General features: G+C 34.3%; 3 protein-coding genes, 1 long non-coding RNA gene and 1 pseudogene across 6 annotated transcripts; 2 read left to right on the plus strand and 3 right to left on the minus strand.

Moving 5' to 3' along the window:
- Nucleotides 1–18,738: 18,738 nt before the first annotated feature.
- LOC145106900 (uncharacterized) lies at nt 18,739–19,449 on the minus strand. The gene has a single exon (XM_079043821.1). The coding sequence runs from the start codon at nt 19,447–19,449 to the stop codon at nt 18,739–18,741; it is 711 nt and encodes a 236-aa protein (XP_078899947.1).
- A 12,244-nt stretch (nt 19,450–31,693) lies between these two features.
- LOC145109244 (putative disease resistance protein At5g66900) lies at nt 31,694–36,431 on the minus strand (annotated as a pseudogene). The gene is made up of 6 exons (XR_013708834.1): nt 36,393–36,431; nt 34,468–35,102; nt 33,994–34,394; nt 33,547–33,908; nt 33,243–33,454; nt 31,694–32,824 (listed from the first exon to the last, which is right to left on the minus strand). The product of XR_013708834.1 is annotated as a putative disease resistance protein At5g66900 (transcript).
- An 11,284-nt stretch (nt 36,432–47,715) lies between these two features.
- On the minus strand, nt 47,716–51,546 carry LOC145109245 (putative disease resistance protein At5g66900). Of its 2 annotated transcripts, XM_079046389.1 has the most exons (6): nt 51,350–51,546; nt 50,505–51,138; nt 50,031–50,431; nt 49,584–49,945; nt 49,280–49,491; nt 47,716–48,861 (listed from the first exon to the last, which is right to left on the minus strand). In XM_079046389.1, exons 2-6 carry the CDS (start codon nt 51,136–51,138, stop codon nt 48,029–48,031), a joined length of 2,442 nt encoding a protein of 813 aa, XP_078902515.1. In that variant the 5' UTR covers nt 51,350–51,546; the 3' UTR covers nt 47,716–48,028. The 2 variants fall into 2 exon arrangements, with proteins under 2 accessions (XP_078902515.1, XP_078902516.1); XM_079046390.1 differs by lacking the exon at nt 51,350–51,546 and having other exon boundaries at nt 50,505–51,318.
- A 2,681-nt stretch (nt 51,547–54,227) lies between these two features.
- LOC145106901 (uncharacterized) lies at nt 54,228–54,914 on the plus strand. The gene has a single exon (XM_079043822.1). The coding sequence runs from the start codon at nt 54,228–54,230 to the stop codon at nt 54,912–54,914; it is 687 nt and encodes a 228-aa protein (XP_078899948.1).
- Nucleotides 54,915–63,183: 8,269 nt separating this feature from the next.
- Nucleotides 63,184–67,780, plus strand: LOC145109246 (uncharacterized). The gene is made up of 2 exons (XR_013708836.1): nt 63,184–63,377; nt 67,498–67,780. It is a non-coding gene; the product is annotated as an uncharacterized LOC145109246 (long non-coding RNA).
- Nucleotides 67,781–72,089: the final 4,309 nt, after the last annotated feature.

Genomic DNA, 72,089 nt, shown 5'->3' on the forward strand with positions numbered 1-72,089 from the left:
TTGCACTAGGAGTCCCTACTTCCCTTCCCTAACTAGCTTGCGAGTACTGTTAAATAACCGCTCACTAGTTAGTTAAAGTTAGCCATGACCCCTTAAGCACAAAGCAAGCAGCATTCGTGCATTGAGTAACCGCATCAGGCATAACCTAATCAGGCTATCCTACTACTGACTAAACAGTCCTAGCATACAGCTCGTACAACAGGCATACAAGGCATCCTCCTAGATCCTTAGCGCTAATCTAGCATGTAGTTCTCAGAATCATACACATCAGGCATACAAGGCATCCTCCTAGATCCTTAGCCCTAATCTAGCATGCAGTTCTCAGAGTCATATATCATATAACTTATTATAACAAGTATGGGTATCTTGGGGAAAACTTACTTGAGCTCGGCTGGTCGCACACACCATACACCTTGTTCTTTCTCAAAACCCTTTGACTCAGATTTTAGAAAACCATTTTCTTTGTAAAAATCTTTTGAATCCCTCGGTTTGAGTCCAGACACTCCCGAGGGTGTGTCCGAATCCCTCAAACCAGGGCTCTGATACCAACTTGTAACATCCCAAAATTCAAGCCCGAAAATTTCATTTTTAAATTAATAATTTTTAAAACATTTTACCATAACACTGTCAATAAAGCAACACATTTCAAATTCATAATGTTGTGTCCCAAACCATGACATCAAAAATAAGGAAAATCAGAGTACAGTCCCAGAAAGTCCGATGCGGAATCATATGTGTGTGTGTGATGCGATGCTATGCTGCCGGCTCCTTCCCCTTAGACGAAGAGGTACCTGAAAACAAAACCGAAACCGTAAGCACAAAGCTTAGTGAGTTCCCCCATCATACCACATACCATTCAATATCATCGGTATCTTTCAACCGGTAATCATCGTCGGTATCTTTCAACCGGTAATCATCATCGGTATCTTTCAACCGGTAATCATCATTGGTATCTTTCAACCGGTAACTGTCATCGGTATCTTTCAACCGGTAACTGGGGACTATTCCACCCCCTACCACTAGCATACAATCAACAAGATATAAACATACAGTCAGGCATATCCGGGTACTGACCTACCCTTCGGTCCTAAGGACCGCATTCAGGGAAACTAATCCCTCTTATACACGTAACATATCATACAGATAAAACTCATTACCAAAGCACGTAACCAGACCAAGATAATTATCACAAAGACAATCATCTTCTAAATACTCCTCTTTGGTGGGCCGGCATTGTGGCCTTAGACCCACCCCTACTGGAAGGTAACTCACCTCGTACGAGTAGCTGCTGATAATCTGTGCGGGAACCTCTATCCGCTGCTGCTCCGGAAATCCTCCGACTACAATTCCCACAAAACACTCAGTCAGAATCTGATATCTACTCTTAGGGTAAAATGACCATTTTACCCCTGACCAAGTCCAAGTCAAAGTCAAAGTCAACCTCCAGTTGACCTGACTCGTCGAGTTGGGCCGCCAACTCGTCGAGTCCCTATCTCTCCAACTGTCCTCATCCACGACCCTACTCGTCGAGTTTAGCGATGACTCGCCGATTTGTATGAACAACTCGTCGAGTTCACTTTCATCTGATGAACAAGTTCTGACCTTGACTCGCCGAGTTGTATGAACAACTCGTCGAGTTCATCTTCAATCATAAGAAGATTGCCTTGGACTCGCCGAGTCTGTTCTAGCACTCGTCGAGTCCCATGAACTCCAGATCTAAAACTAAGTCCAATGCGTTGGGTCATTCTTTCTGTCCTGCTACAACCCTTCTAACACCCAACTGAGTTCTTTGATCCTCAACAGATATGGAACTCAAAGCCTTGGACTCGTCGAGTCCCAAGAACAGACTCGCCGAGTCGATAACGTCCACACCCTAAATCCTCGATTTCTGATGTACAACACTTGTCCAAATGATAGATCCAAGCCCCTAAGCTCGATCTAGCACGTAAAGTTACGAACTTTACGTGCATGCATGGGACTTTTGAGCCAAAAAGGCTCTAAAATGGCTCTTTTGTTGCATGAGGCCTTCCTTGGGTGCAAAAGCAACCCAAATCTGCCTTGTGACTCTTCCCAAGACTTAGATCCGAAGTCTTGACCCTCAACCATGTTTGCAATCATGGTTGGCTACCTCATATGGCTTAAAAAGCCCTAAATCTTCCCCAAAAAGGGATCTAACAAACAAGCAAGCAAGGTACAGACTTTATACCTTTCAAAGACTGCAAATGATGAACCAAACTCGAATCCTTCAGTCTCCTCTTGATCCTTCTATGTCCTTCCTCCTTCCTTGAGGTCAAAACCCACAAAAATCACTCAAAAGCCTTAGATCTTGCACCAAAACACTTAGGGTTTGCTATGGAGGGTTTCTGGGAGCATAAAGGGGCGATGGAGGCTGTATAAGGTTGTTTAAATAGGGTGCAAACCCTCAGATTAGGGTTTTGTCCAGTCAGAGCCTACTCGTCGAGTCCGGGACCCGACTCGACGAGTCCATCACTTAAATCCCGCGTCTCATCCCGCTTCTACTCGGCGAGTTGGGCCTTCAACTCGCCGAGTCCCAGGCCAAAAATGCAAAATTACTTAATTAAAATACATACCAGGAACCAGGTGCTACACTTCTTTGTAATTTTAGAAAACGGAAAATTTTTATTTTCCGTGAAAAATTTAGAATGAGTACGCACCCTTAGTTTTTCCGGAAAATTAACATTTTTCTTGGAAAAATTTTCCGGAAAACAGTCCATTTTTTCGTAACTAAACGCACACTTAGTTTTTTGGATAAAAATAAACTTAAATATTGAAAAAAACAACAAAACGAAGTGGGTTTTTTTTCGAAAAAAAAAAAGAAGTTTGGTATTTATATATCAACATGAATCCCTATGGAATGAGTACGAAAAATCGCGAACAATGATATATTCAAAAAAAATTCAATAAAAAACGTGGTTTAAAAAAAATAAATGAAAAAAAGATGGTTTTTATGGTATAATTATATGCGTCCAATGTATATCAATTTCCTTGGCTGTTGATCGTTTTAAATTTTGATGCTGAGGATTGTGTTAATAAAAATTTCTTATATTTTAACATCAAGAAAATAAGGGGTAAAGATGATAAGGAAAAGAACATTTTTAAGAATTATTCTCAGATTGGAAGGGAAGTAAAGGGTGTGTTATTGTCAAATGACCTTTTTAACCTTGGTAAGAGCATTTCTCATGTTCACACATCTGTGATGTTCATACACCATCTCTGATAGTCTGACATTGAACAGCCACCTTTTTTCACATATAGGATATAGCCATTATTGGTTGAGAAGTGTGACCAAAAATGCATAGAACTTTGATGCGTTGAACCAGACCCCATGAATCCTCCATTTCATCTTTACCCTTTTCTCGTTATTTGAATTTTTTTCATGGCGATCGATTTGTAAACATTCAACTGATACGGGCCTAACTGCAGCAAACCCACTTCCACCTGAAGAGTCCAACACAAGGCCCAAGTGAAATAAAAAGATCAGCTAACCCTAGTGCTTGACTGATTCTTTATGCATTTGCACTTTCTGTTTTCCTAGGCTTATGGCACTTTCCCTGTTTGTTAGCATTAGTTCTTATTTAATCTGCATTGTAATGTCATTAGAGATATGATTAAGAAAATTGTTGCATTCTTCTGTGTTCTTCTGAATTCTGGGAGATTAGCCATCTCAAAAAGGCTTCTATCAGAAACAACAGTTTACTTTCTTCACAATCGTTTCAGACCAAACAAAAACACAATCAAGATTAAAAGGGTGAAAAGTAACTTCGGATATCACCAAGTCTCTGATACTAAAATGAAAACAAGGGATTTTCTTTTTGGTCCGAGAAGATGAGACAGTGAAGGATCGATGCTGAAGAAGAAACAGCCAAGGGTAAAATCGGAAATATTTTTCTTTCAACTTGGCGGATGATTTTTAGTAAGAATTTCACTCCTTAAGAACTCGAAAATTGTGTTAACAATTGGAATTTGAATGTAAACTTTTATTTTGCAGGGTCGGAGTCTACACTAGGGATGAGATTTAGAACCGGAAAACCGGACCGGAACCGGAACCGTTAGAACCGGAATATGTAAAACCGATCTAGGTCCCGGGTTTAAAGAATGTGTCTATCCGGGTTCCGTATAATCCGGGTTTCGGGTCCTTCGGGTCCGGGTAAACCGGGTTTAAGAACCGGAACCGTGTTAGGAACCGGAACAGGAACCGTGTTAGGAACCGGAACCGGTTTTAGGGGCCGGAACCGGTTTTTATGGAAAGTTTAAAACATTCATATCTCATTCGTTTGAAGTCGGATTGGCATGACGTTTTTTCCATAGTATAGTTTATAGTTTTTAGATGATTTTAGACTATAATTTTGTCATTTTTGGGTTTATATTCATTGACTTATAGTCTCTCAAAGTTGGGATATCAAAGCTGGAAATTTTATGTTTTTCAGCTTTTTTTTGTATTCTGTGATAGTTTTAAAACATACATATCTCATTCGTTTAAAGTCGGATTGGCATGAGGTTTTTTCCATAGTATAGTTTATAGTTTGTACATGATTTTAGACTATAATTTTGTCATTTTTGGATTTATATTCATTAACTTATAGTCTCTCAAACTTGGGATATCAAAGCTGGAAATTTTATGTTTTTCAGCTTTTTTTATATTCTGTGATAGTTTTAAAACATGCATATCTCATTCGTTTGAAGTCGGATTGACATTAGGTTTTTTCCAGAGTGTAGTTTATAGTTTGTACATGATTTTAGACTATAATTTTGTTATTTTTGGGTCTTTATTCATTGACTTATAGTCTCTCAAAGTCGGGATATCAAAGCTGAAAATTTTATGTTTTTCAACTTTCTTTGTATTTCGTGATAGATTTAAAACATGCATATTTAATTCGTTTGAAGTCGGAATAGCATGTGGTTTTTTCCAAAGTGTAGTATAGAGTTTGTACATGATTTTAGACTATAATTTTGATATTTTTCGTTTCATATTCATTGATTTATAGTCTCCCAAAGTTGGGATATCAAAGCTGCGATTTTTTTTTTCTCAGCTTTATTTTTGTATTTTGTGAAATTTTAAAACATGCATTCGACCCACTTTACCCGGTTCCCCGGGTTTTTCGGTTTTAGACCCACTTTACCCGGTTCCATTCGACCCACTTTGATATTTCCGGGTTTTCCGGTTCTAGACCCACTTTACCCGGTACCTTACCCGGAACCGAACCGGAACCGGTTCCTATATACCGGTCCTAAAAAATCTCGTTAACCGGTTCCCGGGTTTTCCGGGTCCGGGTCTACCGGTCCAGGTTTGGACCCACTCTCATCCCTAGTCTACACGACCCTGAGATCCAGAATTCCAACAATGGAGTAAAGGGCAGAATCCGGGAACAAGGCGGCTACTTAGTCCGGAATTTACTTTTTCCGGTGTACCTCTTTTATGTCTCCGGGAAGCAGTTGTGAGTTCCATGGATTTTAAAGGTGAATCGCTAGCAGCACCAGAAGAACTTTGGAGATCTAGAAGATGGCTTTTGACCCGATCTTTTTGCGTGAATGGGTGTTATGAGTGATGAAGATGACACACGACGTTAGTGTTGCTATTAAATTGAGCTTGAGCTCGTAACTGGGCTTGAAATCGGCCATGGGTAGCTCGAGCTTAAGCGTGAACGTATCAGATTCAAATCGCTATCTGAATCCACCAAACCGGTAATCAATATCATCTTTACTTCCCACAATAAGCCCTGAAAAACTGAATTAAGTCAAAATCCCCAACCTTTTGCATTCAAATCGCTAATTACGTAAGTGGGTTTTCATAGATTGAAACAACAAGTATAAAACATGGATCAGTGCAATTGCAACTCGTGGGAGTTCAAGACAACGGTGTAAATGACTTTGAAACCCTAGATTTTGACACAGGTGTGTGAATTTGAAACCCTAGATTTTGTTAAATTTAGTTTGAATGCAAAATTTGGGACTCACACTAGAGATGGCAACGGGGGTGGGGAATACAGGGGACCCCAATCCCCATCCCCATCCCCGAGTTCTCATTCCAATCCCCATCCACATCCTCATACCCATCGGGGAATATAAATAAACCCCCATCCCCACCCCCAACGGGGACTGGGGATCCCCAGCGGGGAATCGGGGGTTTTTTTTCTTATTTAATATGAAAACTTCTACGTAAAGAAAAACTTTAAATTTCAATTTTACCAGCACAAGTTTAAAGATTTTACAAAATATTAAAATATACATAGATTGCATAAAAAATATAAACAAATTTTCTACAAAATTTAAATAAATACATGAAAAATCAAATAGAAAAAAGTTATGAGAGTGATATTTGAGGTAAAATAGATAAACCAAATAGAGAAAAAATTATACACGAGTTTAAATTAGATAAAAGAAAAAAAAGTATAATTTCAACCAAGTAATTACTAATGAGTTAGGTTACTTTGGATCAAGTTTTATATATTGTAAATTGTACTATAAATATATGTTTTTATTGTTTTTTATATTAATAGATATCGGGGGCGGGTCTAGGGTCGGGGATTAGGGTTATCCCCATCCCCATTTTTTTTATTCGAGGATTCCCCATCCCCGCCCCCATCCCCGTTCAACTTGGGGATTCCCCAGTCAAAACGGGTGCAGGTTTCAGGTTCCCCATCGGGTATGGGGTTTTTTGCCATCCCTAGATATCGGGGGCGGGTCTAGGGTCGGGGATTAGGGTTATCCCCATCCCCATCCCCATCCCCACTTTTTTATTCGAGGATTCCCCATCCCCGGTCAACTTGGGGATTCCCCAGTCAAAACGGGTGCGGGTTTCGGGTTCCCCATCGGGTATGGGGTTTTTTGCCATCCCTAACTCACACCAAATGTTGATAAAGATTTGGGGTTTTCTTTTGGAAGATTCGGTTTCCAAGCTGGGGGTTGGTGTTGAGGTCTAGGAGAAATAATTGAGAAGATAGTTTGGAAGGAGAGTGTTGGGTCAAAATTATGGTTTATACTTTGCTTTTCTGGGCAATTGTATTTTTATGTAATATTTTATGAGTTTACGGTCAGGTTTACGGCCAGGTGGGTGTTTACGGCCTTAACCCTGTTTCCGACCCAAGTCTCCTATAAATTGAGGTTGTGTAGGTCATTATCGGTTGTTGATCCTAGAGAGTTCACGGTCACTATAAGATCTGTTTTCAGGACCTTACAATTCTTGTTTCTATTCTACTTCTACTCCAATTCTTGTTCTCTTTGATTGTTTGATTGTTTGATCACTGGTAAGATCCGTTTTCAGGACCTTACAATTGGTATCATAGCGAAACCGGTGTCAAAGCATCATTCAATCGAGTTTTCGGACCGTTTAAGCTAATATTCATTTATTGTTCGAGATTGGGTTTGGTACTTTCACTGCTAAAAGGGATCGAATCTGATAAAAATTCGTGTTTACGTAAATTTCTGGGAGTTTACTGCCAAGAGATTATGGCCGTAAACTCAGTTTACAGCCGCAAACTCAAGAATCTTCAAAGACCGTGAACTTTGTTCTTGGACCGTAAACAGAGCATCTTCAATAACCGAAAACTCATCTTCAAAGACCATAATCAGTGCATCTTTATTGACCGTAAACTACTGGACCGTAAACTCTTGGACCGGAAATCCGACCGTAAACTCAGTTTACAGCCGTAAACTATCTGACCGGAAACTCATTTTTGACATTCTTCTTATTTTAATTTTTGATTTAAAATTTAATAATCAATGGATTCTCAAAGTCAAACACATCATCATGAACTGGATTCTGTCATGGGCACAACCACACGTATTCCAAGACTACTGTATGCAGATGGTTTTCCTGAATGGAAATACCGGATTGAGAAGTATATTAAAATGAAAGACTTCAAAGTTTGGAGAAGCATCATCAAGGGTCCTGTCCGAATTACCACCACTGTTGCAGGACAACTGGTTCACAAAGCAGTTGAGAACTATACAGATGAAGATTTTGAGAAAGTTGAAGAACAGGAAAGGGCTTTGGCCACTCTGACCATGGCTTTATCTCCTGATATAGCTCAAGGTTTCAGAGAGTATACTTCAGCTAAAGCTTTGTAGGAAGCCTTGATTGAGGTGTATGAAGGAAATGAAGACATGAAGGAAAGCTGCCAGGATATGTTGCGACAGAAATTCAACATGCTTAACTACATTCCCGGAGAAACCGTGGAGGCACAACTGCAGCGATTCACAACTCTCACTACTGAGATGAACATATCTGGGATCTTCTTGACCAAGTCCGAGATAAATAAAAAGCTACTGAATTCTCTTCCAAAGTCATGGGACATGAATGTAGCTGTTATTAAGAAGACCAAGGATCTGAATCGTATCACTCTTGCTGAAACAATGGCGATCATCAAAGCTTGTGATATTGATGATAAACAGCGAGAGATTAACCATGTGAACTCGTATTCGACTGCAAATCTCGGAATTTCTTCTAACAATGCCCTTTCATCAATCATTTCTTCCTCAGGTCAAACATTTGTTGTTCAACAACCTCAGATTCAAACCTTTACTACTGCGTCATCCATGCCTCATTCTCAAAGCCAGTCGTTTGTCACTCCACAAGCTGTTCCCTCCTCCAATGTGCCAGTTGTAGCCTCTTCCTCAAACACAAAGGAAAGTGATGACAATATTGCTCTCGCCACAGGACTTGTTAACTGCTATAATGCTTTTGTAGCTGGAGAGCTTCCACCTCAGTTTTCATTTGCTGATCTGGATTAGATTCATCCAGAAGATGTGAAAGAGATGGATATTACGTGGCAAATTGCTATGGCAGTATTCAGGGCGAAGCAGTTTGCTAAAAAGACAGGGAAGAATAACTGGGGGATGAATGCTGATAAAAAGGTAGTGTTCAACAAGGGGAAGCTGCGATGTTTCAACTGTCACGAGCCAAGTCATTTTGCTCGTGAGTGCCCGAAACCGGATCGAAGGTTGAACAATGACAGGACGATGGTTGTGGTGGGAAACAATCGTGGAGGTGTTGCGGTCAACGGTGAGACTGCTATGGTTGCTCAGTCATTTAACTGGGAGGACCAGATTCAGGCTCTGAATATTTCAAGACCTGAAAATGCTCACCTAGTCCAAATCAATGATGATGCTCCCGTGAAGAATGTTGCAGTTGATCCTGAAGAAAAGATGATGGAGCTGCAGTTTGCACTGATGGTATCTTCTACTTCCGAACCCAAGAAAAGTGAGGTAAGTTTACCTTCTTGTTCTCAGGCATGTATTGATTATGTTAAAATTCTTCGTGACGAAATAGAATCATTACGTAGAGAAGTAGAGGATCTTAGATATGAGGGCTATCAACTTAGAAAAGGACAAAACCCCTAAAGGCCCAGTTAGAAACAAAAATAAAGGACTTTAGGAGACTTCAGGAAGACTACAGTAACAAATGTGAAAATTATGATTATATCAAGAGACAGAATGCTGAGTTAATTACTGAGCTTGATACATTAAAAGGGCAATTTGAAACTGCAAATTTTGATTTTAAAAAGTTTGATGTATCAAGTGAGGTAGTTGCCAACATGATTGACCATTGCCTGCAGTTCAAATGAAACCAGCAAAAGGGTTTAGGATACGGTAATGCACCTCCTCCTTTTAATAATACATATCAGTATCACCCTTTGACTAAATAGGAGATTGCCAACGAACCATTCATGGTTTATGGCAAGCCATCTGGTTTTGTTTCAGGAGGATTTATTAATGTTGAAAGTACTAACATTTCTACTTCCCCTGCAGATCAATCCTTAGATCAGTCAAAGCACAAAGTTGAAGGATCTGTTTCTGATAACAAAACTGAGTCTGAACCTGATGTTTTTGTTTCCAATGAAAAAACTTTTGTTTCTGATGTTAAGAATGACAATGCTTTTTGTGATACTTCCGCATCTGTTCCTGCTAAATTAAACTTTTTTGAAGTGTTTGATGAATTATTTTATAATCCTGATGTTTGTGATGCTTCTAATGAAAACACACCAATTCCACAAGTCACACCATCTGATGCACCCTCATTTATCTCACAAGCTGTTTCTTATACATGTTCTTGTGGGAAAAGTAAGGGTATCAGTAAAGAAAATAAATCTGAGAAATGCAGTACCAGTTTTAATAATAATAAACAGATTTGTTTTAATTGTGGTATTGGTGGTCATATAGCTAGGAATTGTCAAAATAGGATTTTTGTACATTATATGTCACCAAGAGGAGAGAACGAATCTAGAGGAAGGTATTTAACTAGAAAGTCCTCAAGAACTCGTTCTCGGGATGATGATTAGAAGGATGATCGAAGTAGAAAAAGGGCGGTTTTTCAAAAGAATAAAAGGGTTTTTCATAACAAAGTCCCAAACAGTTTGCCAAAACCGAACAAGGCTCCGCCAAGTTGGTTTCGTCAAAGAACAATTCTGGATCTTCAACCACTTCTGGTAGAACATCCAGATGCTCAATGCAAACTGATAAGAAACATATTTCAAAACCACCTGTGACTGTTAGGAAACCGAAATATCATTGGATGCCCAAATTAACTTCCAATCAATCATCAGCATCCTCCGAAAAGATTAGAAATGATGATTCAGAATTGAAGATTTTGAAAGATCAATCAGAGAAAGTGAAGAGCCAACCCAGGACAGTGATGACTTGGGTTCCCAAATCTAAATGATCCCGCTCTGTGTCAGAGCAGCTATGGAGGCATATCATCAGACTTCGGTTTGTTGATAGTAGCTGTTCCAGGCACATGATAGGGGACATCTCTCAACTGTACAACATTCAGACCTTTGTTTGATAGTATGTGTCCTTTTGCGGGAAAGGAGGAAAGGAAGTGATCACAAATGGGGTTAGTGCTTAATGACATGAAGAATTTTCGGATCTATTCTGAGATTGTGTGTGCTGTTCTCAGACCTTCTGGATGCAAATTCAATCGGTGAATTACGGTTTGCGTTTTCTTCTCTCTAATCCTGAGTTTATCTTAATCTGATTCGTTTTAAAGACAATCTTTTATAGTTTTTCTTTAGTAGGTGTCTGTTGGGAAGTGATATCAAGAATGTGATAACGAGCAGTCTAAAACATGTGTAAAGGACTGAATCTGAATTGTCTAGACTCTGTGTTCAATGTGATGGTAGGCACGAAGGATTTGACAGTGTGGATTTAGTTAGGATTGTTTGGACTGACCATACGACGCTCGGGTAGATTGAGCAGTGAGATAAACACGGGAACCCACGGGATACACTAAATTAATACGCATCTAGAATTGTGGCTTAACTTTTCCTTGATGTACGGACTTATGTCCTTAATTCTGGTTCTGATAGGGCGACTGGGGGTTCTGATAAAGTAGGTCTGTAGGAAATTATTTTCTTGCTTTCTATCTGTCAGTCATATGTTGCTTCCTCTGCGTGATCGGAAGATCCGACCTAGAATACAACATATGTGAATCTATTTCTACACACCTTCTTATCTATGAAACTATTTCTATCTGTTAGCCATATGCTGTCCCCTCTGCGTGATCGGAAGATCCGACTTGGGACACAACATATGCAACATTCTACCTCTCAATCCCTCTATCCTAGTTAGCCATATGATGTCCCCTCTGCGTGATTGAAATATATCCGACCTGGGACACAACATATGCATCTATTTCTAAATATTTCTTCCTCCTTAATAATTGTTTACTCACCTAAAGTAAGGAGTCCTTAGGAAGTTCTTGATAACCAGGGTATATCGGGAAGTGAGGAACACGTTCTAGTGCAACTAAAATTGAACCATTTAAGAGGTTGCCTGTAGATCTCGTTGCTTAATTTAAGTGGACAACAATACACGTGGTCATTGTCAGCTAAATGGTATATTTTGAAAATTTTGTCAATATCCTTCGTGTTTAAGTGGACCACAATACCGGCAATTGACCGGATCTATTCATGAAGGTGAAGGTACTGATAAACAAAGTTAAGACTGTCTCACAACTTTGATCCCAAATATTTTTTGTTTTTGTTAAATTTGTTCACAGTTTTCCTCTATGCACAAATTTAGGGGGAGAATTAAAAAAAATCAAAAATCAAACAAAAATCAGAAAAATTCAAAAAACAAACAAAAATCAGAAAATTCAAAATTAAAAAAAATAGTGTTATATTCTGTTTTATTTCTTCTTCAAGAAAATCAAAAATCCAAAAATATTTTTGTTTCTGTTTTATTTTTTTCAGAAAATATGAAAAACCCAAAAAATATTGTGTGCTCAGTTTTCTTTTAGTTTTGTTTTGTCTTGAAAAGTGAATTCAGGTGAAGATGAAACTCATGGAGTTTGTGTCGAAGATTTCTGAGTCAAGGCTTCATCCATGATCATCGAAGAATTCTCATTCGAAGGAGCAATAAATGAAGATTATTCTTTCGACATTCAATCTTTCAACCCCAGAAGCAAGGTGAAGCTGAAACTAAAGATTATGTGACGGATTGCATTGAAGCCTCCTCAATCAGTCTGCTGCTATCTTGAACCTGCTGAAGTGATCCAGAAGATTTGTTCTCTCTGATGTTCTCTCTGAAGATTCTCAAGCTGAAAGCGCTATCTTTCAAGAATCAGTACAAGAAGCCTCCTCACCCAATGTGCGTTCAATGTCAAATTCTGAAGAAAAGCCCAACTGCTCAAGATGAAGTCATTCATTGAAGATTCATCAAGTTCATCTTGAAGTTGTGAAGAATTTGAAGATTAATGCTGAAGCCAAGCTCTCGATGAAGATTGACAAGAAAAGCCAGCTACTTTTTAGGGGGAGCTTGTTGGGTCAATTAAGAAAAGAAAGCTATAAACCAAGGGGGAGATTGTTGGGTCAAAATTATGGTTTATACTTTGCTTTTCTGGGCAATTGTATTTTTATGTAATATTTTATGAGTTTACGGCAAGGTGGGTGTTTACGGCCGTAAACCCTGTTTCCGGCCCAAGTCTCCTATAAATAGAGGTTGTGTAGGTCATTATCGGTTGTTGATCCTCGAGAGTTCACGGTCACTGTAAACAAGTTGTACCCGACGTTTTTCAGTTATAAAGCATGTGCAAGCTTGTTTCTATTCTACTTCTACTCCAATTCTTGTTCTTTTTGATTGTTTGATTGTTTGATCACTAGTAAGATCCGTTTTTCAGGACCTTACAGAGAGAGAAGATTCGGTTACACCCAAATGCTCATAGCACACACATAGTTTTTGGAAACTTATCAAAATATGCGGATCTTTTATCCAATCTGTATTCCGACATGAACGCATATCAATGCATATAAATGTTCATAGCTTATATACACACTTCACTCACATAGTTCTCTCGATTTCTCTCATTTCTCCGTCTAGATTTTAGGTTCAAAGAAATCTAATATTTTTCGATCAGCATAGGCATGGAATTACCTCCGACTCTTCTTTCATAAGATGATTATATGTTGTCGACAGTGACGCCAGAATGCAATGACATATGGTTTCGGTTGTAATCGTGGATCTGGATGAAGACCTAAGATTTAATTAAGTTCCTATAATCACGACAACCCAATTACGGAAGATTTCTTAAAGATTTGTCATCAATCATCAAAGTTGTTCCAATCAATCAATCAGTGAAGATGGTTCCTTGGAATTTAAATACTCTTCGACGGTATTGGTTAAACTTAGAGGGCTTCATCATACCACTGTTATGTTAAACTCTAACACAAAAGTAGACATTGAGATTTGACAGCTCCAAAAGAAAGCAAAAATGGGAAACATTATGACGAATCAGTCATGGTATTCAATGATGTTTGGAGTTGTCCCCTTAGGATAGGTTTATAAAATGAGACAGTGTATGTACAACTCCAAACATCATTTAATATCATTACCGATTTGTTATAGTCTTTCCCATGTTTGATTTCTTTTGGAGTTGTCTAATCTCAACAAGGTCCAATCTGTGTGCTAAAGTTTAACCTGAAAGTGTTTCTATGAAGACCCAACGTATTTGAATTTCAAGGAAACGTCTTTACCGATTGATTGGAACAGCTTCGATGATTGATTACAAGTCTGGAAGAATTCTTACAAAATTGGATTGTTGTGATTCCCAAGAACTTCCTTAAACCTTAGGTCTTCATCAAGATCCACAACAACCGAAACCATATGTCCTTCCATTTTGGTGTCATTGCCAATGACAAAGTATATAATTTCTTTTGAAATAAGAACTGGGGGGTAATTCCATACCTACACTGATCGAAAATGTCAGATTTCTTTGAACCCTAAAACCTAGACAGAGAAATAAGAGGAAAATCAAGAGAAATGTATGAGGGAAGTGTGTGTATGTTATGAGCATTTTTGTGCATCGAAAACAAGATATTGCCTGTGTTGGAATACGAGTTGCATAAAAGATCCACATGTTTTGAGAAGATTCCAGGAACTGTATGTGTGCTATTATAAGCATTTTCAATGTGGCCCCTCCCTTGTTAGAATGCAACAGTTAGCTGCCTCACTTGTCTCTCACATGAGGGCATTTCAAGATTTCTATTTTCGGGATTTGCTTTCACATATGAACTAACCTTGTTAAACGATCAAGATGCAACGACCCTTTTTTGCTATTCTGCATTACATAACATGAATTCTGTTAAAATGTATTCTGCATCATATAACATGAATTCTGTTAAAGTGTCGGATGATCTTGTAAACATGGTAGAATTTTTCAAAAACATTTCCGTAATCTTTTAGAATAAGTTGATATATATGATTACAATGGTATTGAACTTTTTGTTTTGGTTTTTAGTTAGATGGTTAAATTTAAATACTGCAAGAGGTTACCATTGTCGTTTACTGTGATTGGTGCATCATTATGTGGTCAAATAGAGATCAACTTTGAAGAAATGGTCAGAAAGTCAATCTATTTTTCATTCAAGCAACCGATTGTTGCTTAGTCTTCAGTAAATTGTTGATGCACTTGAAGATTTGCCAATATTAAGAGACTGTTTTCTAGATTTGGGTTTGTTTCCTGAAGATGAAAAAAAATCGAAGCCTGCTTTAATGGTATGTGGGTAGAATTATACAATTTAGACGATGAAGGAATGTATACCATTGAATACCTTCTTGAACTCTCTTCAAGAAACCTTTCTAATCTTGTTCTCACAAGGTAAATTTAGTTACATCAAATAGTCATAATAATATATATAAAGATTAATTTTGCTATTTCTTGAGTTATTAACCGATTTTTGTTTGATTTTTTTAGGAAAGATGCTAGTGTACTCGAAGGGTATTGTAACGATCATTAGGTCACAAAACATGATTTGTTAAAATCCTTTTCGAAAAAAAAAACTTGATTTGTTAAGTGAATTAGCCATCCATCTAAGCAGCCAAGAACTGATAGCAGAAAGATAAACAATTGTAGATTGACATTTACAAGCATCAAATACCCGTTCTCTTTTTCTTTACGTGCAAGGAATAACAACATACTTTCCTTTATTTGTGTATCACAACATCCTACATACATTTCTTTCTATTATGACAGTTTATTTCCATCTATTTTCTTTATTCCCAAAACCCACCCAATTGTAGCATTATACTTTTGGTTTTTTTTTTCTTACTAGGATATCATACTTTGAAAAATGTAGTCAAAATTGCAAAGTATTTTGATGACATTGCTATAACACTACTAGAAAAGAGGCTTTTCTTGACAGACAATGTCCGTCGTAAATGCCTATACATGACAGACAAATGTCTGTCATTGAAAGCCATGTCATAAAAGAAAATGACAAACATTTGGTCTGTCATAAATTTTACGACAGACCTTTATGACCAACAATTATGATATACATACATGACATTCATTTTTGACATACATTTACGACTGGCTTTGAATTTCATAATTCGTAACATTTTTGTAATTATGACAGACATTTAGGACTTCAAATTACGACATGTTCTGTACAGCATGATTTTTGACATAGTTTTACGACATACTTTGTATGACATGGTTTTACATTATATATATATATATATATATATATATATATATATATATATATATATATATATATATATATATATATATATATATATATATATATATATTCTACCAAATATTAATCAAACTAAATTACAAATTTATTGTCTAAATTACACGAACTATAGTGTCATTCAAAATTACATTCCAAATTCATCAAAAAGTAATTGTCAAATACATATCACTTGTAAATAAAGTTTATAACATAAGTATCCCATTTTTCAAGCACCCTATCATGCAAGCTCGACATATGTATATTCATTCTTCCCTGCAAAACTGAGACAAATTAATATATTAGCAATAAACTATTAAACAATTATATAGGTAAATATTGTAAAACACTTCAAGTCCATCAATTAACTAATGGATTTACTTACATTAAGTCATTAAGTCAAAATAAAATCTGATATGACAATATCTAGTTTTGGGAAATCATTCCCAAAACTTTCACTGACCTTAGTAAGATGTTGCAGATCACTATTGGGCTCGATTTTTGGAGTTTCTCACAAAGTTACACATTTAATATCATTAGAAAAATACATCTAATGAATTTAAAACGTCTGCAAACATATCATGATTGTTAATGACTTACATCAACTGCCCAATCAGGTAGCTCAATTCCTGCAGGTATTACATGTTTTTTTGATATGGGATAAGGCCTTAATGGTCTGCAAAAATATAAGGACATATGAAAAAGATAATTCAGATAAAACTGAGGAATGTTTTAAATTAAATAGGAAGCTTTGTCAAACAATATACCCTGTCCAATCAAAATGAGGAATTTGTGTTGTTCCAGAATGTCCTTCCCTGATACAGTAAAGCCGACCATCACTTGGTGAGGCTATATTAAGTTCCCATGGATTGCTTGATCCAACTGATGATAACTTTGTTGTCAAATGAACTTACTTATGAGAGCTCCATCATGCCTTGAAACATTCTTGAGTGCTGTTAAGAGTAACAGTTATGTTAATATGTAACATGGGCATATCTTCAACTACATAGCATAAAAATATGTTTCATGTGAATTCTATATAAACATGCAGTTATAATAAAGTTTGATGTTGACTAAAGTGTATTTTAGGTACTTAAATGGTAAGGTAAAGGTTCGAGAAGTATTTGACTGTGAAAGATGCGTAAACAACGTTTTATATGATAAAGTTTTAGTAAAAATAAGAGATTATAGTTTCATTATTATTATTAATCAAGAAAACTGAAATACCTGAGTTTGGTGTATGATTCTGAGACTCCATAATAATCAGCAAACTCTATGAGTAACCATTTCCAAGGTTCAACCACCCACAAGTTACGTGTATGGAAGCATTGTGCTCACATGGCAGCTTCCAACAGTATATCATATGCGAGTGTTTCCACCACAGGTCCACATTGTCATTTTAATATAAATTATAAAACAAAAAATCAACATTCGTGAACAACTAATTTTATTAAATTATTTCAAACCTTGAGGTGTGTAGTTTCATCAGATGCAATTGTACTGCTGATAGAAAGTTGGACTTTCCCAATCCATTCATTCTCTTCATAATAAATTGGCCACCATTTGATTCTATCATTCTGTTTACAATGAAAAGTGTTTATAGTTTTATACTTATAAAAAGCAAAATACTCAACACTTACAGGATTGTCAAGTAGGGATGAAATTGGAATATCCGAATGCCTTCATTGAAGTTAACTTTATGGTTTCCTCCCTAAGAATGCAAGATCTAGCAGCTCCTAGAACAAATTAATGATTTTTATCAACCTGAGTATGAAACCTTCGACATGTAGTGCATAGCTTCACGCAAAACTTTTTTTTTTGAAAGAGCCAAAGCTCAGCAAACTTTATTAAAAAGAATAAAAGAATACAAATCCAACAAAAGAACAAATCAACCTACAAATCCCAAATATAACCAACCTATCCATAACCAACTTCCTAACCATTTTTTAATTTCCAAACCTATCCACCCATTACCCCAACCACCCTTATTATCCTGAAAGCTAGCCCAAAGACTTATTGAAAGTGGGAAAAAAGGTAACTTCACCCCCTTGCACCACCAAACCCACAAAATATCCTTAAGACCAAAGCAAGGGGAAAGGCCCTTAAAAAAACCCACAGTCCAAAGGACTAGCCTTAAGATATAACCCAACAATCCCACAACACTATATAAACAAATAACAAAAGGGAAATAAAAGAAATAACAACTAAAACACACATTATCCCTACTATATAAAAACCCGATCAAACTCTCAATCCAGAGCCTTCTGCCACTTCTCCTCCCATCGATCCTCCTTTTTCTTTTACTTCTCTTATCCTCTTCAAACAGGAAGAGCTTCCTCATGGCCTTCAACAAAAGAGAGTCCATTTGAATGCTAATATACACCAACTCCATCCTTTGCAAAAACTTCCTGCACACCAGAAACAAGCCAATCCACAAAAAACCACCACCAACCCTCCATAAATTCAGAACAAGTTTCATACTAGACATGGCATCAATCACATGTCTAGGATTCTCCATTTGAATAATCTCAATTAAGATCATATCCAAACAGAAAATCCCACAGGTACACGTCACATGATTTGAAAGCAAGCTCTCAAACCAGTAACACAATTCGTCAATTCCTTTGTATATAAACTTATTCCAAAAATACCCCCACCAATTCACAGAATGAAAATCAACAAAATTAAGCATCATCCTCATCCAATCCCAAACTCGAGAACCGCCAACCATCAATCTAAGAAACCAAAATATGACTTCCATATCTTATATTCTATCCATTCCAGAAATACCCCAAGTCTTAAAGACTCTATCATTGACCATAATAGCCTTTTTCCTCAACCCCAACAGCTTCAATTGTATTTCACTTTCAATACAAGAAATCACCACCTTATGCGAATTCCTCCTACTACTAAAGAGTCTAGAATTTCTCTCCTTCCAAATATGAGAAACACAACTGGCAAACACACATTTATTAACCAAATTCTCAACCGACTTCCCTTTGAAAGAAATGCTCAATTTCAAAATTAAATCATTCCAATCATCAAAAAAGATATTAAGACCGATCTTATTACAAAAATAACTCCAAATAAGATGAGAAAATTCACATTTGAAGAAGAGGTGATCATGGGAATCAGAAGAAATAGCACAGAATGGACAAAGTAAATTACCAGAAATCACCCAACCTTTGACTCGATCCTGGGTCTTCAATCTATTCAAAATAGCTAACCATAATATAAACGAATTTCGAGGAATGCAGTTACCATACCACACAATATCATACCAAGGAACTTTGTCACCAAAATTATTTATATCTCTCCACACCTGTTTGCATGAAAATTGTTTACACACCCCATTCTTATCTCTCCAACCAGTAACATCCCTCTGATTAGCATCAATACAAAACATGGGACCATCCTTCAATCCAGGGAATTCAATCACCCACTCAACCGGCCATAAATAGAAATCATTAACCATAACATCACTGACCTTGGATATATCACTAAACCCATTTCTAATCCAATCCCTTCTAGATATAATAGTGCTTAAAATACCAATTGGGTGCCACCAGTCATGTCAAAGAGAAGTATTCATCCCATTTCCCACACACGAAACTACATGAGGCCTAACAATTTTCCTCACCTCAAGGAACCTCTTCCAAGTCCAGCTCATACTCTTCTTCTGTAAAATATCCCAAAAGTTCCTATCACCAATGTAATTGTTTTTCACCCATTGGACCTAAAGAGAGTTTTTATTATTAATCACATTCCACACATGTTTAGCTAACAAGGCATCATTCCATTTCCTTAAATTCTTCACCCCTAACCCACCATAATCTTTAGGCCTACAAATATCAATCCACTTGACTTTAGCTTTCCCTTTGACTATCTCACCATTCGCCCACAGGTAACTTCTACAAATCTTCTCAATCTCTCTAATTGTGGCAATAGGAATTTTAAAGATCGAGGCCCAATACACATGAATAGTAGTCAAAACAGAATTAATGAGTTGCAACCTCCCAGCAAACGATAAGGCCTTACTTTTCCAATTAAGAATTCTCATCTTAATCTTCTCAACAAGCTGTTTACAATCTCTGCAAAATAACTTAGTAACACACATAGGAATTCCAAGATACTTAAAAGGAAATTTCCCAATATCAAAAGGAAGAATGCCCAATATAATCCTTCTCATATTGGGTTTAACACAGCTAAAGAAAATCTGACTTTTTTCCATGCTCGCCTTTTTTGAAATCATCAGGAGCATCCCTTATGACTCTAGCTGAATTCCCATTCCCATAAGAGAAGACTAACAAATCATCAGCAAAGCATAAGTGTGTGATTTTTTGGGACAAAAACTTACTATGAAACTTAAAATTCTGGCAATCTTCAATTTTCTTCAAAAGAATGAGATTAAAAACCTCCATAACTATAGTAAACAGGTAAGGAGATAGAGGATCACCCTGCCTAAGACCCCTTTTACCTTCAAAAAACCCGTGATCTTCACCATTAAAATTCAACATGAACCACGGAGATGACACACAAGCCATAATCCACTGAGTCATTATCGGATGAAACCCAAAACCCAAGAGGATCCTTTTAAGAAATTTCCAATCCACCGTGTCATAAGCCTTTTGAATGTCAATCTTTAAAGTACATTTAGGAATTCCTCTTTTATTTTTATAACCTACCATCAAATCCTGAGCAAGAAGAATATTATCTAAAATAGATCTCCCTGGAATGAAAGCTGATTGATTTTTGCTCACAATATCTCCCAGATTATTTCTAATTCTATTCACTATAATCTTACTAATACACTTGTACAAAGTGTTACAGCAAGCTATAGGACGGAAATCAGAAACTTTCCTCGGGAACTCCACTTTAGGGACCAGCACAATTCTCGTAGCATTAAGCCCTTTCAACAATTTACTAGTCCAAAAAAATTCCCTCACAGCTTTACACACCTCCGGCCCAACAATATTCCAAACACTTTTAAAAAATTTGGAGGAAAACCCATCCGGACCAGGGGCACGATTGTCATCAATATCAAACATCGCAACTTTAATTTCTTCATCAGTAACCACTCTAATCATATTCAAAGCCACCCTACTGTCCAATTTATTATGAAAGAACCCATCATTTAAACACGAGAACTCAGTTATATCTTCACATCCCTAAAACTTCTTGAAATGATTCACAAATTTCTCCTTCATAGTCTTCCCACTAACCCATCTTCCATCTTCATCAAGCACCATCAATATACGATTTTTATTACCCCTGCTCTTCACAACTCTATGAAAAAACTTAGTATTATTGTCCCCTTCCAATAACCAATTCATCTTAGATCTCTGGGAGAGAAGCATTTCTTCATCATTACACGCAACATTGAACTCAAAAAGAGTATTAACATGCTCCTCCCTAATCTTACTATCAAAAGGATTAAGATCAATGTCAGCTTGTTTACTTTCCAATTCCTTTCTCAACTCTTGAATTCTCTTCCCAGAACCCCTGTATTTACTACATAGCTCCCGACAATACTTTTTAAGAATCTTCAACTTCTGAAAAACTTTGAACATAAAAAAACCTTCAATATTAGTGCCCCAAATCTCTTTAACCAAAGGTAAAAACTCCTTCTTCTCTGTAATAAAATTGCCAAACCTAAAAGAAGGTTTCCATCTCAATTTGCCAGCAGGAACATTTAAAACAGCATGACAATGGTCCGACACCCTATAAGGTTTAAAAACAGCATGAGCTAAAGGATTATCAGAAACAAATTTCAAATTAACCATCACCCTATCTAACTTCTTCAAAAGACCCTTATTCCCAGCAGGAGATTTGTTCCAAGTAAACTGAAAACCAGTGCAATTCAGATCCTCAACTTCAATAGAATTTATACAGTCAATAAATTCATCAACTCCTTTCGGCATTTTAGAACAATCTTCAGAATATTCCGAAGGCTTTAAAGCAACATTAAAGTCACCTAAAATTCCCCAAGCTTCCTTCTTAACAACCAAACTATGTTTCTTCAGATTATCCCACAATAACCTTCTCTCTACATAAGTCGAAGCAGCATATATAAAAGACAAATACATGCTATAGTTAGAATCACAGAACCTAACATAACAATGTATTACTTGTCTAGACTGAGAAATCACCATCACATCGAATAATCTAGGATTCCATCCAACAATTATTCTAGTTCCAGCCTCACAGCTGCTATTATTAGAAACCCAATCCCATTGACCAAAGGTCTTAACACACACATTCTTAAGATTTAAGACCTTAACATGAGATTCCACCACAGCACATATACCAAGGTTATTACTCCTAATAACATCAATAACCTCCTTTTGCTTAATGGCTTTATTCAAGCCCCTGACATTCCAAACCCCTATAGACATCATTGGGAATTAATAGAGTTTTTGGCATTTACCACCTCAAATGCCTGAGAAGCCCCACCTTTGCTATTACTGTTCCCCTGATCACTCTTACTATTCTTCATTTTATTGCTTTCATTCACTATTTCACCCTTCCCAAAAATCTTAGAAGGATCCATCTTATTATTCGTTACTCCAACAGCATCAGAAGAAAAAGCAATACAATCTCCTTCCTGTTGGCCAACAACCTTGTCCCCCTTAGCATCCTCTTCCATTCCATCCATAACTTCCTCACCAATCATTCCCAGGATTTCAAAACTATTTTTATTACTGCAACCATCACCAGTAACATCCTTATTTTCTAAATTCTTGCTAACACCCACCTTTATGATATCATCCTCTTTAGTATCCCCCTGCACCTTATTCCCCTTATTCCCCTAATTACTAGTCAAAGTCTGACCTGTAGCATACTTCTCATATCTTCGATTCTTTTCCAAATTCCAGTGACTCACCCCTCTATTGTTCCAGTTCCCATTCTGTCCCCTACCATTACCACCTCTATTCCCATTATTACCCCTGAAACTATTTCCCCTATTAAAATTGCCATTCTTTCCACTATTTCTCTGATTATACAAATTAGAAGGACCCTCCATAGTTTTACTAGGACCATCACCATCTTTATTTCCTTTAACCTTCTTATTAACAACCTCAGTAAAACCTTCATCATTAACCACTTCCTTCCCTTTATTTCCCTTATTGGTCCCATTATCCCCATTCTTTAAAACTTTATCTTCATTCAAAACTGCCATACAAACTTTATCCATATGACCATAGACCTTAAAGTGATTACATCTAGAAGGAATCCACGCATACTCCACATCAAAACTCTGAGTCACAGCAGAATTAGAAACAAAATCCCAAGTAGATACCTCAATTTTCCTCTTCCACTCCTTATCAGCCGCCATTTCAACAAGAATTCGAGCATAAGCATTCCTACCCTTGTGTTCCAAACACATCTCCTCAGTAAAAGAATCAAAAGCTAGAGGAACCCTCAACTTACTCGCAATAATACATAGATTGTCCCCACTCCAAACTTCCAAAGGTAAATCATAGATTTTGATCCACACCGAAATTTTATCATGACTGTTCTTGGTTAAAGTCAGCCCGGTCTCCACCGTTGAAGAAATAAAGGCATATTATTGAACATTAGCCATGGACTTCCCTCCAATATAGATAACATCCCCTGCTCATCACTAAATTTAAAAAAGAAAAATCCTTTACTGTTCATGAAGATCTCCTCAAGCCCCACATTCCTCCACAGCCTTCTAACCTCTTTTTGAATTACAGGAAACGTCAACTTCTTATCAATCATGTACCCATATAAAGTATTAGTATATGGAATACTCGCCTTCTTTAAATTCTCAATCGGAATAATAACTGGTCCTTCTTCCTTACCCTTTTCCCCTGGTATAAACTTAACATCAATCTTACCCTTATGCCTATTACCTTTTAACACACCAGCATAAGAGTTCAACAAGTTCCCCTGACCATCACCATCCACCTTCTTACAAATATTTGCATCACCCAATATAGAGGGAAGCAAATTAATACTGTTAATAACAGTACCAGACTTCAGCTTTGAATTAGGCTCATTATTCACCACAGTATTACCCTTCTCTTCCATCACAATTTCCTCATCCTCACTAGACTCATCCTCACTAGATTCATCATCACTAGACTCATCAGAAGAATCATCTGTATCATTACCATCTTTATTCCCATTAACTTGCTTATTCAAAATTGATATATCAACATCCATTTCCTGATTCAAACTACTGTCTATCTCCTTTTTCTTAGGAGTATCCTCCTTTATCTTATTAAGGAATTGAAACCCAACACCCGGAATAAACTCTTCATTATTCATAATGTTCTTATCATCAACCTTAATACCACTTTTATCAATCCCATCAACCCTAGATTTCTCAACTTCACAATCAACCAAATTAGGGCATACAGGTTTTGAGACATCATTCACAGAAATGTTAGGTTCGCCCTAATCATTTGACTAGTAACCATTTTCAATTCCGAACTAGGACTCAATAATTCATCATTCACCTTAGAACCATCCCAATTTTTCAACAAATTAGCAGTGTTACCTGAAGGAATAGAAACAACTTGAACTCCTACAGCCTTCACCTCACCAAGACCACCATCCTTCAACCCCTTCAGAGTGTTATCATTTCCAGGAATCGAAACACTAGCATCCGACTCCCAAGCCGACACAGACTCTGAATCATCTTCCGTTTCCTCCTCTGTAACTTCTTCAGTGTAACATTCCACTGCATCCATCGGAGACATCCCATCCACAATTTTCCGAGCCCGATTCTTCACTCTAAAAGCTTTCCCCTCCATTTTCCATTCAGCCTTTCCAATCCCCGAAGCAACAGCTCCAGAAGCACTTGGCTTACGACGAGTTTTGTAGATCATAGCTGATGACTGATCAATGACCCCAGGAGGAACCAGATCTTTCACATCCACTTCAGTCCTAACATACCGGACAGCAGCACTTTTATCCGGCGGTTTTACTTTCACTTCCTTCGATCCGCTTTGGATGACGCACCAATAAGGACAACGGAAACAGAAGAGAAATTGCTACTACAACGAAAAGGAAATCGTCGGAGAAGCAGCACCGATGAACCAAGAACTAGATCGCACCACCGTTAGAGAGAATCAGGGGAAGAGAGAGAAAGTAGAGAGAGAAAGCGAAATAGTTTTTTTAAATCCTTATACACTTTTTTTAAAATTTTATTAATAGGAGCTTATGTTTTTATTTTTAAAAAGTATTTACTGATTAAGAATTGAACTAGGAAATTAATTAGCTTAAACACTTGATCACTGCTTAAATTAATTGATTTTCTAAGGTTAGGTGTTGTTTGTTTCGAACCTTCAATATTAAAAACTTTCTTTGCAAAATATCGTCTAAGATGAATAGTTGCGTATAAGACAAACCTACTGCTAAAAATAGTCAAGATGACTCTACCCAGGTAAAATCATTATTATGAGAATGGCCCTGTACAGAAGCAGAATATTGGCCCCATCAGAAATCATTTGTTTGGTGCAAAAGCTTTAAAATAAGCCAAAACCAAACAATTAAACAAAAAAAAGATAAATAATGATAATATTCAATGTAGAACAATAGAATTCACTAAAAAGTCGAATTATTTGATCAATGATATTCAACCTATTAAATAAAAAGTCAAAACATTAAACTGTAAGTCTGTAACTCACCTTGGCATTATATCGAACACCTAGTGGACAGAATTTGCAAGACATATTTATTAGACTAATTCTTTAGCAGGATAAAGCCTTCAAGTGAATCATTCGATATGCCTTTAACCTAATCAATATATCACTAACTACTTATAGCATTTTCATGAAAATTAAAAGTAAAAAAAATGAAGTAAACGCATAACTAAAAGATTATTGGATGTAGGAACATTCGATAGAACCTTACCTTTGTATTTGATCGATCGTTGGAGTATCACTCGACATTTCCTAATTCAAATAAACAAAAAAGAAGTTATTAGTTTGGAGCATTAGGAAAATGGGATTCAATACGTAAGCCAACCCCACAACAACGTCACTGCTTCTGCCCACGTCCTTCTTCGGTCTAGTCGACCACCGGAGCTCGCCACTCGAGTGTGATCGGTCTGAAATCGCCAAACGAGAAAGAGAAGGCTTCGCTGCCTTCGTCTCTTCTCCCTCTTCGCGATCGTTTAGGGCTTCCGGATTAGCCGCTGCGAGCCTTCGCTCTCCTCTCTTCCCCGGTCGAGCCACACGCCGACGACGGCCTCTGACGACGGCCACCCTACCGATTGTTGAAGAACCAGCGAACCCCTCCCATTTTTCATATTTCCTTCGTGTTTTCCCTTCACTATGATCGTTCATAAGCTCGTCCGTTTGTATGCCCTTTTCTTTCCCGGTCGTTGAAGTCAAGGGCAATTAAAAGCCCTAAATTTTCCTTAATTTAGTCTTTTAAACAAATACAGTCCCTCCATGAGATTTCCGTTTATAAAATCCCTAAAATCATTTTGCATTTATAAATGAGCAAAATGCACCCTCACTTGATCCGGTTATACAAAATGAGTATCGATTAGAGAGAAGCGACTAACATGACAAACAGAGGAGCAACGGAGCAAAATAAGATGATCAAAATATAAACAACTAAAAAACAGGGACAAATTATAGCAAGTGAGCAAAGTAATTTGGTCAAAAATATGAAACATAATAAAACAGGGATACATTATAGTAACCGAGCAAAATAAGGTTATCAAAATATCAAAAACCAAAAAACATGGACAAATTATAGAAGGAAGCAAAGTAATGTGTCAAAATATGAAACAAAAGAAGTAAACTGTTCTTAACTGTGTTAGGAATTAAAGTAATATATATATATATATATATATATATATATATATATATATATATATATATATATATATATAAATTTATGTCGTATGTTAATTTGTTAAATTTTAAATAAAAAATAAACAATGTGCATTTTAATGTATGAATTGATTTGTTTTTTATGAGTTAATAGGATACGCAAAAAACATTATTTATATATATATATATATATATATATATATATATATATATATATAAATAATGTTTTTTGCGTATCCTATTAACTCATAAAAAACAAATCAATTCATACATTAAAATGCACATTGTTTATTTTTTATTTAAAATTTAACAAATTAACATACGACATAAATTTATGACAAAGAGTTTTGTCCGTCCATTTATATTTTATGAAATATGACAAACTTTAATGACAGACATTTTTATGTCTGTCATAAAACTGTTGTACGTCGTAATTCGTCTGTCAAGGAAAGTATTTTTTCTAGTAGTGTAATGGGGTAGATTTTTCAAAGTACATTGTTACATTAGGAACAAATAAAAGTAAAAAAAAGAGTAAATTACACGAATGGTCTCTATGGTTTGGGGTAATTTGCGTGCTTGGTCCCTAACTTATTTTTTTAACTCGGAAGGTCCCTATGGTTTGTTTTTGTTACGCGCTTGGTCCCTGTCCTACCTAAAAAGTTAGGGACCAAGCGACACTAACTGTGAGCATTCCTTTAGCAACTGTGCACCTTGACAACTAGATTCCAATTCTAGTACATTATTACCCTTTCCTTCACATTACATATACAAAACTTTATGGAAGAAAAATAAAGAAATAACCCCTCCAATGTAATAAATTGTATGAAGAGTGATGAAACATTTAGGCATCTTAATGTATTAAACTCTATAGATTTTAATGGATTTACACATCATCATTCTATTTTTTTTTAAACTTAACAATTTTCGTTGTTGGTATTATTGACCAATGAATTTGCATACTATTTCAGATAGAAAACTATATTGCATTAATAAACAAGACGTTTGATAAAAAAAAAAAAAAAAGCCCTTAAGAACATGTGTATTCCAATTGAACTTCTCAACAAATTGTAATATTTTATAACTATTTGTACGTACAAATTTGAATCCACGTGTTAACACATTTAACGTGCAGCATACATTTTATGCACATTATCACTTTAAACAAAAAGCGTCGATATTCTATACGTCTTATTGTCATTGCAACGAAATTAACGACAACGAAATACCTGATACCATCTTAAAAAAAATGTTGAAAACATGCGAGGGCTACTCTTGTATTTGATAGTCATACATAATCATTATTTTGTTAAAATTAGAAATCATGGAAATGTTAGGATATTAAAATATTATTTTATCGGTTTGAAATAATGAAAATGAGAATAAATTTCTATGATAATATTAGAAAAGAACTAGTCTCATAAATAAATAAAGGTATTTTCTATCATAGTATAAATCGATATAACTTAATAGCAATGTTGTAAAAATCCCGATTAATCTGCGATTAATCTATAGGCGCTACTCGACCGACTGGAGGACGCTAACGATTAATCCATGTATACACGATGAGAGAAACAGTAGAAAATGATGAAATTTTAACACTTTGAAGAAAATCTAACTCAATAAAAAAAACTATTTGATGAATGATTAGTGTTGTATTAATCATACTAATCTATTTTGTTATGAGATTAATAGTATTTATGAACTTTGTTATGATATTAGTTATATTTATTTTTTTTTTAAATTCAACAAATTAGCAATTAATGGTCCCGATTAATCACCGCCTAGCCGATTAATCATTTAACTCCAGTTCACCGACTAGGAATGTTTTTTACAACTTTGTTTAATAATAATTCTATCTTGTATTTCTTTTTTCTCTGTTGTTTCTTGTATCTTGTATGTGGTAGCACCACAATTATGGCCTTTTAGATTTTAGCTTGTTTGAACTTATTTTAATGAAATTAATTTTATTATGATTACTTAGACGCCATGTTACTTGATCTCGCATTTAGGTATGCACAAATCCTAATTACTAATGATTTATGTAACAATTTCAACATATCACTATAAATTAGTTCAAATGTATTTATTAGAAAACAACATTCTAAACCCCTTTAAAATTTTAATTATATTCTAAAATAATTGTTTTATTACAATTTTTTATTTTTTTTTGAGATCTTAGGCAATCGGTTGACAGTTGACTTGTCCATTTGACAATGATCAAATGACAACGTCTAAACATAACACGCAATTAACAGAAAAGATTATGGAGATTTAGATTTCTCATTGATCATATAAGTACATGCAATGTGAATAGGCATCATGAAGGTAATAAATGATTTATGTTCGGTAATTCCCACATAAAAAAGTCCACATAAATTAGTGTGGTATTACTTGCCCTTTATGCAACAAGGAGAATGAATCAACAGATCATTTGCTCATTTGCTCATTACTTGTGACTATACTCGGGAGGTACAATATTGGATCCTTAAATGGTTTGGAGTACAAAGGAGAAGATTCTTGAATGTTAAAGAATTCATTAATTATGCAACTATTTGGGGAAACTGACCTAGAAAAAAAAAGATTTTAAACTTGGTGTTCTATTGTCTTCTGTGGAATATTTGATTGGTCAGGAATGACAAAAATTTTAAGAAAATTGTTGCACCACCGACAAGAACTGCGGACAACATTATTTCCTCATCCTATGTCTCGTATAAGTAAAGAAGCAATTGTGGATGTGGAGCATGGACCGATTGGTGTATTTCACCTTTCTTTCATTTTTTTCGTAGTTATGTTCCTTTGTCAGATACTTATTATCTTTACTTTTCTATTTGCATTTGTATTCCTACCTCGTTTTAGCTTCTTGCTTGCGAGTGCTTGTTTTTTTTTCTTGTTTTAATATATTTGTCGTTTAAAAAAAAATCATTTTTCTATAGATACATTTAACACACGTCTCAAAATCTGACAAATCAAGAGTTGGTAAAGCTGCATCTCTCACGAGCGTTAACATTCGGTCCCATGATATATTACCTAAACATTAATGTCATAACATTGACATGTTTCAAAATCTCGATTTCATTTATTAAAATTTTCATTCACATCATATGAAAACAATAATTTTGAGAAATGAATATTTAAGTAAAATTTATAGAGATTTCCCTTCAAGTACCATAACCAATAATGTTTGAATTAAGCTAATAGTTACTTTACCATCACCAAATGTTACCTCGTATACATAATTGTCTAACTTTTTACAAAACTAGATTCTGAGTCATGATAGGTACATAAAAAGGATCATATGAGTTGATACAATATCCACCTTCCATAACTAATTGCAAGCTACCTATAACATCAACATTTAGTTTGTAATCATTTTGAACATTAATGGTCCTTTGTTTGCTTTCCAACCTCGGGATGATATGGAGTCCTTGTAAGGAATTTGTAATATGTGCCACGAAACAGAATCAACACAATATGTGTTTGAAGGAATATTTATATTAAATGACTCATAAATCATAAATGAATAAGTATTACCATTCTTTGCTAGTCACTCATTGAAACTGGGGCATTCTTGTTGAAAATATCATTTCTTATGAAAAAAAAAATTACAATGAGGGGGACCCTTTGGTTTGCTTGAACTCAAAGTGTCACTTGTACTTGACTTTTGAGACTTTGAACTTTCCCCAAATTGAACCTTGAATTTTTTTTTTTTTTCTTTTTTTTTGTGGTATTGACGTTGTCAACATCTGGCATCTCCACTTCGAGGCGTTCCTCCTCCTAGACACATGACAATCAACTCACTCATCTTCCACTTATCCTTCTGAGTGTTATAGTTGATCTTGATGGACTAAACTATGTAAGGGGGACGTCATAATGAAGTGGACCAAGAAGCCCCCGCTTATCTCCATGACCACATCTTGTAGCTTATTTGCAACGTCCCTCATCATCATGATGTGCTCACGCACACCGCTCACACCATCATACTTAATTTTCAACGTCTTTAGTATTAAAGTATTCACATGAGCCTTAGAGGTGTCTTTGAATCGTTCCTCTACAGATATCAAAGTAGGTATTCATATTTTTTGTTATCGATATGGAGTTCTTAATGATCATGATTGACATACGAAACTTCTCATTCAATTAATTCACAGATCATACACGTATAAATGCAAGGTGTTGAATCACATTCACACCCACATATCACAATCTTTCTCCACTAAATAAGGAGTAAAGTAAAATACAAGAGACTAAGAAAAATGAAACAAACGTTGGCTAATTCAAACTGATAAGGTTTATGATAAGGTTTATGAATATAAACATTATTACCCCTTCAGCCACTTTACACATGCATTATTACTATTTCCTTCACTTTACCTATATAAGGGCTTATGGACGAAAAATAAAGAAACAACTCCTAGATGTAATAAATCATACGAAGAGTGTTGAAAACATTTAGGCATCTCGATTTTAATGGATGTGCACATTATCACTCTACTTTTCATAAAACTTGACAAAAAAAAGTTTCCTACAATACACTGAACTCTACAAGATTTCAATGAAACAATACTTTTATAATAATCATTTTATATCAAAAAGTTTCATTTTTCTCATTGAATAATTCAATGGTCACTGAACTCCAAATTCATTTAACGCCAACGTGTCAATATAGTACACTATGATTGAGTTTAATCAATAGAACAACCAAAAACTTTACATCATTCAACCATTCCATTAAACTATGCATTATGGATGCTTTTAGTGTTTGTCTATATCAAAGCGAGCTTGTTTTGGATGATCAAACATTAGACGACCATCAAAAGCTTTCATGCATATTTTATGTGTTCTTTATCGCTATATTTCATACACGATTTACTATTTATAACAACCCAAACTTCCAAATCACCAAAATAAAAGTAAAACACATCTTATTGGTATATAAACATAAAACATTACAACTTACACAATATGCAATACATTTATTGATACAAATTTACTATTTATACAACATAGAGTAGAATTATATTTTAAAAAGGATTTTGTAACCATCATAACTGGCCCTATCAATTGGGCTTGGGCTGCAGATGCTGCTTTTTTGACTCAGAGTCAACAAGGACTGATCAACCATTCAACCAGAGAAGAGGTTGGGCTAGCCCAGTCAAAAAGGCCTGCTCTAACAAAGAGCGGGCCATCGGCCCGCTCGCCACTAATGTGCAACTATTTTCATGAAGTTTGCAAATCGGTCATCTTCAACTGTATTTATCTTTAAATCACAAAGATCATCTTCATAATAGCTCCATAAATATGAAGTCTCTTCGTCACAAATCACATCTTCCAACAAACACAAATCAATCACCGAATCGGGTAACTCTTCTAATCCCCGACAACCACTCATCTTAATCACTCTAAGACCATTCAACTTCCCAAGCTCATAAGGCAACATATTTATACTCAAACAATCCGATATATCAAGGAACACCAAATTACCAAGGAACCTAATCGAATCGGGCAATCGAACTAACCTCGTACAAGAATGAATCCTTAAAATCTCCAAATTCGACAAACTCCCCAATCCCTTAGGAAGAGAGTCAAGCTCATGGCAATTAGTAATGCTTAGTTTCTTGAGATGATCAAGACTACAAAATTCCGAGGGTATTTCCGTCAAATCATAACAACGGTCGATTTCAAGCTCTAAGAGATTTGGAAGCGTAACATTTGTACAACTCGCTAATGCACTACCGATCTCACACATGGTAACTGAAAGCTTCTTTAACTCATACAATTCCAAAATGGATTGGATTGAGTGAGAAAGCGAGAGATGTTCGAGTCTTATACGTTTTAGATTTGTTAGAGAACTAATGAATTGAAGTTCGTGTAACTCGCAAGGACATGTCCCATAACTTGTGATGATTAAAACTTTTAATTTATTCATTTTTTTTATGAATGGGGGGAGTTCGTATTTCCGACTTCGTATGTTTAATACCAAAACTTCAACGTTTGGGGCGTTTAGATCGTACCAAATCGACGAGAATGATTCGTCTGCAGAAAGAAAATGGACATTTTACATTGGTTTTGTTAAAGAAATGGTTAATTACAAGAAATAGCAACATAATTTTGTTGCTTTGTTTATTATAGCATCATACTTGAATTACAGTTGGAGCCTAGTGGTTGAGGTGCATAGTTCCAAAAGGAAGACCCACGGTTTTTGTTGTTTTTTTTTTTAACTTTTATGTATTCTCATTAAAACAATGTACTTTGAAAAATCTACCCAATTAAGAAAAATAATCAAACGGATAATGCTACGATTGGGTGGATTTTTTGGAATAAAGAAAAAGGATGAGAGTACACTGTCATAATAGAAAGAAATGAAAGTAGGATGCTGTGATACACAAATATAAAAAGTAAGTGGTGCTATTTTTTTGCACATAAAGAAACAGAGAATGGGAAGAAGTGAAACCTGTTGTGATAGACAAGAAACGTGCAGCGATTGGTTCTTGCTTTTGTTGAATCCACCATGTGGGTATTTGATTCTTGTAAATTTCAATCAACAATCTTGTTCTTTGAGATATTGGATCTTGGCTACTCAAATGGATGGCTAATTCTCTTAACAAATCATGTTGTGTGACATAATGCTCGTTACAATACCCTTCGAGTTCACTACCATCTTTCCTGAAAAATATCAAAAAAAAAATCGATTAATCACTGGAGAAATAACAAAACTTTATATATTATTATGAGTATTTGATATAACAAATTTTTACCTGGTGAGAACAAGATTGAGAAGGTTTCTTGAAGAGAGTTCAAGAAGGTATTCACTTGTATACATTCCTTCATCATCTAAATTGTATAATTCTACCCACATGTCCATTAAAGCAGAGGCTGTGATTTTTTCATCTTCTGGAAACAAACCCAAATCTAGAAAACAGTCTCTCAGTATTGGCAAATCTTCAAGTGCATCAACACTTGACTGAAGACTAAGCAACAATCGGCTGCTTGAATGAAAAATAGATTGACCTTCTGACCATTTCTTCAAAGTTGACCTCCATTTGACCACATTTTGACCACATAATGATGCACCAATTACAGTAAGCGCCAATGGAAACCCCTTGCAGTATTTAACCATCTAAATCAAAAACCAAAACAAAAAAGTTCATTTCCAGTGTAATCATATTCTAAAAGATTAAAAAAATGTTTTTGAAAAACTTTACCTTGTTCACAAGATCATCTGGCACGTTAACAGAACTCATGTTATGAAATGCAGAAGAGCAAAAAAGGGTCTTTGCATCTTGATCGTTTAACAAAGTTAGTTCATATGTGGAACCGAATCTTGAAAACAAGAATCTTGATGTCACCAAGATTTTGTATCCTGATATTGGAAACTTAAGATCTTCAATAAGTGATTCGGATTCTGACCACACGTCATCCAACACCAGCAATATGTTCTTTGATCTCATTTGTCTCATAAAGTTCTCTAATTGGTTCTTTGCCTCTTCATTAGTTTGTAACTCACAATGACTCACATGAAAATGTGTAAATAGTTTCTGGATGATTGTCTTCAGGGAGGTTGTTCTAGAAACAGTAACATAAAAGATGTTGTCCCCAAAAATGCCTGTACAAAACAGAACAGTTAAGAATGAGATGAAGAATAGATGCAAAGAAGAAAAGTTGAATAGTTTATGTACCTTTGATTTCATTATCATGACAGAGCATCTTTACTAATGTAGTCTTCCCACATCCTCCAGGAGCTGAAACTGTTATGACCTGGTTGTCATCTTTGAGCACCATTCTTTTCAGTTTTTGAAGATGAAAATCCAACCCAATGATCACATCTGGAAGCCCTGGAACACTGCAAGAATCAGAAAATCCACCTGTCTGTTTGGTAACAGCTGCAAGGACTTGATCCAATTTGTCTCCCAAAGCATAAATCTCAAACAGACTCCTCCTGCTAGAACTCAAATTATCCTGCAATTCACTCTGAAAGAATCTCAAAAGCATGTTGTCCAATCCAATTAGCTTGTTGGCGTGAAGAAATTTCTTGTACACATTCCAACATTTTGATCTCTGAGCACTCCAGAACTACTTCCTTTCCATTTGCCACATAATATATGAACATTTTGGTCTCGTTTTCAGGACGATATAAAACTTTTCTCAACCTCTCATATCCATAAAAAATCGGCTCAATGTTCCTTAAAGTTCTCTCGATGCGCTTCAGTAGAGTTCTAAATTTGGGGGTTCTTTTGGTTTCGAATACCACAGTATTCAGTAACTCCAACATTACTGTTCGTAGAGCTGCTTCATTAGCGTTTGGTGCAATCATCTGTAGATATGACAATTTAAGTAAATAAAAATCATAATAAGACACAGGAAAGTAAAATCAAAACCCTAGCAATACGCCTAAGACTTAAACTTCAAATTCAATAACGTGAAAGCGACAATAACTTACGATAATTCATGGGTTTGTAATTCGAATACAGGGAAATACATTTATATGTTCGATTGTTACTGTTGGGAATCTAAGAACATACTCAATTACAATGAAGATACTCCGACACTTCAAATTTATGAGATTACGAATCAATTTCCGCGACAAAGTAAGCGATTAAAGCGTGTGAACAGCGGATGAAGGTCAGAAGGTAGATGGAAAGCAGCGGGAGCTATCGACGAACGGCTCCGTCAACGGTTTTTTGATTTGGTGGGTAAATGGAACGAGTTAACAAATTGGATACCGTTTCGTCCATGTATATAAACAATTTAGAGTAAATTACATATTTGGTCCCTGTGTTTTTCTCCAGTTCATATTATTAGTCCTAGTGATGATTTTATAACATGACTGGTCTCAGCGGGTTGTTTTTTCTTTTCTTTTTAGTTATTTATGTATTTAAATAATTAGAAACTCTCTCTCTCTCTCTCTCTCTCTCTCTCTCTCTCTCTCTCTCTCTCTCTCTCTCCTCTGTGTGTGTACCAAAATTGTTAAAATCACCATCTTAATCGTAATCCTACAATCTCACGTATGCAAATCAAGACTAATATTACTTGGAGCGTTTTTTTGTAAAATCATAGTAGATTTATATGATCGGATAGTAAGATCGTAGAATGCAAACCATAGGAATCAGTAGGATCATTACTATTTTTTTATAAAATAGTATTGGAACAAATACAAACCATAGGGATCGGTAAGTAAAAAAACCAATACTATAACCAGTAGTAAGAATTTGGGCAAACCAAACGGACCAAATGTATAATTTACTATACATTTCATGAAAGACGAATTAATATGTGAAGGAATATATTTTGACTATTTATTTATCTACTCCCACTTTATCTCTAGATATAACACTTTATAAACTATAAGATTTCTTGATATTTTACAGAAGTTAAAGGACCAAATTGACAATTAAGATAAAGTTGGTTGTAATTTTTTTAGTCATATCCATTTGTATTTTATGACAAATTTTTTAGACTAATGTAATATATAACCGATAAACCGATATAATCAATATGAAGAATGTTGTGATTGTATGACATGTATACAACTCACTTGAACAAGATAAGTTTTTATATTATAGAATCCATGTGATGAGCACACATAAACAAAGACAATTCGTACCACTTTCTCCACTCTTGAAGGCATAGTGTAGACACAACTTCAGTTTGTAACTTTTACGCACAACTCGTGAGCAGAACTAGCGTGGTTTGTCTCAATTAGTATTCACTGAAAAGAATGTTATTTAGGATTTTGTGTTATGTATTATGAGACCTCTTATATAGATGAAGAATTAGTATTTATTTTCATTGACTAGATCTTCCATATTATTATATGAAACCGTAATTGACTTAACCTTTATGACCAAATTGTAATTATCCATTAGTTAAAACTAAAATTCAAAATCCAATTTAACATTTGAATATGAACTAAATTATTTGGTAATAATCTACCGTACTGAAAGAATAATTGAAATTATAATATATGACTTGTTACACATTCTTTCCAATTACTATAATCGATGCATTATTGATTTTGAGATTTGTTTGTAATCTTTTATATTTTGTTCCTTTTAAGGGGTTTGATATCGAAGGGTTTGATATCGAGCGAGGGCACTTGGTTCTAGTATATGGAACTCTTATTTCTAGTTATGACTCATGCTCAATTTCGTATCATAAAACACTTTGTCTGATTTGGATATGAGTAGCAATGGATCCAAATATGAGACTTAATTGGCTAATAGTTTGAAACCTTGATTACAAAAATAAAGTTATAAAACCACAATCATAATCAAGCATCGTTATTGAAGTTTATGGCATGTCACATGCGAGATTTTTCTTAAGACAACAATAATAATAATAATAATAATAATTAATATATTTGTGCAGTGCCAAATTTTATGCCATTTGTTACCAAACCAAGATGGATGCATTTGTATCTATATCTGATATAAATACATATGGTAATGGTGTATTATGATTTTCTCCTCCCCTTATTATCATAGAAATATATATACAAAAAAATCCATCTTTATCTTTCTCTTGTAACACCTAAACAAATAAAGAATCAATAGTTATGTCACACCCCCGAACCAGACGGCGGAAACGTCCGGGGGTTGGGTGACTACATTTTGTAATATCACCACAGTGTATATAATTAAATCAAGACAACATCATCATCACACATAAAATATCACAACCATCGGAGTTTACATAAGTGTATTGGTTTACAAATTACATTCCAAATGTTGAATGTATGATGATACAAAAAAAAATACAACAAAAATTCATGTGTTCTTGATGACCAACCTACTTAACGATTCCCTGAGAATATAAGTTATTTTGAAAATGATCAACATGTATAATATTGGTGAGTTCATAAGCATGTTTGTAAGAAAAGTTTTGTATCATTTGTAAACTTCCAGAAAATCCGATATTTTCCGCAAAAATTGTTTGAGCGTTTTGTTTCAAATCTTGTATTATAGCATGTGTGTTCATATTTTGAAAGTGTATAAAGAGAGAGTTCCAGAAATTTCTCTATTTTCTGTTGTAAGTAAAATGTAAGGTATTGTGTTTGTTCCCTAGAAAATCCGATATTTTCTGTCTGTAAAAGAGTTGTAGTCTTTACACCATGAGACCCGAGTATTATAGAAATGAATAACTCGTACGTGTATCAAAAGTATAGTATAGGTATTCCGTAAATTTATCGTGTTGTTAAACTCTATGTGAGTCGTTATAACCATGCTTGATATGACTGATCTGCCTGTCATGACGTTTTTTAGGCGTCGACTTGTTTAAGGTAAGACATTTGTCACCCTAGACTGACCAAGTAGTTGTAGCGAACAGCTCAGGTGCAGGGCTGTCAACCCCGTATAGATCTATACACAAACTCTCGCTCTCCCTCCAGGAGACTCTGGTTATAACTACAAGACTTAAGGTTGTACACTAGGTAGGTACAAAGGAAAGAACGTCTCACCAGAACCTTAACTAAATTTACGCGACCAGTGTATCACATTGTTTGCCGTTTTAAAATAATGTTTCGAGTATGTCTTTGATTACAAAACATTGGTGATGGAAATAACATTTGTTTTTATCAAAGTGTCGAGTATTGTTTATTATTGGCCCAAATTAACATAAAATGTGTAGTGGGGCCCAATAAGAAAATCAATGGGCCTATAAGGCCCACATAACGTGTAATGAGAACACAAGGTCCAGTAAGCATGTAAATAGGTATTTAAGGCCCAATAAACATGTAATTAGGTATTTAAGGCCCAATAAACATGTAATTAGGTATTTAAGGCCCAATAAACGTGAAATGTGTTTACAAGGCCCAATAAAGTAGAAATGTCGTAATTAACCCGATTGTTATTATAATACTTGCTTTAGTTCCATTATTTACCAAATGACATAAAAGATCCACTTTGAGTAAAAATGACATTCTTGGCCCATTAAGTCGAGAATTTACATTAGAGGCCCATTTTTTATAAAAATGACACTTTAGGCCCTTTTATGACCGAAAGTTTACAATTAAGGCCTATTTTTGGTAAAAAAAAATGACATTTTCGGCCCACTTTTGATAGAAATAACATTTTCGGCCCAATTTTAATGGAAATGACATTTTCGACCCAAATATATTGGAAATAACAATTTCGGCCCAAATTTAATAGAAATGATATTTTAAGTCCATAAAGGCAAAAATTTACATTTTAGGCCCATGAAAACCGTGATTTTCTAATTAAGGCCCATTTTTATGAAAACTGACCATTTTAGCCCATTAAAACCGTGAAGGCCCAAATAGAAGCCCATTTTGTGAAAATTAACACTTTAGGCCCCTTTAAAACCGTGAATATCATAAAAATCCATTTTTATCTAAAAATGACTCTTTTGGTCCTCTCAAAACTGTGAGTTAACATAAAGGCTTCACCTTTTGTTTATTTGTCAAATATGGCCCCTCATACGGTTTTTATTTAGTTTTCAAGTATTTCTTAAGATGTTTAATCCTTTCAACTTCATAGTAAGTTACATAATGTGTTTTAGTTAACAAACATCACCAAGTTTTGGTAGATCTTTCAAGATTTATGAAGGTTTAACATATCTTCATAGCATGATCACAACATATAACATGAAAACACACACATACATGCATAAATACTTAGATCTAACACAAAAGCAACTTGTATTCTCCCCAAAAAAACATATTAAAACCGAAAACAAGGGGGTATAAACTCACCTTGATGAAGGATTCGGTTTTAAAGAAGAGAAGGAGGTGTTTTCGGTCTAGCAAGCTTCTTGAAGAGATTTTCGAATTCCAGGAGATTCTAAGAAGCAAGAATCATGAAATGGTGTGATTATGAGTGATAAATTTAACATAAAAATGAAGTTAAACTTCTTGAATAGAAGTAGCTTACCAAAAATGATGAACTTTGATGACAACTTCTTGAAACACGCACACTAACTCACGAATTTTAGAAGGAGAAAAAGGTAGAATTTTTCCTTGTGTCCGTGAGAGATATGAGAGGAATTCTTAGTGAATTGGAAGTGGAAATGAAGGTGGTGGTGAAGGGTTTCGGCCAAGAATAAGAAGAGAGATGAGAGAGAGTTTATCTTGGTCATTACATTGAGGTTTAGAGGATTGCACTTTGATATTTGTGAGATAATTAGCCTAGATAACCTTCATATAAAAATGAGGTATCAAGTTATGAGGATAATCTCATTTTCTCTTTTTTTTTAATACAAACCGAGAATGGAGATGGGGGTGAAAAGAAAAAGAAATGTTGGGCTAGTATTGAATATCAACCGAAAGTATAAGGTCCAATAAGGAATTTTTCAGCCCATTGGGCCCACATTTGTGTTCACGGCCCAATATGATAAAAGGAATAGGTTTTCAGCCCATTATAATCAAAGAAGATGGTTTTCGGCCCAATAAGGCCCATGATGAGTCTTATGGTCCAAAATCTATTGCTTATTGAAAGTGATTCCAATTAGGGCCCAAATGAGGATTCTTAGTCCAAAAGAATCAAGTTGTGAGTTTATTGGCCCATCAGGCCCAATAAATGAATCATGGCCCAATAAGATGTTTGAACCGGGAAGTTAGGGTTACAACCCAAAGTTGAGTGAATATAGCGCATTGAATTAGGTTTAGGGCTTCACGAGTGAGTTTTGATTCGAATAGTTGTTTTTGAAATGAATAACATGCATGCATCAACATTAGGGTTACAAGATATATCAAGAGTTGATTACATCTAAACAAAATTTTCTAACCCAAAATGCCAGTTGTGACATGTTAGGCCAACTATTTTAGCATAGCTTTACCTAAAAGATAAGCATAGAAACAAATAGTTTTGATTTCTCTTGATGTTTGGTTTGACAAGTAACTTCTGAGAGATTATTTTATTTCACATGCTAGAATAGTTCATAAGTAGCATACATGCTGCATTTCTTATCCAATCACATTGAAAGTATCCATGTTTACATTGAAATTTCCTATATATTAACTATAGAGAAGACATAAATGCAAAAGACATTTCTATTAAATCTACTCTTATTAAATTCAAAACAAAGACTTGTTATAAAGCCTTACGAATATTTAAGTATCGTATCATTGTTTTCTAAATTTGCAAGAAATGAAACATAATAGATGTTTTTATGTGAAAATGGAACTCAAAGACAATTTATTCCATATTCGAGATTTGTTTTAACTTATATATATATATATATATATATATATATATATATATATATATATATATATATATATAAGAATGTCTTTTGTTATGATTGATTTTGATGTTTGGTTTGACGAGTGACTTCTGAAAGATTATTTTATTCCATGCGCTAAAACATTTCATGTATATCATACATGTTGCGTTTCTAAAACAATCACATAGAAAGTATACATGTTTACAATAAAATTTCCAATATATTACTACGGAGAAGACTTCAAACCAAAACACACTTCTATTTAATCTAGTCTTATTAATTTCGAAACAAAGACTTGTTATGAAGTCGTATGAAAAGTGTCGATATTTGATATGTCTCATTGTCATTGCAACGAAATACGTGATACATTACATAAGGAAAGGCTGAAAACATGTCAGGGTTACTCTTTTATTTGATTGTCATAAATATATTTATATTTTAAATCAGAAATCATGGAAATGTTAAAATGTTAAAATATTATTTTTTCTATTTGAAATTAATGAAAATTAGAATAAATTTATGTGATAATATTAGAAAAGAACTAGTCTCATAACAAAAAATAATGGTACTTTCTAATTTCTATCATAGTATAAACGGATATATGGTGTAACTTAATAGTAATTCTATTTGTATTTTTTTTTCTCTATTGTTTCTTGTACCAGGTAGCACAACAATTATGGCCTTTTAGGTTTTTAGCTTGTTTGAACGGAAGGCCCCCAACCCAACCCCACCCCTCACCTTATCTTACCTACCCCACCATTTTTCCTTATTTAAATAATAGTCTGTTTAGGTAAGGCATAGGTTAGGCAGAGACCAAACGCGTAACAAAAACAAACAGTAGGGACCAAACGCATAACAAAAACAAATAGCAGGGGCCTTCCGAGTTAAAAAATAAGTTAGGGATCAAACGCGCAAATTACCCCAAACCATAGGGACCATTCATGTAATTTACTTTAATGAAATTAATTTATTATGATTACTTAGAAGAATAGAAGCCATGTTACTTGATCTCGGATTTAGGCACGCACAACTAATCACTAATGATTAATGTAACAATTTCAACATATATCACTATAAATTAGCCCAAAATGTCCATATTAGAAAACAACATTCTAAACCCCTTTAAAATTTTAATTAACTTTTAGCATAATTTTTTCTATTTGACAATGATCAAATGTCAACAATGTCTACACGTTACACTCAATTGACAGAATAGGTTCCATCTGCATTGGTTTTAATCGATTTGCTTCATAGTTTCTGAATAATAATCATAAGATTCATCCTTATCATCCCTGCAAGTTTAATTCAGGCATCTTCTAAGGTAATAATCATGGGGTTTGCTTAGGTGTATACACTCGTAACAGGTTAGGGATTTGCTTTGGGTTTCTGCATACTACACTTAAGCATGTAAATTTTAGATAAATAAATTCGTGCAATTAATTCAAAATATGAATTGCCGTAAATCTTTTACAGAATGACCCCTCTTTAAGTTGTACAATTCCAAAATAGATCCAACCGATAAAGAATTATTCTCTGTTATTATATATAACAGCTTATTCTAAAAGATTAAGAATATGATTTTGAAAAACATTACCTCGTGATCATTTAACAAGGTTAGTTCGTATGTGGAACCGAATCTTGATGACAGAAATCTTGATATGAACAAAGGCATTTGATCTCTGAGCACTCGTGAAATATGTGTTTTCCATTTGCCCCTTAATATATGAACATTTTGGTGTCGTTTTCAGGACAATACACATACATATATATACATGTATATGTTTAATGACTCTAGGATGTTCAATCATGGCTTTAATGAGGAATATAGCTACATAACATTACTTTTAAAATGACTTCAAAGATTCTAAGGTATATGTTTCAGATTTTTTTTCTTTTTGTTAATCATCAGATGAAGTTCGCTTACCTGATCCACATTGATTTCCAATACTTGAATGAATCACAAGGTAGTAAACTTCCTCATCACATTCTCCTTTCCTTCTCATACAACGTCCTCTTGAGATTGCTTCTTAAGTCTTCATTCTACTAATTGCCTTCATTAGCACTAATGCTACGCAAAGCAAAGGTTATAATTCATGTTGTAAACTCCTTTGTTTTCTCTAACAATGTGGCCTCCTCCTGAAACTTGGACTCCAACACTCTTATTAACTCAAGAGTTAAAAAGCTGGAATCCCTCTTCAACAACTTGCATGCTTTGTGTAGCATTAATGCTAATGAAGGAAATTAGCAGAGAATGAAGACTTAAGAAACAATCTCAAGAGGGCATTGCAAGAGTATTCATCTTATGAAAAAACAGATCTTTTATCCAACCTAGGTAATATGTTGTGTTCTTGGTTTTAAAAAGCTCGATGCGCTAAGGATCTCGGAGACTGGTGTGCAATGCGCGATACGAATGTGAGGGCATCACGCACGCGAGGCACACAAGTTAAAATAATAATTAATAAAACACCATATATAGAATTAGAAAATAAGAATGTAGGATATGAATATCAAATACTAATCATCCAACATAAGTGTAAGATCTGAAAACGAAATTAATAGTCGGATAAGAAGAAGAAAAACGGGAAAATTTCAAGAAGAAAAACAGAAAAACAATGATTTTGAAGAAGAAGAAAATGAAAGATAGAAGAAGAATAAGAAGAAGCCTCCTTTTCTTTTGGAAGAAAACATATCAGAATTATGGGTGCAAACGAGCCGAGCCGAGCCCAAGCTTGGCTAGGATCGGCTCGGGCCCGTTTCAGTTATACTCGACTCGATTCAAGCTTTCTTGTACTGAGCTCGAGCTCGTAAAGAATTATACAAGCTCAGCTTGGGGTCGAGTTCGGCTTGGTTTTTGTCTAGCGTGCAGAAATAAGCTTAAGCTCAGTTTGAGCTCGTTAAAAAGCTCGTTTACTAATACCCTAAATCCCTAATTCTCCAGATATTTTTTTATTTTAATATATAAAAGTAATAATAAATTATATTATAGATAGGCTCGTTTAGGCTCGCGAGGCTAATCGAGCTTAATGACATAGGCTCGAGCTCGTTTAATAAACGAGCTTAATAGTAAGCTCGAGCTCGACTTTGGCTCGTTTAAAATCGGTTTCGATTTGAGCTTTTAATGAACCGATCCCGAATAGCTCATGAGTAGCATGACTCGTTTGCACCCCTAATCAAAATTATATAGGTACAAGGAAAGATTGAGATAAGCTTTTTTATTAATTATTATTATATACAAAGGACAATAAGGGGATGGACTATTAAATTAATTATTGCAAATCTTTTTTAATTGACCCAACAGCTTTAAGATATGGATTTTCCTCATCTAAGCCCAAATTTCTGTTCGATGTACATAAATGCTCATAAGACACACCCACCCACCCACACACCTACACTTCATTCATACAATTTTCTCGATTCTACATCTCGGTTTTAAGGTTCAAATAAATCTAACATTTTCGATCGACGTAGGGCATGGAATTACCCCGGTTCTTATTTCAGAAGAGGATGTGCATTTTTCGTTGTTTGTAACAAGGAAATGCAACGACAAATGGCTTCATTTGTTGTGGATCTAGATGACTACCTAAGGTTTAAGGAAGTACTTGACGACAATCAAATTGCGGACGAATTTTTAAAGACTCGTCATCAATCATCTAACTTGTTCTGATCAAGGTTGTCAAAATTAAGATCCAACGCATGATCCTTTTTGGGTTTGCAATATTAGGATCGTAAGATTGGGATTGGGATCCTAATATTCCACAAAATTAAACATAACTTTAACTTATAATTTTAAAACATTAAAAATATCTCAAACATTTAGTTTTCTATCCAAAAGCTATAAAAACTTCAAAACAATAGTAACAACTCGCAACACAGATGATAAACGGTAAACTGGTAAAGGGAAAAAGATATAAAGGGGTAAATTCATTTTTTTTTTCATTTTCAAAAAAATATCAAGGGAGGGTAGGATCGGATCCCGATTCTACGAACCGGAACATAAGATCTTATGATCTCACCTGCGATCCTACCCAAATAGGATCTGTATACAACCTGGATCATTTTTCATACCTAGGATCGTAGGATTGTACGATCCTACGATCAATAGGTGAAGACATTTCTTTATAATTCAACCTTGGTTCCAATCAATAGGTGAAGACATTTCTTTATAATTCAAATGCATCAGACCATCGACTTTAATCATTGAATTTAGAGGGCTTCATCGGATCACTTCCAGTTAAACTCTAGCACAAAACTAGACCTTCTTGATATTGGACTACTCCAAAAGAAACCAATCATGGGAAAGACCGAGACAATTTGGTCATTGTATTCAATAATGTTTAGAGGTGCACCATCCTTGTCTCATATAAACCTAGCCTAAGGATCACTAAAATAGGGAAAAACCCGATTTTAGTTGACCATTCTTCCCCGGTTCACGGTCTAACCGGTTCGACTAGACAGGTCAGCATGAGTTTTAAAACATTGTGCAAAACAAGGCAAGACATCTTCCATATCTTCACCAAATGATTTGGACCACCTTTGGGAGAGCCTGTTCAACAACTATAGTCTCATTGCCCCGATAACCGTCAACATCATGCATAATTCAGCTAGATGGACATAGCCACTACTAACATTCACCATTTATAACTACTCCCATTGAGATATAATACTTATGACAATTTCAATTCTCGATGCTTTTGTGTGTCTTAGAACCCAAAGGTATTTACATGTCGATATGCTATTTTGACTACAATCGATTATGTAGCAATATCCAAATTCCTAACTTGCATTTCATCTTTATGCTAACAATATTATATTACAAAATCCATAGCTTCAACCAACAGTCATAACGATAATAGTCCATATCACAACTTTAAAATTCGCTTTACCCTACTTAGGTTTTCAAGCCACATATTTGAATACCATGGATTTAACTCATCCCATAGAGTTTAAGGAATCATTTACACTTCATCACATCGTAAAACATGTATTGGGACCATTTGTAAACAAGGTTTGGTCATACTTGATTAGCCCCTTCGTCTATTTCAAACCCTAACTTTCAAATTTACCAACTTTTGATGTATGTTGTTAATTTACTCAATGTCATGATTGTCAAGTTTGAGGCCTATAACAAGTAAACTCATCTTCCACCAAAAATTAGTGTTTTATCTACAAAAGAGTTACAAACTCTAATCCAAAAAACCTTATATATATTGGCACCACAAGTGAATAATTATATAAGAAATCAAGGAATTAGCTTTAGGAATTGAATTATTCATACAACACTCTAATCCCACTTAAATTGAGCATAATAATCGTTGATCCCCTTCAAAATTCAATTTCAAGTCTTCCCTTCTGAAATAGGATATACATATTCATAATGAAAAAGGCCTAAAAAAAACCATGTCATGTGTAAGACACGTGAGGTTGCCAGCCCCAATCATAATGCTTTACTTCCCTAAGGAGTGCTCCGATAGGCATGGTGAGCCTTTCACACAATATAAGAGTGTTTAGCCTCCCTATAAAAGCTTAGATCTTCAACCTAGGTCATAAAGGGACCAAAATGAGCTCATTGTCTTGCATGGCTTCAAATGCAAGACAATTCTCCATATTTTCAAACCAAAAAGGTTCACAAACCACCATAAACAACCTCTTTAGGTCTTGAGTTTTTCAAACTCCACCCAAACCACAAGAAGAGACCAAAAACTAAGCCATAAACCTAGATCTAACAAGCCATAAACATAAAGCAATGAACTAACTTGGATAATCAAAGAGGTCCAAAGCACAAAAAAGAAGGTTGCTAGCCATTGGGAATGACTAGAACAACACCTTCTTGCATTCAAATGACTCCTTCAAGCTAAAAAAGGGAGAAAACTCTTAGAATCAAAATATAGGGCTAGGGTTTTGCATGAGAGAGGCTCTCAAAGATTGATGTTGACGAAATGACAAAATCCTAGGGGTTAGAGCCATTAAATAGGCTCAAATATCGAGGCCTTTAGGGTTTAGCCAAGAAGACCCTTCACACCGCACATTTCATTAGAAGTCGCGTCGTGAGTTAGTCACGCCGCCACATCCAACCCCCACCCCTCCCCCCCCCCTCCCCTCCCCCTTCAACCAATAAAATTTATCAATATAAACGTTATTACCCCTTCAACCACTTTACATATACATTATTACCTTTTCGTTCACTTTACCTATATACGACCTTATGGAAGAAAAATAATGAAATAACCCTTGGATGTAATAACTCGTATGAAGAGTGATGAAACATTTAGGCATCCTAATGTATTAAACTCTATAGATTTTAATGGATGTGTACATTATCATTCTACTTTTCATAAAACTTAGACAAAAAAATATCCTACGATACACACAGATCTCTACAAGATTTCAATGAAACATTTTTATCATAATGATTTATCTGTAATCATTTTATATCAAAATGTTTCCTTTTTCCCATTGAACAAATCAATGGTCATTGAACTTCATATCCATTTAATGCTAACATGGCATCACATTATGATTGAATTTAACCAATAGAATGTCAACCAAAAATTCTACATCATTCAACTATTCCATTAAAATATGCATTATGGATGCTCTTATTGTTTGTCTATATCAACGTGAACTTGTTTTGTATGATCAAACATTAGTCGACCATCAAAAGCTTCCATGTATATTTTATATGTTCTTTATCGCTATATGTCATACACGATTTACTATTTATAACAACCCAAACTTCAAAAACACCAAAATAAAAGTAAAACGCGTCTTATTGGTATATAAACATAAACATTACAACTTACATAATATACAATACATTTATTTATACAAATTTACTATTTATAAAGCATATAGTAGAATTATACTTCAAAAGGGATTTTAAAACCATCATGTTTTATCAATTGGGCTTGGGCTCGAGAGGCTTTACAACCTAGAGTCATCATACTTGGTACTCTGGTTGATCATTCAACCATAGAAGAGGTTGGGCTAGCCCAGTCAAAAAGGTCTGCTCTAACAAAGAGCGGGCCAACTCCAACCAAGAGCGGGCCATCGGCCCGCTAGCCACTAATGTGCAACTATTTTCATGAAGTTTGCAAATCGGTCATCTTCAACTGTATTTATCTTTAAATCACAAAGATCATCTTCATAATAGCTCCATAAATATGAAGTCTCTTCGTCACAAATCACATCTTCCAACAAACACAAATCAATCACCGAATCGGGTAACTCTTCTAATCCCCGACAACCACTCATCTTAATCACTCTAAGACCATTCAACTTCCCAAGCTCATAAGGCAACATATTTATACTCAAACAATCCGATATATCAAGGAACACCAAATTACCAAGGAACCTAATCGAATCGGGCAATCGAACTAACCTCGTACAAGAATGAATCCTTAAAATCTCCAAATTCGACAAACTCCCCAATCCCTTAGGAAGAGAGTCAAGCTCATGGCAATTAGTAATGCTTAGTTTCTTGAGATGATCAAGACTACAAAATTCCGAGGGTATTTCCGTCAAATCATAACAACGGTCGATTTCAAGCTCTAAGAGATTTGGAAGCGTAACATTTGTACAACTCGCTAATGCACTACCGATCTCACACATGGTAACTGAAAGCTTCTTTAACTCATACAATTCCAAAATGGATTGGATTGAGTGAGAAAGCGAGAGATGTTCGAGTCTTATACGTTTTAGATTTGTTAGAGAACTAATGAATTGAAGTTCGTGTAACTCGCAAGGACATGTCCCATAACTTGTGATGATTAAAACTTTTAATTTATTCATTTTTTTTATGAATGGGGGGAGTTCGTATTTCCGACTTCGTATGTTTAATACCAAAACTTCAACGTTTGGGGCGTTTAGATCGTACCAAATCGACGAGAATGATTCGTCTGCAGAAAGAAAATGGACATTTTACATTGGTTTTGTTAAAGAAATGGTTAATTACAAGAAATAGCAACATAATTTTGTTGCTTTGTTTATTATAGCATCATACTTGAATTACAGTTGGAGCCTAGTGGTTGAGGTGCATAGTTCCAAAAGGAAGACCCACGGTTTTTGTTGTTTTTTTTTTTAACTTTTATGTATTCTCATTAAAACAATGTACTTTGAAAAATCTACCCAATTAAGAAAAATAATCAAACGGATAATGCTACGATTGGGTGGATTTTTTGGAATAAAGAAAAAGGATGAGAGTACACTGTCATAATAGAAAGAAATGAAAGTAGGATGCTGTGATACACAAATATAAAAAGTAAGTGGTGCTATTTTTTTGCACATAAAGAAACAGAGAATGGGAAGAAGTGAAACCTGTTGTGATAGACAAGAAACGTGCAGCGATTGGTTCTTGCTTTTGTTGAATCCACCATGTGGGTATTTGATTCTTGTAAATTTCAATCAACAATCTTGTTCTTTGAGATATTGGATCTTGGCTACTCAAATGGATGGCTAATTCTCTTAACAAATCATGTTGTGTGACATAATGCTCGTTACAATACCCTTCGAGTTCACTACCATCTTTCCTGAAAAATATCAAAAAAAAAATCGATTAATCACTGGAGAAATAACAAAACTTTATATATTATTATGAGTATTTGATATAACAAATTTTTACCTGGTGAGAACAAGATTGAGAAGGTTTCTTGAAGAGAGTTCAAGAAGGTATTCACTTGTATACATTCCTTCATCATCTAAATTGTATAATTCTACCCACATGTCCATTAAAGCAGAGGCTGTGATTTTTTCATCTTCTGGAAACAAACCCAAATCTAGAAAACAGTCTCTCAGTATTGGCAAATCTTCAAGTGCATCAACACTTGACTGAAGACTAAGCAACAATCGGCTGCTTGAATGAAAAATAGATTGACCTTCTGACCATTTCTTCAAAGTTGACCTCCATTTGACCACATTTTGACCACATAATGATGCACCAATTACAGTAAGCGCCAATGGAAACCCCTTGCAGTATTTAACCATCTAAATCAAAAACCAAAACAAAAAAGTTCATTTCCAGTGTAATCATATTCTAAAAGATTAAAAAAATGTTTTTGAAAAACTTTACCTTGTTCACAAGATCATCTGGCACGTTAACAGAACTCATGTTATGAAATGCAGAAGAGCAAAAAAGGGTCTTTGCATCTTGATCGTTTAACAAAGTTAGTTCATATGTGGAACCGAATCTTGAAAACAAGAATCTTGATGTCACCAAGATTTTGTATCCTGATATTGGAAACTTAAGATCTTCAATAAGTGATTCGGATTCTGACCACACGTCATCCAACACCAGCAATATGTTCTTTGATCTCATTTGTCTCATAAAGTTCTCTAATTGGTTCTTTGCCTCTTCATTAGTTTGTAACTCACAATGACTCACATGAAAATGTGTAAATAGTTTCTGGATGATTGTCTTCAGGGAGGTTGTTCTAGAAACAGTAACATAAAAGATGTTGTCCCCAAAAATGCCTGTACAAAACAAAACAGTTAAGAATGAGATGAAGAATAGATGCAAAGAAGAAAAGTTGAATAGTTTATGTACCTTTGATTTCATTATCATGACAGAGCATCTTTACTAATGTAGTCTTCCCACATCCTCCAGGAGCTGAAACTGTTATGACCTGGTTGTCATCTTTGAGCACCATTCTTTTCAGTTCTTGAAGATGAAAATCCAACCCAATGATCACATCTGGAAGCCCTGGAACACTGCAAGAATCAGAAAATCCACCTGTCTGTTTGGTAACAGCTGCAAGGACTTGATCCAATTTGTCTCCCAAAGCATAAATCTCAAACAGACTCCTCCTGCTAGAACTCAAATTATCCTGCAATTCACTCTGAAAGAATCTCAAAAGCATGTTGTCCAATCCAATTAGCTTGTTGGCGTGAAGAAATTTCTTGTACACATTCCAACATTTGATCTCTGAGCACTCCAGAACTACTTCCTTTCCATTTGCCACATAATATATGAACATTTTGGTCTCGTTTTCAGGTCGATACAACACTTTTCTCAACCTCTCATATCCATAAAAAATCGGCTCAATGTTCTTTAATGTTCTCTCGATGCGCTTGAGCAGAGTTCTAAATTTGGCAGTTCTTTTGGTTTCGAATACCACAGTATTCAGTAAATCCACCATTACTGTTCGTAGAGCTGCTTCATTAGCGTTTGGCGCAATCATCTATAAAAACCACAATTACAAATTTACATTTACACAACGAAGTAAAATAAAAACCCTAGCAATCAGATTTCGACTTAAATTCAAATTCAATAATGTAAAGGCGGCAAAAACTCATGATCCTCCGCGGGTTTATAATTCCAAGGAGAAGAATATTTATTGATTAGAACATCGAGTACACAGTACAGGAACAAATTCACAAAAATGAAAATACCTCGACACTTCGAAATTGATAAAATTTAAGAATGAATTAGCGCGTAAGCGTGTGGATTCACCACTAGCTTGTAATGGATGTAAGAACATGACGTCTTCCTCTGTAACATCGATAGAGGTGGAGGGAACGTTGCGTGAGCTGCGGATGATGATGGGAGGACGGTTCGTTCAACCGCTTTTTAGTTTGTTGGGAAGTGAAAAGGAATCGTTAACAATTTGAAGAATAACTCTTCTATATATATAATCTATTTTTAAATGACAAAAAATATTTTTTATTTCGATTCTTTTTTTTTAATTATGTAAAGCACATTTTAAAGTTAGTTGTCTGGGTCATAATTCATAAAATTGTAATTATAAAAAATAGCTATCAGAAAAGTAATCTGGCAAATGATCCTTATATTGATATAAACTTATACTCAAATTCATTAAACATCTACTTTAAAATATCTATAAACCTAAACAAAACCCGATTGAAAGACAAGCTTTAGTTCAATATGTTGTATGGCATGAATGAAAGATGAAAGTTGGGATAACAAGAATGCTATAGTAAACATACGATAGAACAATGTTGGACATGATACTACATATAGTATAAAGAAAGAAGTTAGGAGTTGCATGGATCACCACAAATTTGAAGGAAGGGGGATTAATTGCAGTGGTTCGGATATATCTAAAGAAGAGACAAGTAGCGTCGACAATAATGAAAGATTGTAAGTTGTTATGATTGACAAGACAAATTGTGAGAGGTTGATCAGACCAATGAGGAAGTGTGGGCAAGGACGGACGCAAAAATACATACCAGGTGTAGCAAAAATACATACCAGTGTAGGAAAAATAGGTAAAAAAAAATTAAATTTTTTTCCACTGCGAACTGGGTAGGTGTTGTCGGTGCCATTATGGGCACCTATACAAAACCGCCACCGAGTGTGGGAGAGGGTGCAACATAAAATTAGGATCGTTGATATGCTTATTTTGCCCTTTATTGTGTTTTGTATAAACCGAAGAAGGTATAAAATATTTTCATTTCAATTATATTTTAGGAATTTATATATAAGATAAATATATTCCAATATGATTAATGTTGGGATCAAATAGCATATATATACATCACAATGGAATAATATAAGATTTCATATTCAAAATCTATGCCATGAACACATTAAAAATACAATCCATACCATTTGTTGGACTTGTGCAGACATTGTATAACCTTTACGTTTAACTCCTGAGGTAGAAAACGAATGTGGTTTGCCTCTATTGTTAATCACCCAAACAAGAATCTGTAAAAATAGCAAAGGTTTCTCACAATACAAATGCTTGTTCACACTTGGAATGTTATGGAGAATTCGGTATTATATGCATGGTATTATATGAAGCCATGTCACATTATATTTATAGACCGGAGCATTTCATTCCGTTGACCAGCTAGCTATCATTATAATAAGAAAAAATTACATAAATGGTCCCTGTAGTATAGGGTAATAGGCACTTCCATTACAAATTAAAAAATTAAAAAATGGACAAACTCAATCCTTGTATTTTGTCAATATTAGGAGATGGTACTTTTCAAACACGATGTCAAAAAATTTATGTTAATTTTCTATAAATTGACATTTTTACCTTTTCTTTCTTTTTTTTCACCATATTTTCCATATTATATTATTATTTCCCTACGGTACAATGATTATTTATGTAACTTACCTTAAGAATTTGTGAAAAAAATATCAACTTTATTTGAAGATTTGTTACTAGATCCGAGGAAACGGAAATCAATCCATGAAGAACTAGAAAAAAAAATCACTCTATTTAAGAAAAAATTCAATATCTTCTTCACTTCACTAGTCGCTCTTCTTTATAGTAACCCACGTACCATCTGACAAACTTTTTCAACCATGCTTAAAGATTTGTCGTCGTTTTATACCCAAATTCCCTTCGAACAAAATTGATATTCACGTGGGAGAATTGAACATCGTCGTTTCTAGCAATTTCATCATTAATCGTTTCGTTTTAACCTTTAATAACTGCTCCAAAATGCTCATGAGATCGGATACTGGAATTGAAGACATATTCTTGAGGTTAAAACCCCATAATTATGCAGGCGACCGCTTTTGATGCTCTTTTCTGCAATATCCAGCATACTTAGATAAAACCTTTACGATATCGTCAATGTAGGTGAAATCGTGAGCTACGTTCAGGGCCGGTCCTGAGGATGTAAATATCCTCAAATGCCCAGGACGAGTTAGAGAAAAAGGGTCTCTATCGCTATTATAAGTTTTTATTTTTAAATAAATGTAAACATTATATATAATAAAAAAATTGGCTCTGTGAAGCTGCCCACTTTGCCACCCCCCCCCCCCCCCCTCCCCCCTCCCCCCTCTCAACGCCCCCCATGGCTACGGTACCATGATTTGTAGCTTTGAATCGAGAAGCGAAGATGGAGAAGTTTGACGACGGTTCAGCGACAAAGGAGATAAAGAAGGTCAGCGCCAGTGCTTAGCTTCTCTGATGAAAGTGTAGGTGGTGATTAGGTATTTTTGTATGATGCCATAAAGACACAAAAACATGCAATGATGATTTGGTTAATAGTTTTAGTACTTTACATAAATGGTCCCTATAGTTTAGGAAAATAATAATAAAATATGAAAATAAAAAAATTAAAAAAATTGTTGGAGTTTGTTTAGGATTACGTTTCTTTTTGCCTAAGTTATATTTATTCAAATTTTCTGGTTTATCTAGTTTTCTTAGTTTATCTTATTTTCCAATCTATATATATAGGCCTTTGTAATCTCTCGTTCAATATAATAAAAAAAGAAATATTCAATATCAATTTATTATGGTATCAGAGCAGAGATCTCTGATAAACTGAAGATTCGCATAAAATGGCGGAAGGAGAAACCCTTGCGTCGTCATCATCGACTGACAAACCCATCGACATATCATCCCCATACTTTCTCTCATCGGCTGATCATCCAGGCTTAAACTCCGTTGGTGATAACCTATTAAGCGATGGGAACTACAACGATTGGGTGAATAAGATGACGAATGCTCTTCACGCCAAAAACAAGTTCGTGTTCGTTAATGGTTCACTTGTCAAACCAGAAGATGGATCAAAAGATGTCATGAATTGGACGAGGTGTAATGTTATGGTTCGAGGGTGGCTTGTTAGTTCCATGGAAAAAGAAATCAAGAACAGTGTGAAATTTGCTATTACTGCTCAAGAGATATGGGAAGATTTGAAAGAAAGATTTTGGAAGGAGAATGCTCCAAGAGCATACGAACTCAGAAGATCCGCTACTATGATTCAACAAGGACACATGAAGGTGTCTGCTTATTACACAAAACTCAGAGGAATATGGGATGAGATACGATCGATCAATCCAACACCAACTTGTTCGTGTCAAGGATGTTCATGTGATATCACAAAAGAAATTAATGCGATGCGTGAAAAGGAAAGGCTATATGATTTCTTGATGGGGCTAAGTGAGGAATATAGTGTGCTAAGAACTCAAATACTAAGCAGTGATCCTCTACCCACCTTAGGAGTTGCATTCCACCTTATCAGTTAAGATGAACAGCAAAAGCAAATTGGAAGCTCACGAGTAATTACTAATAACTCTGCTGCGTTTCAAACATCAAAGAATTACTCCAAGAATCAGAATAAAGGAAACACAAATCAAACAGCAAATAAGAAAAGGAATGATGATCGTTGGTGTACCCATTGTCAAAAGGCGGGACACAACATGGAAGGATGCTTCGAACTGACTGGATACCCGGAATGGTGGACACCAAGAACACCAATCACAAAGACTTCCGCTGGAAAAGCAAAGGTGCAGCCACAGGTGCAGCCACATGCAGCAACCACTACTACTGAAGATCCACAAATTCAAGGCCTTGGTCTTACAAAAGGTGAATATGAGAAGCTGATAAAGATGATCCGTGACACTAAAACAACTCCCACTGTAAACATGACAGGTAAAACTAAAACTCATGATGAATGGATTATAGATTCTGGTGCTAGTGAACATGTTACTCACAACAAGGCATTATTCAAAACAATGAAAGAAGATCTAAACAGCACATCTATTACAATACCCAATGGGGATACAGTCAACATCGAAGGAGTTGGTAACATACATATACCAAATGGTTTCGGTTTGAAAAGTGTGTTAAATGTGCCCGAATTCAAGTACAATTTACTATCTGTTAGTAAACTCGCTAATGACTTACAATGTTCACTAATTTTTTTGCCTAAAACATGTTTCATACAAGACTTACGTATGAGGAACCTGATTGGGACGGGTAAGGAAAGAGATGGGTTGTACTATCTCCAACCATTCAAAAGACAAAGGGTGGCGATGATGGTATTAACGAAGCATGAGATCTAGCACAGAAGGTTGGGTCACGCGTCAGAGGGAGTTCTCAAGAAAATATAACAATTAGAAAAATTAGGTACACCAAACAAATTTTGTGATTCATGTATTAGGGCAAAACAAAGTAGATTACCTTTTCCTACTAGTTTTTCAAAAACAAGTAAAAGTTTTGAGTTAATTCATGTTGATATTTGGGGCCGTTACAAGCATGCTTCACTTGATGGTTTTCATTATTTCCTCTCTATCGTTGATGATTATAGTCGTGGAGTATGGGTATACCTTATGAAAAACAAATCAGAAGCTTCACAACATTTGATAACATTTTATAGAATGATTGAAACTCAATTTGAAAACCAAATCAGACGTATAAGAACAGATAATGGGTCCGTGTTTTAATCTCGACACATGATTGAGTTTTATAAAGAAAAAGGAATCATGTTTGAAACTTCATGTGCTTATACACCACAGCAAAATGGTGTGGTGGAAATAAAACACAGACACTTGTTAGAAATGGCTACAGCCTTACGATTCCAAGCATCACTACCCATTGAATTTTGGGGAGAATGTGTAATGACAACAGCATATATTATAAACAAACTGCCAACTCCAGTTCTTGAAAACAAGACTCCACATGAGATTTTACTTAAAAGGATACCATCCTATGATCATTTTAAGGTTTTTGGATGTCTTGCCTATGCTCACGATAACATGAAAGCAAGTGATAAGTTTGATGAACGAGGACGACCATGTGTTTTTATTGGTTATCCAATGGGGCAAAAGGGTTACAGGTTATATGATCTTAAAAACCAAAAGATTTATACCACCCGAGATGTGACTTTTGTGGAGACAAAATTTCCGTTTGGATAAGATTATGAAGGTCACAAAATAATTAATAATGAGTATTTGGTTGATGCTTTCGAAGAAATACCAAATTTTGATGACGAGTACCAACGGAGAAATGTTATTGAAAGCAACACGAATGAAGGGACAAATGAAAATTGGGATTACAATACAGAAGTTAATGATGAGACACAACGATCAGGCAGTAATAATTCAGAAACCACAATAAATGATGAAGAACCTGATAATAACTCTCCAAAATCACCAGTAACTAATGATAGGTCCGATAATCAGGGTCAATCACTTCGACATGGTACCCGGATTAGATTTCAGCCCACGCATTTGAAAGAATATGTCACAGACTTACCACCATCTCTTCAATATTCCTTACCCGCTCCCGAATCAAGTTCTCGTACGGTATATCCTCTCTCTCAATATGTTTCATATAATAAGTTTTCTAATGATCATCGAGCTTTCTTGGCAACCATCACTTCACTTGATGAGCCTAAGAGTTTTGCACAGGCTAGTAAAGATCCAAAATGGCAGGAGGCTATGATGAAAGAAATAAAAGCCTTGGAAGAGAACAAGACGTGGACTATTACCAAACTGCCCCCGGGAAAGAAAGCTATAGAATCTAAATGGGTTTATAAGATAAAGTACAAACCAAATGGAGAAGTGGAGCGATATAAAGTGCGTCTGGTTGCGAAAGGATATACGCAAATAGAAGGTGTTGATTTTCACGAAACATTTGCTCCTGTTGCAAAGTTGGTGACAGTAAGGTGTGCTTTGGCCGTTGTTGCGAAGAAAGGGTGGGAAGTGCACCAACTTGATGTAAATAATGCGTTTTTGCATGGTGATATTGAAGAAGAAATATGCATGAAGATACCTTAAGGATTCAAGAATGTAGAAGAAACTCGTGTATGCAAATTGGAGAAGTCCGTTTATGGACTAAAGCAAGCTTCCAGAAACTGGTATCAAAATTTTACTAAAGCTCTTACTGGTTATGGTTTCTTACAATCCAAGGCTGACCATTCGATGTTTGTTTACAAAGAAAATGCTACACACATAATTGCTTTGATATATGTTGATGATGTCTTGTTAATGGGAAATAAGGTTGACAATATTAAAGAAGTTAAGAACCAGTTGCAGATACAGTTCAGTATTAAAGATCTTGGGTCTCTCAAATACTTCCTAGGGATTGAGGTTGCACGTTCCTCAGAAGGTTTTGTTATAAGTCAAAGAAAGTACACACTTGATATGCTTGAAGATTGTGGTGTTCAAGCGTGCAGACCAAGTGATTTTCCTATGGAACAACATTTGAAGCTCACTAAAAACGATGACAGTCCTGAGGTTGACGCTTCACAATATCGAAGGTTAGTTGGGAGACTATTGTACCTTACTGTGACGAGACCAGCCATATCCTTTAGTGTAAATCAACTTAGTCAATTTTTAAGCAATCCTCGACAGTCTCATATGAATGCTGCCATGAGAGTTTTGCGTTACTTGAAGTCTACTCCTGGACAAGGTTTATTGTTACCTTCGTCTGGAAGTTTGACTCTTGAAGCCTATTGTGACGCCAGTTGGATGAGTTGTCCCACTACTAGGCGTTCATGTACAGGTTACTACATCAGTCTCGGAGGTGCTCTAGTTTCATGGAGAACAAAGAAGCAAAGTGTGGTGTCTTGTTCTTCTGCTGAAGCGGAATATAAAGCCATGGCTACTACCGTCTGTGAAGTTTTATGGTTGAGATGGTTACTTCTTGACTTGGATGCAGTTCAAAGTGAAACTACTCCTCTTATGTGTGATAATGAAGCAGCAAGACACATAGCTACTAACCCCGTTTATCATGAAAGGACTAAGCATGTTGAGATGGATTGCTATTTCGTCCGTGAACGGGTCAATAGTGGAGAAATAAAGACTTATGCTATTAGTTCAGAGTTACAACCAGCATATATTTTTACAAAGGCCCTTGGTGCAAAACGTTTTCAAAGTTTACGTAGCAAGTTGGGTGTTCGAAATATTCACAGTCCAACTTGAGAGGGAGTGTTGGAGTTTGTTTAGGATTACGTTTCTTTTTGCCTAAGTTATCTTTATTCAAATTTTCTAGTTTATCTAGTTTTCTTAGTTTATCTTATTTTCCAATCCATATATATATATATATATATATATATATATATATATATATATATATATATATATATATATAGGCCTTTGTAATCTCTCGTTCAATATAATAAAAAAAGAAATATTCAGTATCAATTTATTAAAAATAGTAAAATTTTCATTTTATAGAAATTTTATGGGAGTTTTTTTGACGTCGTATGTGAAAATTATCATCTACGTAATATCCACAAAACACAAAGATTGAGTTTGTCTGGTTTTTTAACTTATATTGAAAGTGTCTATTACCCCATACCATAAGGACCATTTATATGTAGTTTTGTGTTAATAATATACATATATTTTGTCTATGTAATCGAAGCTAACAATGTAAACATAAGGGTACGTATTTAGATATTTTGGTCTATAAATAGAGTGAATACACTTGGCTCGATTTATTTTAGCTCTTAAATGTAGTTATGACTATCCCATATTACCCCCAACACAAATGAACATTTTGTCCGGTGTGTATTCAAGTAGCATCGGGCTCGGATAAAAAAATGAATAGATAGCCAATATTTAAACATATTTCTCGAAGTTTAAGATAAGTAACATCATAACATGCTTCATTTTTAGAGACAAAAGACCTACAAGTAAACATACTTATTACCCAAATTTGATGCCATTTATTTGTATTTATATATGTATCTACCGTATTGACCGATAAATAAATAAATAAATAATATATATATATATATATATATATATATATATATATATATATATATATACTTTTTGTTAGAAAAATTACTTTTTTATATAAAATAAAGTTGGTTCAAAATGATCTATTCTAAAAATATTGGTCATTTAAAAATAAAACTTACTTTTGAATATTTTCTTTAACATTAACTTAAATTTTAGTTAGTGCTATTATATTCCGTAAAAAAATAAAATAATAATAATAATAATAATAATAATAATGAGTTCACTCCAAATATATCTAATGCATTCAACAGCAGAAATTTATCCCTAAATTAAAAGTTTTATATTACTATTAATAATAATATAGTTTGTTAATCATTGTGAACAAAAATTATTTGCAAAGGAATTTAACAATAATAGAAAATAAATGTTTTGACATGACTGGATCATACCCAAGCCAAGCCATAACGACCAATAATTTTTTTCAAGATGTTAAGAAAAACTTTTATAAGGTTCAAGTACCAACAATGTCTAAAGATAAAGGGCCAAAGAAAAACTATAACTGGGAGCTGGACCACCCCATTCTGCGTTGGTATTTCATCCTTTTGCTTCGTAATTTCTGAATTTCGAAACCCAATGCCACGCATATGCTGAAATGCATCTTCACCAATAATAATCATGACATTAATCATCAGAATCATCCCTGCAAGCTGAATTCAGGCATCTTCTAAGGCAATGTTGTCTTGCATGCATGCTACTCAAAAGCATGCAAATTTTAAATGATTGAGCTTGTGATCATCAAATTATATTTCATAGTATGAACTGTCGTAAATCTTTTCAAGAATATATAACCACTAACGTAGAACATATTCGAATCCAAAACACCAATGAAATGCTTCTAAAAAAATAACCCACGCTGAAAAAACGAGCGCGGACATGATTACATGAATGCTAAGTTGTTCGGTGATATTTAAGCAAAAAAAATACTCTATCTTTGGGTGTGAAAAATAATGGCGATTCTATTGAGGCGACAACCTATTCCATGAAATGCCTCAATGAAACAATGTTTTTGAGGGTGATAATTTCGATAATTTTTAGCTGTCTCATACAGACATATTAAATTTGAATTTAAAAATTGAAAATTTAATCATGTTTTTCTTTATGTGGCGATTTGCAATAGTTGGTTTGTTATTTACAATTTTACATGCCTACCCAAAGCTTATTGCATTTTGGGTGGACTTTAATCACTTTATATTTTATCTTGTTGAATTTTCAAAAAAAAAATGCTCGCGTTGAAAATATCTGGCTAGAAAATTCACTGCCACATGATGCATTAATGATATATTATATATTTGTAATATTATACCCTTTCACTTAGGAAATAACATTGCATAAAATCATGTAATTTGGTTGACATAGGTGTTTAAGAATTTTAATTAGTTATTTGGTAAAACTGTTTACAGTTTACTTTATAGCGTACACATTATGTCCCTTGTAGTCTTTACACTCTATATATGTGTACTTGATATTATTATGAATAATCCAAGAAGTGTGTCATGTGGTTGAAACTGTCATTTAACTGTAATTTCAATGTTTATATTTCACACAAGATTTGTTGTAATTTAACTGCAATTTCAGTTGCATCTGTCTCTCTGACTCTATCTACTGCTTGTATTTGTATTTGCACGTAGATTTATATTTTGACATGTCTAGTTCTAAATGGTTGAAACTTTCTTATGTTTATCGAAAACTACTTGAACAATTTTATTTATTTGTATTTATTTATATTTGTATAATTATTCTATATTGAGAGATTGAGAGATAAATATATGTACTAAAAGACTGACTTATCATATACGTCACGTCGACACCTAATCAAAAGAAGAATCAATGTATATGAAAACTGGAAAGTGAACGTTAGACTAACTACGATTAAGATAACTTTACAAGTAAGATAGACATAAAACAAAGTGTTTGATAACTTTACAAGTAAGATAAACATAAAACAAAGTGTTAATGTTATAAATGAATAATAAGTTTTTAAAAAGTACCACCACAAGGAAAACAAGGAGAACATTTTGTTCACAATATACCATAAAAACCAATAAAATAAGGATATTTTATAAACAAAAAGTTGAGGTTATTCACCTTATGATAATACTTTGTTAAAAAATTGGTGTTTTGTGAAAAGAAAAATCGTTATGCATTATACAAATTTTGATTTGACGAGTATGTCATAAAAGATTATTTGATTCCACACGCTAAAATAGTTCATGTGTACTTGCTTCACTCATTACCGAATTCCATGGAATATATATATCCATGTTAGATCGAAATTTACGATACATTACTTCAAGGAATAGTTTAAAACCGAAAGACACTTCAACTTCATCTAGTCTTTTTAATTTTGCTACAAGGACTTGTCATATATTCCTACAAATATTTAAATATCAGGTCCCATTATTTTCTTAAATTTGTAAGCAATTAAATGTAGAAGAAATTCATATGAAAATGTCAAGAAATTGTAACTAATTATGGAATGGTTGGATTCGGGCAAATGGTTGACAAAAAAGGAAATATATGGAATGATATGAAGTAAGAGGGGAGTTCTAAACATAAAAATGACTCAATGTCAAACTCGATAAAAACACCATAACCAAACACGTTTAAGATATTGAAAAATCACATTTGGGATGAAAAAGAAGGAGTCATTTGAGATTTCTTGGTTATAAACTACTAATAATTTTATGCATATATCAAAGATACATTTGAGTGCTCTAATTTATGTATTGTATAATAAATTCATGAATTTATATAGTATTATACATGGAAGATTATATAAATTTTATATATAAACAAGAGCAATTCTTCAAGATGATGTGTAGTTCGGTTGAACTTCTCATGTCGGAGATATTTCTAATACTTTAAATTATCTTTATGCTAATTTGAATCAACGCGTTATCACAATTTACGTGTAACATACGTTTATGGTACATCATCACTTCATGCGAAAAGTGTCACTATTTTATATGTATGCTTGTTATTACTACGAAATATACGAGACATTACTTGAAAGGAAAAGACGAAGTTGTGATGGTTACTCTTCTATTTGATATAGTCATATAAAATTTCAAATAAAGACTAATAAAAGTCTTGAAAATATTAAATACGAAATATTATTTTTAAACTGCGACCCACAGAAAATTAAATTAAAACTCCATAGTCAAAATAGAAAGGAACCATCTATGAAGAACATTGAAAATGTACTATCAATATATGTGTTAATATTGGACTATCGTTATTTCCATTCATATGTTCTTTGGATTGTTTCTTGGTTGTGTTTTGCATTGCAAGTATGATGTTATACCTTGTTTTAGCTTATTCAAATGAAAGAACTTACTTTGAAGCAAAGTTATTAGATCCCACCTTTAGGTAGACAAAGTTAATTACAAGAAATATGACATGATAATTTAAATTTATTTACTTATAAATAAATCAGTTGACGATCGGGTTATGTTTTATTATTAACAAATCAGATATATAATACATGCAACATCCTAAATCTTTTAATTAGAAATTCTATAATATTATTTTAATAATTTGGTCTTTTTATTATATTAAACACAAACTATTAATAAAAATATATAAAAAATAGACAAGAAAATATTCAAGTCGAACAAACTTGTTTTTGACATGGTAGATACTAGACAACTCCATTAGTACATTTTGTCGTTAAAAAGTTGTTACAAGGGTCAAATGTCAATAATGTCAAAACATAAATGGCCAAAATGGACAAATAGAAAATTGCAAATAAGACCTGAATGACAAATAACAACTCGTTAACGCGGACTCGCATCAGAAGGTTGTATCTGAATATGACTATCTTCGTTGGGGTTTCGATCGCTTTGCTTCGTAATTTCAGAAACCGAATCCCACTCACATGCATCTTCGCGAATAATATCACGAGCTTTTCATCATTCACAACAATTTGAATTCAGGCATCTTCTGAGTTCTGAGGTAAGAATCATGACTTTTGCTTGGTTAGGGATTTAAATATTGGGGATTTGTTTTGGGATTCTGCATACTACTCATATACATGTAGCGAGTTCTGAGTAAAAATGTGATTTTGTCAATTAATTCTAAGTATGAGTTGCCATGAATCTTTAAAAGAATTAAGAATAACCCATAATGTAGGAAATATTTGAACTAAAACACCCACGAAACACTCATCCATAGCTGAAAAAGTGATCACGTACATGTCTGCGTAAGATTCAAGCCAAAAATACTTGATCTTGCGATATAATGATATCTGGGTGTGAAAAATCATGGCTGCTTCTGTTGAGGCGATAACCTGTTCGATGAAATGCCTCAATGACATAAAACGTTTCTGTGGGTGATTGTTTTATCAATTTTATTATTAAATTAAACTTTCAAAACTTAAATTGTTTTTCTTTTTAGTTTGTTATTTACACGCCTCCATTTTCCGGTAACCAAATATTATTGCATTTTGTGTGAACTTTGGTTTTTCTGAAACAGTTTTGAGTTGAAAATAACTAAGATAGAAAATTCATTGCCACATCATGCATTGACAATATTCTATTCAAGCACCTTGACTACTTCTATTTGTATACCATTTCATATATAGTTATATACTATTATTTCGTATAAAGTCATGCATAGTTTGTTTGACATATGTTACTTTTAGGATTTGAGTTATAAGATAACATAGTTTACTTGTAGCGTACAAATTATGGTTGAGACTTTCTTATGTTTACTACATAGGTGTAGTTTTAAACAACTATACCAAGGAAACATATTAATGTTTACAATAAAAAAAACTTAAAACAAGAAAAATGGTAAGAAACGTAGGAACCGAAGCAAAACACAAAGCTATTTGTTTGTGCCATTATATACTATATGAAGAATAGATTGTTTAATGTTATAGGAGCTTCATAATATCAATCGCTCAAGTTGTAAAAGAATAACAATTGAAATGTAATTATGAAAACAAAAATGTGGCAGTGTAGTTAACATTGACAAATTTTCTTGCTGTATAACTATGGTATAATTGGCAAACATGGAATAAATAAAATGAATTGAATAATAAGACACCCAAAAGATTGAGTTCATAATTAAAGTTTATATTCATTTACGGCTTATCCATCACAAATAAAAAAACATATTTGATCATAAAATACATATCAAACAACTTCTAAGTAACATAAAAATGAATTTTGATTAATTATAAGTAGCATTTTCCAATTCAGTATAATAAATAAAAAAAAACCTACGTTTCGGATATCTCAAATATTATAAAATGACTATTCGAATCCGAAAAATCGGACGAAATTCCGGACAATCCTTATTCGAATTTACGGATAATGAGCATTTGTTGGTTTATATTCAAAAAATTGTTGGTTATGATGGTGTTTTTTTTTTAAAAAAAAATTGATAAAAATTAATAGAAAAAAAACATTAAAACAAATAGTTTAAAAAAAGTATATTAAAAAACAGTAAAAATATTTAAAAAACTGAAAATTTTAATTTTTTTTTTTTTAAAATATACCTATTTGGTAAATATTTTTAAAACTATACCTATCTGGTAAATATTTTTTTTAAAAACACCATTTTAGTAAAAAAAAAAAAAAAAAGGAATATGAAATTATCCTATGAAATAACAAGTAAGGTTTAGAAGAAAAGTAGCATATTAATACTCTTGGTGCAAAAAAAACAATCAAATTTATGTGGAGCGCGGGTCAGCCCGCTAGTTGTTATCCAAACATCAACTTGTGCAACATAAAATGACATGATATAATTGTGAGATGCATTAGCCATTCAAAATAATCATTTTTGTTTGGTTTCAGGTTGTGTAACGGGAGATTTGGATATTATAAATTCAATTCATTAAAGATCAAATATTTTATGAAAAAAACTTTAACTATTTGGCGTGTTATTATGAATGAATGATATTTATTTTCTTCGGTTTGGTTCATACTATCAACTTGGTTGATGACAACTCTTAATGCCAACGACCATTTTATAATATTTTCATTATTTTGACCGTGGCTTTTGTCGTGTCCGGGTTATATGTCCACACCTCCTTGCTTATATTAGATCATAATATTAATCTCTATTGGTACTTGCAAAACTGACAATAACAGGTAATAGTGGCCACGATATAACTTTTTGACTGTAATGGTTTTTTTAGAACAAAAAAACTATGACAGGTAAACTGAATATTGGCCGAACTATAATGGCTATTTTGTTATTAATCGTATAATGACTTTTATGTTATTAATCGCAAAATAGTCATTATAGTTCGGCCATTTGCGATTAATAACATAAAAGTCATTATACGATTAATAACAAAATTGTCATTATAGTTCGGCCAATATTCGGTTTAACTGCCATAGTTTTTTTTTCTAAACAAACAATTACTGTCAAAAAGTTATATCGTGGCCACTATTACCTGTTATTGTCAGTTTTGCAAGTACCAATAGAGATTAATATTATGATCTAATATAAGCAAGGAGGTGTGGACATATAATCCGGACACGACAAAAGTCAGGGTCAAAATAATGAAAATATTATAAAATGGTCGTTGGCATAGCGGTATTAAGAGTTGTCATCAACCAAGTTGATAGTATGAACTAAACCGAAGAAAATAAATATCATTCATTCATAATAACACGCCAAATAGTTAAAGTTTTTTTCATAAAATATTTGATCTTTAATGAATTGAATTTATAATATCCAAATCTTCCGTTACACAACCCTGAAACCAAACAAAAATGATTATTTTGAATGGCTAATGCATCTCACAATTATATCATGTCATTTTCCGTTGCACAAGTTGATGTTTGGATAACAACTAGGGGGCTGGCCCGCGCTCCACATAAATTTGATTGTTTTTTTTGCACCAAGAGTATTAATATGCTACTTTTCTTCTAAACCTTACTTGTTATTTCATAGGATAATTTCATCTTCCTTTTTTTTTTGTGACTAAAATGGTGTTTTTAAAAAAAATATTTACCAGATAGGTATAGTTTTAAAAATATTTACCAAACAGGTATATTTTCAAAAAAAATTAAAATTTTCAGTTTTTTAATTATTTTTACTGTTTTTTAATATATTTTTTTTAACTATTTGTTTTAATGTTTTTTTTCTATTAATTTTTATCAAATTTTTTTTTAAAAAAACACCATTATAATCAACAATTTTTTGAATATAAACCAACAAATGCTTATTATCCGAAAATTAGAATAAGGATTGTTCGAAATTTCTTCCGATTTTTCGGATTCGAATAGTCATTTTATAATATTTGAGATATCCAAAAAGTAGGTTTTTTATTTTTATTTATTATACTGAATTGGAATGGGCTAATGTCATAAAAACCCTCAAGTTTTCAGGGTTTTGTCGGTTTTGCCCAAAGTTGAATTTTATGTCCGTTTTTACCCTAACATTTTCCAAAACCGACAAAACCCTGAAAACTTCAGGGTTTTTATGACATTAGCCCAATTGGAAAATGCTACTTATATTTAATCAAAATTCATTTTTATGTTACTTAGAAGTTGTTTGATATGTATTTTATGATCAAATTTGTTTTTTTATTTGTGATGGATAAGCTGTAAATGAATATAAACTTTAATCAGCATGTAGCATTAAAGAACTCAATCTTTTGGGTGTCTTATTATTCAATTCATTTTATTTATTCCATGTTTGCCAATTATACCATAGTTATACAGCAATAAAATTTGTCAATGTTAACTACACTGCCACATTTTTGTTTTCATAATTACATTTCAATTGTTATTCTTTTACAGCTTGAGCGATTGATATTATGAAGCTCCTATAGCATTAAGGTCCCGTTTGATACGCATCTTTCCAGGTCCAAACAGATCTTTCTGGCTGAATGGACCGGAAAGACTGTTTGATTTGCACAAAAGAATGGGTCTTTCCCGGTAAGATATGTCTTTCCCAGAAAGCCCCAAAATCATATCTTTCTGGCTGAATGGGCTGGAAAGACAATTATACACCAAACCCCGCCTCTTTCTTTCTTTATTGGATTATTAATTTTTTTAAATAACTTTTTTTAATTTTATTTTTTATTGAATTATTATCTTTTTTCATCATTCAGCACAGTCAATCAGATGTACAATCAAACAGCATGGTTTCTTTCCCAGTCAGAAAACTTTCCGAGACAGCACTTTAGGCAGCACTTTACCAGACAGCATTTTCCCAGACAGAAACTATCAAACGGGACCTAAACAATCTATTCTTCATATAGTATATAATTGCACAAACAAATAGCTTTGTGTTTTGCTTCGGTTCCTACGCTTTCTTACCCTCTTTCTTGTTTAAAGTTTTTTTATTGTAAACATTAATATGTTTTCTTAGTATAGTTGTTTAATTGTTGCTTATATTTTTTATATTTCTTTATTAATTTGGAGAAAAAGATAAAAAAAAAAGTCAAAAAAGTCAAAAAAAAAAAACTAAAAATTTTACAAAAATCTATTAAAATTTAAAACTACACCTATTTGATAAATATTTTGAAATGTATATCCATCTGGTAAATATTTTTTTCAAAAACACCGGTTTGGTCAAAAACTCTTTACTACCATCGTCCATTCTCATAAGTTACATCATCTTTTTTTTTTCTTTCTCTCTCTTCTCATTCTTTCTCTAACTTTCCTAAGACTATTAGGTATATACAATATGTTTAAGTATTTTATAACACCATTTTAGTGTTACATCATCCTTGATGTTATAACACCAATTGCAACAATAGACAACATGTTATAATATATTATAACACCCATTAATTTCCATGTCATCATTTATTTTTTCTTTATTTTTTCGGTTTATTTTTTAATATTTATAAAAACAAAATTAATTTAATAAAACATGTTATTTGAATAAAACCTAATTTTTTAATTAAACATAACATTTAAAAATTAAAACAAACATTACGACTAAAAAAAAGACGATAAAATACGAAAAAAAATACATTTTATCCCTAAATTCACTAATCTTCATCTTCGTTACCATCGTACGTATAATCGCCAAGTCTTTCCGAAGTTGTCTGTGTTTTCGTGCATCTAGAATATCAACGACTCTATGTAAATATTTCGTTGTCCCTGGTTGAAATTGTACGTGTCCGGGTTTCGTAGACAAATACTCTGCAATATTTTGTCTTTTATCTCCAATCATCATGTTATGCATTATGATACATGCATACATAACATCTTGTAGTGCCTATCTCATATGATCGCACCGTATATTTAGCTATGTGTCACTTCGACTTTAGAACTCCAAAAGCATGTTCCACATCCTTACGTGCTCCCTCTTGTCTCCTCTTGAAAAATTTGTCTCTTAGTTCTATTAGGTGTCGAAATGCCTTCACGAACGTGGAATATGCAGGATATATTTTATCCGTTAGGTAATACCCAAACTTATATTCATTTCTATTCACTGTGAAAGGAGCATCCGGTTGATCGAAATTCTACGTTTTTTCTCGACATTTGAACTTTCGCCTCTTTGATGAATCATGTCTTGTGCCGCGGACAACAACGTGTGCAAAACCAACTCATCATCAGAGTCATTATCATCGAATGAAGAAGAAGAAATTGAACCCTTAAAATTATTCATATTGTTTGAAAGTGTGTTTGTTTTGTTGAAATATATATATATATATATATATATATATATATATATATATATATATATATATATATATATATATACTCCCTTCGTCCCAAAATGAAAACCATACAGATTAAGGAAACATTAATTACCATTAACTTTATTAAATGAAATTACAATTGTACCATTTTGTTGCATTTAATTTCATTGTAGTTGCATTTAATTCCATTGTAGTTTAACTCATAATGACGGGTATTTTGGTAAAAATGATATTTATTTTTAGAAGTAGACTATTATTTTGGGACAACCCAAAAAGGAAACATAGACTATTAATATAGAACGGAAGAAGTATATATATATATATATATATATATATATATATATATATATATATATATATATATATATATATATATATAAAGAGAGAGAGAGAGAGAGAGAGAGAGAGAGAGAGAGAGAGAGAGAGAGAGAGAATGAATGAAGTTCAACAACGAACTCCTTTTTAGGGAGTGAACCAACGAACTATGCATCTACCAGATGCAGAAGTTTTTTTTTTTTCAAAAAACAAACATTTTTGAATAATAAACATCGGGGATGCCATTGCTACTAATCATGTTTCGGTAGGAAACTCATACAAAATACGCTTATTTGATTAAACCTTTAAACGAGAATGGAGGAAGACGAGAGGAGAGAAGCAGTAATTGCATCAGCTGCGTGTCTGAACCCTAAATTCAAGCCCTCCTCTGCTGTTGCCCAAGCTCGCCTTTCCAAAATTTCAGATTCCATGATTCAACTTTTAATCAAAATTAGGATATTGACTATGTAATAGTTCGTCGATTCCTCTGATTATCTACAAACAGTAGCTATATCAGATTTATTCTGATATCTGATTTGCTTCTTATATGCTCTTCGATTTACGAATCCAAAGTTCTATTTGCATTACCATGTAGGAATCTATTTTGGAATTCCAATTCATAATAATAGGCATTTGAACTAAATATGATCTGTTTGATTGTGATCCATTCATCGATAGGGAACCGCACGAAAGGTGATTACAGATAAAAGAAAATTCCAAGGTCAAAAAGAAATCACAAGGTTCGTTCGACAACTTCCATTAAAACCATGTTTTTTTTGTCCTCTATAAGGTGATTAATCGGTGATTGTACGCGGAAGGCATCTATGCCAAACAGATTAGAAAAGAAGGATAGCCATGTTGATGAATCTGCAGCAAGAAAAAACTCATGTAAAACAGCTGAAGATACAAGCAGTTCTACCTCATTAGATGTTTCTTCAATGCCAAAACCACAAATACCATCAAAGAAACCACACAAGTTACACTGGGGGTAATTAGTTATTATCAATATTTTATATCTTTTGTTGTTCATAAATTGTTTTTACTCATTTTGCGTATTAATTTGTAGGCTCGACACGAAAGAAAGATGGGAAAGGAAATCCAACATGTTGTGTAACATCCCAAAATTTTCATTTTTAAAGTTACTAAATCCATAACCCAGAACATCATCAGTTTCAAAAGCAATACGGTGATTATAGTATTTAAACAAAAACCAGACATAGAAAAGTATTATCAGAGTTTAAGTTCCCAAAATCTCTACTGCGGAAAATCGTAGTGTGAGGCGATGCGATCATGCCGACCCTTTTCCCTTTGAGCTAGAAGTATCTGAAACACAAGCTGAAACTGTAAGCACAAAGCTTAGTGAGTTCCCCCACCATACCACATACACAATAAACATATTGCGAAGCATATCCGGATGCTGGCCTACCCTTTCGGTCTATTTCAACCGGATACTGCCGAGGATATTTGTGTGCTCGACCTTCCCCTTCGATCTATTTTAACCGGATAATGTCGAGTATATATAGGTGCTCGACCTGCCCCTTCGGTCTATTCCAACCGGATATCGGGTCTATTTCACCCATACCACTACTACATAATATCCCACAAAATTCACAGAATCATCAAACATTACATGCACACCCGATAATTATCACAAAGACAATCATCGTGCCTTATCATAACTAGTGGGCCGGCCTTGGTGCCTTCGACCCATAAATTCTACGAAAGGAGACTCACCTCAAACTGTGGGTGTAATAACGCACTCAACGAATAACTCATGAACTCCTTCCCCTATCGCACATCATAAATTTCTAATTAGCTAACAAATTATGACTCCAACCCTAATTCATGTCTTAAGGCAAAGATCCCCTTATTCTTGCCTTATTGGGCCTCTTCCTCCTAAGGCCCAATTTCGAACCACCCAAAAGTGTCCAAGCCCAAGAAATTAAATTCTAAGGCCTAAATATCATTAGTCAACCCTAAGCCCAAAGGTCTTCATTCACAGATGGGCTTGGGGTCCAACAAGCCAAGGCCCAACCGGTCATTTTTGCATTCTGCATGCGTACGCGCAGCGTACTCTGCATGTACGCCCAGCGTACCCTGGTCTTGACCTGACTCGGGTGGTTGACCCAGTACGCGCAACGTACCAGGGAGTACGCCCAGCGTACTGGCAGCCAACCCAAGAACCCTCTTGTGACTTAATCCATTAAGTCCTAACGTCCAGAATGTAGATCCAGATCCAGGTCCCTAAGAACGTCCTAAGTTGTAAAGTCATAAACGTTATGCTTTTGCATGCATGGATGGGGATTAAGACATAGATTAAGTGTTGACAACTCAAGCTGTTGACAGAACAACAATAAATCCACCATATCACAGGATTGATTTCCAGCTAATTAATTCCTTGATTTCTAGCTGATTGATTTAGTAAAACAACTTATCTTTGGAAATGATCTGATGTTGTATATATGTATAGTAATTAGTGTAGATGATTTCTTTCCATTCCTAGGTCCCAAACATTGTACTATATATAGTGTTTTCAGTCTTCATGAATAGACATGACATTTTACAGAACTATTTTGTTCATTAAGTCCATAACCACACTTAGTTGGTACCTAGCACTTGCATGGTTGAGGCTAAACCATCAAGGTCCGATTTTTATGGCTCTTAACACTTCCAAGAGCCTAAAAGGATAACTCATATGGACTGAAAACCGTTTTTTTGGAGGGTGTTATGAC

The sequence above is a fragment of the Lactuca virosa genome, chromosome 4 (genome assembly GCF_052849685.1).
Source record: "Lactuca virosa cultivar CGN04683 chromosome 4, Lactuca_virosa_CGN04683_v6, whole genome shotgun sequence".
Lineage (NCBI taxonomy): Eukaryota > Viridiplantae > Streptophyta > Magnoliopsida > Asterales > Asteraceae > Lactuca > Lactuca virosa.

Bases quoted from the DNA above. Each gene is read 5' to 3' on its own strand.
- LOC145106900 (XM_079043821.1), bottom strand. From the start codon at position 19,449: ATGGTTAATGATTTCTATTTATGGCCGGTTGAGTGGGTGATTGAATTC.
- LOC145109245 (XM_079046389.1), bottom strand. From the start codon at position 51,138: ATGATTGCGCCAAACGCTAATGAAGCAGCTCTACGAACAGTAATGGTG. The intron at 50,432-50,504 runs GTACATAAACTA...TGTTTTGTACAG, and splicing joins TCATGATAATGAAATCAAAG to GCATTTTTGGGGACAACATC. The intron at 48,862-49,279 runs GTTTCACTTCTT...TTCTTTCTGCAG, and splicing joins TTTCTTGTCTATCACAACAG to ACGAATCATTCTCGTCGATT.
- LOC145106901 (XM_079043822.1), top strand. From the start codon at position 54,228: ATGGCGGAAGGAGAAACCCTTGCGTCGTCATCATCGACTGACAAACCC.